Consider the following 72089-nt stretch of genomic DNA (forward strand, 5'->3'; position numbering starts at 1 on the left):
CTGGAGATCACCAACCCTTTCTTCCTTTGCCATTTTTCTGAAAATGACTTCATTTTCTGGGTCTTTTGCAGAGGTGAAATGCTACCAGTTCGGACTGGTTCTCCTGAACCGGTAATAAAAAATGCTACCAATTTGGGTGAACTGATATTTCCAATGATCTGCTGGGTGATGATCAGCTGTGATGCATGATTTATATTAGCTAGAATCATCGGATTTCCTGCTTTCTAGCTAATTTAAATCATGTGGCACAGCAAATTCCCACCCTCGCTGTTTTACTTACCTTTGCAGACTTGGAAGGCTTTAAAAACTGGATGCAATATTCCTTGATAAGACCACACTTGGAATATTGCATCCAGTTTTGGTCACCACGATGTAAAAAAGATGTTGAGACTCTAGAAAGAGTGCAGAGAAGAGCAACAAAGATGATTAGGAGACCGGAGGCTAAAACATATGAAGAACGGTTGCAGGAACTCGGTATGTCTAATTTAATGAAAAGAAGGACTAGGGGAGACATGATAGTAGCATTCCAGTATCTCAGGGGTTGCCACAAAGAAGAGGGAGTCAAACTATTCTCCAAAGCACCTGAGGGTAGAACAAGAAGCAATGGGTGGAAACTAATCAAGGAAAGAAGCAACTTAGAACTAAGGAGAAATTTCCTGACAGTTAGAACAATCAGTAAGTGGAACGACTTGCCTGCAGAAGTTGTGAATGCTCCAACACTGGAAATTTTTAAGAAAGTGTTGGATAACCATCTGACTGAGATGGTGTAGGGTTTCCTGCCTGGGCAGGGGGTTGGACTAGAAGACCTCCAAGGTCCCTTCCAACTCTGTTGTTATATTATATTATATTATATTATATTATATTATATTATATTATATTATATATTATAAAATGCTCCTTTTTTAGTGCTGCGCGAGTGTGACTCAGGCACTCATGAGCGCGAACCGTGCTCTCGGTAGCAGACTCACAGAACTGGTAGCAGACTTCAGAGGATTTCACCGCTGGTCTTTTTCCTTCCTCTCTTCAGCCCTTGCCTCCTTCCAGGTGTGTGGAAAGTTGCCATCCTGGATTCATGAAGGTAGTTCGGGAAGGGGAGATCATCTGCTGCTACGATTGTCGTCCCTGTGCAGAAGCAACCATCTCCACTGTGGAAGGTAGGTGACACGAGAGGAAAAAGGACACATTTGAGGGAAAGTCATAAATTAACATAATAACAGACTTAGAAGGGACCTTGGAGGTCTTCTAGTCAAGCAGGAAATCCTATACCATTTCAGACAAATGGTTGTCCAATCTCATCTTAAAAACCTCCATTGTTCAGGCATCCATAACTTCTGGAGGCAAGCTGTTCCACTTATTATTTGTTTTAACTGTCAGGAAATTTCTCCTTAGTTCTAGGTTGTTTCTCTTCTTCATGTGTTTCCATCCATTGCTTTTTTTATATGTTGAAAGAAACTTTGTTGTTCCTTTTGACTTTTGTCACAAGCCTTGATTCATTTTGAGCCTTAGCTTTCCTGACTTCGTACTTGCAACTTCAGGCTATTTGCTAATATTCTGCTATAGTTATGTGCCCCTCTTTCCACTTTTTATACTTGTCCTTTTTGTCTTTCATTTTATCAGAGAGTTCCTTGTGCAGTCGTACTGATTTGTTTTGAGATCTCTTATTTTTCTTCTTCATTGGAATTGTGTTAGACTGGGCTTTTGTTATCTCATTTCTCAAAGTTGCCCAAGCTTCTTTGATTGTTTTCCCCTTTAGGATTTTCATTCACTGAAATGACTTGAAATGAAGCTCACTTAAAGTCCAACTCTCTAGTCTGACTTTGGTCTACTGCTTGTGCTTGCATAATATTGAATTCCAACATTGCATGGTCACTCCCCCACTCCACACAGTTCCTGTAACTTCAATGCCTTCTATCATGTCATCTGTGTTAGTGAGAATTAAGTCCAGTATAGCTGAATGTCAGGAATCTATTTGATCTTCCACTAGATGCAGAGTTTCTCTCCAGGTTGTCAAGGTTCCAAGTAACACCCCCAACAAAATCAAATGTCAGGATGGTTAAAGTCTCCATTTACTATTGTAAATAGTAAATACCTTTGTTTATAATTTACTTAGACCAGTGGTAGTCAACCTGGTCCCTACCACCCACTAGTGGGTGTTCCAGCTTTCATGGTGGGCGGTAGGGGTTTTGTCCAATACTGAAGCACTTTCCTTTTTTTTAATTTAATTGACTTTTTTTTTAAAAAAAATCATAGCATTATTTAAAAACATTTTCATTAGGTTTTCATAAAATTCCCCGTGACAATTTAAATTTCTGAAAATATACTATTTGTATTGTCTGCACATAAATTTAGTTCACGTTACGGAAGTGAAACTAAATGGTAAGTAATTATTATTATTTGCTTTAACTTGCTGTAACTCTGCTTTATAAATTTTATAAAGTAAAGTTACTTCCCTACTTTATAAATCACCATTACTGTGGAACCGGTGGGCGGTTAGAAAATTTTACTACTAACAGAGATACAAAAGTGGGCGGTAGGTATAAAAAGGTTGACTAAGCCTGACCTAGACGCTAACATTTTTCAGGAAAGAACATTTTGATGGGCACATGAATGACTGGCTTTCAACAAATCAATTTCTTTTAATATTTATTACATGATAGAAAAATAATAAAACATGATTATTTATTTAAAACTTGATAGAAAATAGGCTTTATCTTGGAGCACATTAAAGACAGGGGATTAATGACTGGCCTGATTTTAAATTCTAAATTTTAAATTTTAATTGAATTTTGATGGGTTTTAAATTTCTGTAATTTTATGGGGTGTAATGTTATTTTAAATTTTCTGGCAAATTTGAATCAGTTTTTTAAGGGTTGTTTTAATTATGGTGTATGTTTCTGTTTGTATTTTATTTGCCTGTTCACCGCCCTGAGTCCTTTGGGAGAAGGGCGGTATACAAATTAAAACATCATCATTATTATTATTATTATTATTATTATTATTATTATTATTATTATTATTATTATTATTATTATTATTATTATTATTACTACTATTATGACTTTGCATGAGAAGCGAGACAGCAACTCTGCTTTTTTACGGGTCAATATCTCCCATTTTTCTTGACATCTCTGGACAAATGGAAAATATCACAGCCTCCCCTCCCCTCCCCTCTCCGCCTTTCTTCCTCTCCTCCTCTCCTTTCCCCTTGCTCCTTTCTTTGATTCACTAATGCCTGAGTGAAATCCTGTTTGTTTAGCAGGCCTATCTACAGGTCCAATACTGGAGCCTGCCACTTACCTACCTACCTTCCTTCCTTCCTTCCTTCCTTCCTTCCTTCCTTAATTCCTTCCTTCTGCCCTTCCTTCCATCCTTCTGCCCTTCATCCCTTTCCTTTCACAAGTTCCCTGATGAAGAAAAGAAAAAATGTCTGTTTTTTATTATTTATTTAGAAAATGTATATGCTATCCACTCACAGCTACTCTAGGCAGCTTCCAAATATAAGAACATACTATAGAAAAAGAAAAACAATAACCACCTACCCACCCCCTGAAAACCACCTACACAGTTAAATAAGCCATTTGATAGGCTCCATCACACTCTGGGTTCCCCAGGACTGCTGTCAAAATCAAATCTTCAGAGACCCATGAAAGACTGTCAAAGTAGGGGCCAGTCTAATTTCTGCAACGATGATGTTCCAAAGGAAGAGAGCCGGCACAGTTGTACCTAATTAGGAAATGGGACCTGCAAGATGCCTTGCCTATGCATTCTAGGGGGTCAAATAGATGTGACCAGCAAGATTGGTTCCTTAGACAAACCTAGTCCCAAGCCATGAATGGCTTTAAATGTGACATCCAGAACCTAGAATTGTGCCTGTAAGCAAATAAACAACCAATGCAGCTCCCACAGGAGAATTGACATATTTGCACACCAATGTCTGCACAAAACCACTTGGGGCTCTCTATTTTCAACCAACTGCAGCTTCCGGATGCTTTTAGAATAGAATAGAATAGAATATTTTAATTTATAGACCGCCCTTCTCCCGAAGGACTCAGGGCGGTGTACAGCCAGGATAAAATACAGAGGAGAAAAAAACAACACATACAAAGCTAAAAACAACCCTTAAAAAACCTATTCAATATGGCTACTTTAGATAAAATATTTCCCTATAAAATTTACAAAAAATTTAAAACCCATAAAATCAATTTTGGTTTACGTCAAGTGATTAAAAAATTAAAATCTGGTTTACGTCAAGTGCCTGATCTTCGGACTTTTCGCTGTGAGCTGAAAACGCACCTATTTATTCAAGCGGGACTGGCTTAAAAGTTTTATTAAATTTTTAACTGGGGCTATTTATGAATTTTAGGATCTTAAATTGTTTTAAATTTCGGCCTGTTTTGTAATATTTATTTATTTTTTTATTTTATTTTATTTTATTTTTATACCGCCCTTCTCCCGAAGGACTCAGGGCGGTGTACAGGCAAAAGTAAAAACAACACAATATACAAATTAAAATACCATTTAAGAACTTATTAAATTAGCCTGAAATTAAAATTTTCCGTACTAAAAACCCCATTTAAAATTAATAAAATTTCCCATTAAAACTAATTTAAGCCAGCCCCGCGCGGATAAAAAGATGTGTTTTTAGTTCGCGACGAAATGTCCGGAGGTCAGGTATTTGACGTAAACCCGGGGGAAGCTCATTCCAGAGTGTGGGTGCCCCCACAGAGAAGGCCCTTCCCCTGGGGGCCGCCAGCCGGCATTGTTTGGCGGACGGCACCCTGAGAAGTCCCTCTCTATGGGAGCGTACGGGTCGGTGGGAGGCATGTGGTAGCAGCAGGCGGTCCCGTAAGTACCCAGGTCCTAAGCCATGGAGCGCTTTAAAGGTCATAACCAACACCTTAAAGTGCACTCGGAAAGCCACAGGCAGCCAGTGCAGCCTGCGCAGGATCGGTGTTACATGGGAGCTACGTGTAGCTCACTCTATAACCCGCGCAGCTGCATTCTGACTAACTGAAGCCTCCGAGCGCACTTCGAGGGGAGCCCCATGTAGAGAGCATTACAGTAATCCAAGCGAGAGGTAACGAGAGCATGAGTGACCGTGCATAAGGCATCCCGATCAAGGAAGGGGCGCAACTGCCGGACCAGGCGAACCTGGTGGAAGGCCCCCCTGGAGACGGCCGTCAAATGATCTTCAAACGACAGCCGATCGTCCAGGAGGACACCCAAGTTGCGCACCCTATCCTTTGGGGCCAATAACTCGCCACCAACAGCCAGCCGCGGCTGCAGCTGACTGAATCGGGGTGCCGGCATCCACAGCCACTCCGTCTTGGAGGGATTAAGCTTGAGCCTGTTTCTCCCCATCCAGACCCGTACGGCTTCCAAACACCGGGACAGCACTTCAACAACTTCATTGGGGTGGTCGGGGGTGGAAAGGTACAGCTGGGTGTCATCAGCGTACTGCTGGTATCTCACCCCGAAACCACTGATGATCTCACCCAACGGTTTCATGTAGATGTTGAACAGAAGGGGCGAGAGAATCGACCCCTGAGGGACCCCACAAGTGAGGCCCCTCGCGGTCGACCTCTGCCCCCCTGTCAACACCGTCTGCGACCGGTCAGAGAGATAGGAGGAGAACCACCGATATACGGTGCCTCCCACTCCCAATCCCCCCAACCGGCGCAGCAAGATACCATGGTCGATGGTATCGAACGCCGCTGAGAGGTCTAATAGGACCAGGGCAGAGGAATAACCCCTGTCCCGAGCCCTCCAGAGATCATCCACCAATGCGACCAAAGCTGTCTCCGTGCTGTATCCGGGTCGGAAGCCGGACTGGAACGGGTCTAGATAGACGTCTTCATCCAGGTATTGAGGTAGCTGTCGCGCCACGGCACTCTCTACAACCTTCGCAACAAAGCGAAGGTTGAGACTGGACGATAATTACCCAAAACAGCTGGGTCCAGGAAGGCTTCTTAAGGAGGGTCTCACCACCGCCTCTTTCAAGGCGGCAGGAAAACCCTTCCAACAAAGAAGCGTTGATAATCCTCTGAGCCAGCCTCGTGTCACCTCCTGAGTGGCCAGTACCAGCCAGGAAGGGCACGGGTCCAGTAAACATGTCGTGCCGTGAAGCCTCCCCAACAACCTGTCCACGCCCTCGGAGCCACAGGGTCAAACTCATCCCAAATGGACTCAACAAGACGTGCCTCCTCTCCCTCGCTTGGATCATCCCAAATTCGATCCAGACCGTCCCTCAGCTGAGCGATTTTATCGTATAGATAACCGCTAAACTCCTCGGCTCGTCCCTGCAAAGGGTCATCCCGCACCTCCTGATGTAGGAGAGAGCGGGTGACCCGAAACAGGGCGGCCGGGCGGTTATCTGCCGATGCAATGAGGGTGGAGGCGTAGGAACGCCTCGCTTCCCTCATTGCCACTAGGTAGGTCCTAGAATAGGACCTAACTAGTGTCCGATCAGTTTCGGAACGACTGGACCTCCAGGTGCTCTCCAGGCGTCTTCTCCGGCATTTCATCTCCCTCAGCCCCTCGGAGAACCAGGGGGCCGGTCGAGATCTACGCCGGGTCAGAGGCCGCAAAGGCGCGACACGGTCCAAGGCCCCGGCCGCGGCCTGTTCCCAGGCCACGACCAGTTCCTAAATATGCTTGTTTTAGTTTTGTTTTAATGTGTATATTGTGGGTTTTTTAATATTTGGCTGTACACCGCCCTGAGTCCTTCGGGAGAAGGGCGGTATAAAAATCTAATAAATAAATAAATAAAAATCTAATAAATAAATAAAAAAATCTAATAAAATAAAAAATAAATAAATAAATAAATAATTTTAAAATTTAAGCGAGTCCAGCAAGACGAAATAAGTAGGTTTTAAGTTCGCGGCGGAAGGTCCTAAGGTCAGGTAGTTGTCGAAGTCCAGGGGGAAGCTCGTTCCATTTTCAAGGGCAGCCTCCTGTAGAGTGCATTGCAATAGTCAAGATGGGAGATTAGGGCATGAGTAACCGTGAGTAGGGATTGTTGGTCCAGGAACGGGGGGGGGGGGTAACTGGCACACAACCCGCAGTTGCACTAAGGCATTCCTCCAGGAGAACCCCCAGGTTATGAAGTGGGTCTGTTTGGGGCAGTGCCACCCCACCCAAAACCAAAGATGGCAATTCTCCATGAACCAAAGAACCCCCAAACCCAAAGCCACTCGGTCTTGCCAGGGTTCAGTTTCTACCCGTTGTTCCTCATCCAGCCCCTAAAAGCCTCCAGGCACTGCCAGAGGGAGGTCACAGCATTGCTTAATTCACCACAGGCTGAGACATATAATGTTTGTTGAGTGAAACTGAGTTTTCACTGCTAGCTGGAGTCACAGGAAGATTTGTAAAACTGCGGCTATTTTTTTTTTTTTAATCCGTCCTTAAGAGAGATGCCCAAAGAGATTGGTTCTTGCATTCCTGGCATAGGTGGGAGGAGAAAAAAATTAGGGAACCAAAAACTTTAACCAAAAACTATCTACTATTGACCTTACCCCATTCCTAAGAGGACTATAAGGGGCGTGCATAATAGAATAGAATTTATTTATTGGCCAAGTGTGATTGGACACACATGGAATTTGTCTTGGTGCAAATGCTCTCAGTGTACATAAAAGAAAAGATATGTTCATCAAGGTACGACATTTACAACACAATTGATGGTCAATATATCAATATAAATCATAAGGATTGCCAGCAACAAGTTATAGTCATACAGTCATAAGTGGAAAGAGATTGGTGATGGGAACTATGAAACGATTAATAGTAGTGCAGATTCAGTAAATAGTCTGACAGTGTTGATGGAATTATTTGTTTAGCAGAGTGATGGCCTTTGGGAAAAAACTGTTCTTGTGTCTAGTTGTTCTATTGTGCAGTGCTCTATAGCGTCGTTTTTTTTTTTATATATATATAAAAAAGTTTTATTTTTACAATCTTATCAAATATATATAGCGTCGTTTTGAGGGTAGGAGTTGAAACAGTTTATATCCAGGATGCGAGGGGTCTGTAAATATTTTCACGGCCCTCTTCTTGATTCGTGCAGTATACAGGTCCTCAATGGAAGGCAGGTTGGTAGCAATTATTTTTTCTGCAGTTCTAATTATCCTCTGAAGTCTATGTTTCTCTTGTTGGGTTGCAGAACCGAACCAGACAGTTATAGAGGTGCAAATGACAGACTCAATAATTCCTCTGTAGAATAAGAGCACAAACGTGCCTACCGTTCCTGTCCTATTGTTTTTTTCTTATATATATATGCTTATACTTCCTTATATTTCCTCATATATATGTTTATATACGATATAATCTTTTTATGTGATGCTTATGTATATTTTTGTGACAAAATAAATAAATAAAATAAAATAAAATAGGGCAACTATTGCCCAGACATAGAACCTGGGCATCTTCTAAGTCCAGGTGGAGGAAGGCATTGATATTTGAAAAAGAAAATTTAATAAAGGAGATGCCCAAACAGTCAGTTTACACAGGAAGACCAGCAGCTGAGTTTATCAGAGAAATACAGTACCTTTCTTCTTAAATGAGTAAGAGCAGGAAAGGGCCACTGAAACCTTGACTCCAAGCTTCTACTCTCCCTGTCCTTAAATGTTACACTGCTTAAGATATCTAAGCATGCTTTAAAGTAAATATTATTATTTTTTTCTCTTTCAGATGCTGAAAAATGCACCAATTGTCCAGCAGATCAGCATCCAAACATCAACCGAGATATCTGTATACCTAAGACTGAAACTTTCTTATCCTATCAAGAAAATTTGGGGATCGTTCTAACTTCATTTGCCCTGTTTCTGTCTTTGATAACCAGCTTAATTTTGGGAAGCTTCATTAAGTTCCAAGACACTCCCATAGTCAAAGCCAACAATCGGGATCTCTCCTACATCCTCCTTGTCACCCTCCTGCTTTCCTTCTTGACTTCATTCCTATTCATTGGCCAGCCGAGGACTGTCACTTGTCTTCTCCAACAAGTAGCATTCAGCAACATCTTCTCAGTTGCCATTTCTACAGTCTTGGCCAAAACAACCACAGTGATATTAGCGTTCCTGGCCACAAAACCTGGGAATAAAGCACAGCGATGGCTAGGAAAGACTTTGGCCAATTCTATCCTCCTTTCATGTTCTTGTTTTCAAATTGTCCTCTGCTGTATCTGGCTGGGCACTTCTCCCCCATTCCCTGAGTCAGACATGTATTCACAATCAGCAGAGGTTATCCTGCAATGTAATCAAGGCTCTGTTGCCATGTTCTACCTTGCCCTTGGCTACATGGGCTTCCTGGCTACAATCTGCTTCACGGTGGCTTTCCTGGCTAGGAATCTACCTGGGGCCTTCAACGAAGCCAAGCTCATCACCTTCAGCATGCTAGTCTTCTGCAGTGTCTGGATTTCCTTCGTTCCCACCTACCTGAGCACCAAGGGGAAGTATATGGTGGCTGTGCAGATCTTCTCCATCCTGGCCTCCAGTGCTGGCCTGCTGGGCTGCATCTTCATCCCCAAGTGCTACATTATCTTTTTAAGACCAGACCTGAATACAAAAGAACATTTGATGTCAAAACAAAATAGAAATTGACTTTCGGTACCACTTTCCCCAAAATGTCAGTTAATCACTCAAAGATATTATTTAGTACTTTAACGTTCCTAAAAAAGCGCATGTGCGCATATGCATCCATATACAAGTAGTTGTTAATAAATATATTTCACTTTTTTTTTTGGTGTTTAAATATTTAGAAAATTGTGATAGGAATCTCCCTCCCCCACGTCTTCAAAAATGTTGCTTGTCCCTTGGTTTATCAGTAAAAGTTCGAAAAATCCACCAATCTGTTTTCTAAAAGCTAGTCTGTATCCCATGTTACAATAATACAGGAGCACATGTAACTCCCCGTGCTGGTGCATTTTGCAGCAACTTAACCTTCTCAAATGTTGCTAAAATCTGATTTCAGTTGAATGGGATTATTTCAGGGGTGAAATGCTCCCAGTTTGGACCGGATCGCGCAATCCGGTAGCAATGGGAGGCGGGTAGTTTGGAGAACCGGTAGCAAAAAATCCCTGCCCCCCCCCCACCGCCCACACCTCGCTGTTCCTCTTCTCTGTCCCTGAAACTCTCGGTGGTGATATACCTGCAAATGGACTTAAATGACTGCTGCGGTGCTTCAAAGAGCCTGTTGTGTCTTGCCCGCCCTCAGAGCAGCCGGGGCCTTCTTATCTGCTCCCGAACACGGAGGAATGTATGCCTTCCAGCCCCAGTCCTGGCTCCATGCCCAGACAAACTGCAGAAGAAGGAGCATCTCCCTGCCCCAGCCCTGACTCCATGCCCAGGCAAATGGAGCAGCTGGACCCCTCCCCCTCCTCCACAGCAGGTGAGCCTGAGGAGGGTTTACTCCCAACAACAGCTGATTGGAGTAATCCTCGCATCAGAAGATTGGATAGGCGGAGGCAACAGAAGGAAGGGAGGGGCAGGCCTTAATGAGTGCTGAGTCATGGAGCCACACCCCATGGCCTATATAAAGGATCTACTTTCTGGCAGTCTCTGAGTCAGGCAAAAGTCGAACTTATCTTGCTGAAGTCACTTACTGGTCTCCTGCCTGCTCTGAGGACTTTGCTAGGACTTTGGGCAGAGCTGCAGAGGCAAGCCTGATTCGGATTTCCCTGACCCAGCCGTCAGCGGAGGAGTGGGACACGACAGAGCCTCACTACAGCTGATCAGCGCTGTAGGCAGCTAGTAGACCAGTGCCTCTATTTTTAAAGAAGATAGATCGGTGCCTCCCAAAAAAAGGCAATTAGGAGACCGGTGCCTCTATTTTTAAAGAAGGTAGATCGGTGCCTCCCAAAAAAAGGCAATTAGTAGACCGGTGCCTCTATTTTTAAAGAAGGTAGACCGGTGCGCCCCCAAGTTTTGTATACTTTATTATTTTTATTATTTATTATTATTGGCCATGCCCATTCAGTCACCTGATCACCAAGCCATGCCCACCAATTAAGCCACGCCCACAGAACCGGTAGGGAAAATTTTTAGATTTCGCCCCGGGATTGTTTAACAAAAAAATTGAAACAATGTCATAGGCCCCATGTGTTTATCAGAACATTCCCTTATAACTCTTGAACCTCAATGTGCAAACATTTCTTCTAAGTAAAACCATTGTTCTTTGTAGATAGCAGAAAGGCAGGAAGTAACCGGGGATCCCGTACATTATTGCATATGAATATGTATGTATGCATCATTTTCTCCTCCTTTCTGAAATGTTTAGATATGAGTGCATTTCTCGGTCTGCAGCAGGGGGCCTCCTACTATTGTTTTGGGAGGAGATTCCCTCCAGTACATACTGTCTATTAAACACTGAAGTGAGTCTTGATTGTTCGTTTTGTTTGTTTTGTTTTGATTCTACACGTCCTATGTCAGGATAAATGACTTCTGAGATGGACAATAATTCAAAACCTAAAGGTACTGGTTGCCTATGTACAATTTTATAGACAAACATATATACTTAGTTCCTGAATGAAATGAAGACTCCCCCTTCCCACATCTTCTACATCTCTTCTACCTTTATAAAATCATTCTGATTCATAATTAACTTGACTTCCAAGTTCCAAATTCACAAACATCACTTTTCGAAGTGACTTATGAACCAGGTGTTCAAACTGTCCAGGTCTGCTGCCAGGACTCCATTCTCATCCTTATTCATTCATTCATTCATTTATTCATTCATTCAATTTCTATGCCCATTCATCTCAAACACATATCTCTAGGCAATGAAGAATTTTTAAAAATCAATTAAATACAATTAAAATAAATATACAAAAGGGAAAAAATAATATTTAGCAGCCAAATGGGCCATTTTCGAGAACAGAGGGCCATTTTTGCCCTCCCCAAACTCCTAGAGAGGCTCTGAAGGCTGGGGACAGCAAAAAAAGGGCCTTCCAGGTATCCAGACTGGGATACCTACGGGACGGTCTACTGCCAACATCTATCTCCCAACGACCGGTGCGCTCTCACAGAGAGGGGCTCCTCAGGTTGCCGTCAGCCAAGCAATGTCGGCTGGCGGCCCCCAGGGGGAGGGCCTTCTCTGTGGGGGCTCCTACCCTATGGAACGAGCTTCCCCCTGGACTCAGACAAATACCTGACCTTAGGACCTTCCGCCGCGAACTTAAAACCTACTTATTTCGGCTTGCTGGACTCGCTTAAATTTTATATTATTAAATTGATTTATGGGTTTTTAAATTTTTTAGTAAATTTTAGAGGGAATATTTTTATCTATAAGTAGCCAAATTAAATAGGTTTTTTAAGGGTTGTTTTTAGTTTTGTATTGTTGTTTTCTTTCTGTTTTTTATTTGTGGCTGTACACCGCCCTGAGTCCTTTGGGAGAAGGGCGGTCTATAAATAAAAATATTATTATTATTATTATTATTATTATTATTATTATTATTATTATTATTATTATTATTATTATTATTATTATTATTATTATTATTATTATTATTATTATTGGAAGTTGGCAAATGGGTTTTTTCTGGCCTCCGGAGGGCCTCCGGGTGGGAGGGAGACTGTTTTTGCTCAACCCAGACTCCTAGAGAGACTGGGGAGAGCAAAAAATGAGCCTTCCCCACCACCCACCCGAGGCCTTCTGGAGGCAAGAAAGAGCCTGTTTCCCTACTTCTTGTGGGCCAAGAGGCCTAAAAATCAGCTGGCCGGAGCGCGCATGCATGCCGGAACTGAGCTTGCATGCCCACTGATATGGCTACACATGCCATATCCTTCTCCTGGAGTGGGGTGGGAATGGAGATTTTGCAGTACCCTTCCCCAGCCATGCCCACCAAGCCATGCCTACCAAACCATGCCCACAGAACTGGTAGTAAAAAAAATTGAATCCCACCACTGGCCTTGCTGTTTAACAGATTTTCGACCGCCTCAGCTGTCATAGGAAACTGTCCTCAGAACATAAAGAAACCATGGATTATAACCATAGATGCACATTAAACACTGCCATCTACTGGCTGAATAATTCTGTAGTTGTTGCAATATAAAATGCATATTCTAACATGTATTCCAACAGGACTACAGGTAGTCCTTGAATCATGACCACAATTGAGCCCCAAATTTATGTTGCTAAGTGAAACGTTTGTTAAGTGGGTTTGCCCCATTTTACGACGTTTCTTGCCACAATTGTTAAGTGAATCATTGCATTTGTTAAGTTAGTAACATGGTTTGTTTTTGTTTTTTTTGTTTACATTTATATCCCGCCCTTCTCCAAAGACTCAGGGTGGCTTACAGTGTGTAAGGCAATAGTCTCATTCTATTTGTATATTTACAAAGTCAACTTATTGCCCCCCCAACAATCTGGGTCCTCATTTTACCTACCTTATAAAGGATGGAAGGCTGAGTCAACCTTGGACCTGGTGGGACTAGAACCTGCAGTAATTGCAGGCAGCTGTGTTTTAATAACAGGCTTCTTACAGCCTGAGCCACCACTACCTGGTTGTTAAGTGAATCCGGATTCCCATTGACTCTGCTTGTCAGAAGGTCCCAAAAAGGGATCATGTGGCCCCAGGATCCTGCAACGGTCATAAATATGAACTAGTGGCCAAGCATCTGAATTTTGATCATGTGACTATGGGAATGCTGCAATGTGAAAATGTGAAATGTGAAAAATGGTTATAAACCACTTTTTTCAGGGTTGTTGTAATTTTGAACGGTCACTAAATGAACTATTGTAAGTCGAGGACTACCTGCACATAAACCATTCAGGTAGATCTTGACTTTCTTTGATGAACCTTAAAGAGGGCTGTAGGGGGTTGACTTTCAAGGTCAGCCAAAACTGCAAAGGGCCTATCAGTGCTGCAATCTCCCAAAAATATGACTGTGGGAATATGTGTTGTTAGTTGCGAAGTCGTGTCTGACCCATCACGACCCCATGGACAACGTTCCTCCAGGCCTTCCTGTCCTCTTCCATCCTCTGGAGTCCATTTAAGCTCACGCCGACTACTTCCGTGACTCCATCTAGCCACTTCATTCTCTGTCGTCCCCTTCTTCTTTTGCCCTCAATCTTTCCCAGCATTAGGCTCTTCTCCAATGAGTCCTTCCTTCTCATTAGGTGGCCAAAGTATTTCAGTTTCATCTTCAGGATCTGGCCTTCTAAAGAGCAATCAGGGTTGATCTCCCCTAGGACTGACTGGTTGGATGATCTTGCAGTCCAAAGGACTCGCAGGAATTTTCTCCAGCATCAGAGTTCAAAGGCCTCGATTCTTTGGTGCTCAGCCTTTCTTATGGTCCAAATTTCACAGCCATACATTGCAACTGGGAAAACCATGGCCTTGACTATACAATATATAGGAATGTGTAACATGAATCAACTTCAGCTCATAGACTCTGTGTTCCACATGAAGTTACACATGTAGGTAAAGTTTATTTATTTATTTATTTTTATTTATTTATTTTGTCACAATATATGTAACTATCATACAGATAGGTTATATAGTATATAAAGGTATATATATGTGTGTGTATGTATATATATATATATATATATATATATATATATATATATATATATATATATATATATATATATATATAATTTATTTTATTAATCATATTTATATACCGCCTATCTCCCGAAGGACTCAGGGCGTTTACAGGCACTTAAAAACACATAGATACATAAATACACTATAAAAAACAATTAGAAAACTTATTCTATAAGCCCGTATTTTAAAATATAAAAAATAAAACCCAGTTAAAACCCATAAATTTAAAATCTAGCTCAGTCCTGCACAGTTAAATAGGTATGTTTTGAGCCAGCGGAAGGTCCGAAGGTCCAGCTGACGAAGGCCGGGGGTAGTTCGTTCCAGAGGGTGGGAGCCCCACAGAAGGCCCTTCCTGGGCGTCGCCAGGCGACATTGCCTCGCTGACGGCACCTGAGGAGACCCTCTCTATGAGAGCGCACGGTCGGTGAGAGGCATTCGGTAGCAGTAGGCGGTCCCGTAAATAACCCGCCCAATGCCATGAAGCGCTTTAAAGGTGGTCACCAAAACCTTGAAGCGCACCGGAAGGCCACAGGTAGCCAGTGCAGTCTCGCAGGATGGGTGTCATCGGGAGCCACGAGGGCTCCATCTATCACCAGCGCAGCCGCATTCTGGACTAACTGCAGCCTCCGGATGCCCTTCAAGGGAGCCCCATGTAGAGAGCATTGCAGTAATCCAGGCGGGGCGTCACGAGTGCGTGGGTGACCGTGCATAGGGCATCCCGGTCCAGAAAGGCGCAACTGGCGTACCAGGCGAACCTGGTGAACGCTCTCCTGGAGGGCCGTCAAATGATCTTCTAAAGACAGCCGTTCATCCAGGAGGACGCCTAAGTTGCGAACCCTCTCCATCGGGGCCACTGACTCGCCACCGATGGTCAGCCGCGGATTTAGCTGACTGTACCGGGATGCCGGCATCCACAGCCACTCTGTCTTGGCGGGATTGAGCTTGAGCCTGTTTTTCCCCATCCAGACCCGTACGGCCTCCAGACACCGGGACAGCACTTCGATAGCTTCGTTGGGGTGGTCCGTGAGTACAGCTGGGTGTCATCCGCATACAGCTGGTACTTCACACCGAAACCACTGATGATCTCACCCAGCGGCTTCATGTAGATGTTAAACAGTAGGGGCGAGAGGATCGACCCCTGCGGCACCCCACAAGTGAGGCGCCTCGGGGCCGACCTCTGCCCCCCTGTCAACACCGACTGCGACCGATCGGAGAGATAGGAGGAGAACCACCGATAAACGGTGCCTCCCACTCCCAATCCCTCCAACCGGCGCAGCAGGATACCATGGTCGATGGTATCGAAAGCCGCTGAGAGGTCTAATAGGACCAGGGCAGAGGAACAACCCCTATCCCTGGCCCTCCAGAGATCATCCACCAACGCGACCAAAGCCGTCTCCGTGCTGTAACCGGGCCGGAAACCAGACTGGAACGGGTCTAGATAGACAGTTTCATCCAGGTGTAAATAAATAAATAAATAAATAAATAAACTGCTAGTGGGGGTTTGAACTGATTGGGTGGGAGTTTGGCTGTGCTCTGATTGGCTGGGGGTGTGTCCTGTTTGGGTGGGGGCTTGGTTGTGCTCAGTTTAGTCTGTGTTGCAGAGGCACTTGAGCTGGTGAGCTGCATAGCTGTTGTTTGGCTTTGTAGTCGTGCTACAACTTCATAGTGGGTGTCAGTCTGCTGCATGTATGGATTGGAGAGGTTTGAAATGGCTAATGTTGCAGCTGCGGTCTGGCTTCTGGTCCTTGGTCGTGCTTCATGATCAGTGTGGGTTTGGGTCTGCTTTCTGGGTGGATGTGCAGTGGTGACATCCTGTGTGGACCTCGTGAGTGTGGGTCTGGTGTCATTCCTCATGTTAGGGACTCGTTTGTCAATAAGGGCAGGTTTCCAAATGGCTGGTAGGCAGGAGGTATCATCTCGTTTGTTCATGCTGTGTGGGCGTTTTTCTATCTATATATATATATTCTATCTATATCTATCTATATCTATATCTATCTATATCTATATCTTTCTATCTATCTATCTATCTATCTATCTATCTATCTATCTATCTATCTATCTATCTATCTATCTATCTATATATATGAAGAAGAAAAGAAAAACAATAGGACAGGAATGGTAGGCACGTTTGTGCGCTTATGCACGCCCCTTATGGTCCTCTTAGGAATGGGGTGAGGTCAATAGTAGAAAGTTTTTGGATAAAACTTTTAGGATTATGGGAAGAGACCACAGAGTCAGGTAAAGTATTCCAAGCACTGATGATTCTGTTACAGAAGTCATATTTTCTGCAATCTAGATTAAAGCGGTTGACATTAAGTTTAAATCTATTGGTTGCTCTTGTATTATTGCAATTAAAGCTGAAGTAGTCTTTGACAGGAAGGACATTACAATAGATGATCCTATGAGTTGAACTTAGGTCTTGTCGAAGGCGACGGAGTTCCAAGTTTTCCAAGCCCAGGATTTCAAGTCTAGTGGGATAAGGTATTTTGTTGTTTACAGAGGAATGGAGAACTCTTCTTGTAAAATATTTCTGGACACGTTCAATTGTATTGATGTCAAAGATATGGTGAGGGTTCCAAACAGGTGAGCTGTATTCTAGAATTGGTCTAGCAAATGTTTTATATGCTCTGGTTAGTAGTGTGGTGTTTTTGGAAAAGAAGCTATGCAAGATTAGGTTTACAACTCTTAGAGCCTTTTTTGCTATGCATTTGCAGTGGGCTTTGGCACTTAGATCATTTGACATGAAAACTCCAAGGTCTTTAACGGGATGGGGGTCATCTGTAAGGTAATGTCCATCAAGCGAGTACTTAGTGTTTGGGTTCTTTTTTCCTATATGTAAGACTGAGCATTTGCTGGTTGAGATTTGGAGTTGCCAAGTTTTAGACCAAGCGGTTAGATGATCAAGGTCTTTTTGAATGATAGATGTATTATCAGTGGTGTTAAATAGTTTGACATCGTCAGCAAAGAGAACACAATTACTTGAGATATGGTCACAAAGATCATTAATGTATAGTATGAAGAGTGTTGGTCCAAGGACACTGCCTTGAGGAACGCCACTCTTGACAGGAACAGGATTTGATAGAGCATTGCCAATTTTGACCACTTGTTGTCTGTTAGACAGAAAAGCAGATATCCATTTGTGAAGGGGTCCTGAAATGCCGTAGGATTTTAGTTTTAGGAGAAGTTTATCGTGTACTACTGAGTCAAAAGCTTTGCAGAAGTCTATGTAGATTGCATCTATTGTTTTGCCTTGATCGAGATTTGTAGTCCATATGTTTTTACAGTGGAGAAGTTGTAAGTTGCATGATAATTTTTTCCTGAAACCAAATTGTTTATTGGAGAGTAGGTTGTTTGCTTCTAAGTGTGAGGTAATGGATTGGTTGATGATTGATTCCATGACTTTGCAGATGATGCAGCATAGAGAGATTGGTCTATAGTTTTCGACTGAGCTGGGGTCTCCTTTTTTGAAGATAGGGATGACTGTGGCCAGTGACCAAAATTTGGGAAGGGAACTGGTAGTGAAAGCTTTATCAAAGTTTGAGAAATTAGCTAAGTTTCACTCTCATCTCACCTCCCCAGATGCTCTAAGTCCCAGCTTGGGGCCTCAGAGGCCCAGAAGTCACTGTGATAATAACTTTGCACCAACTTCTTCAAGCTACATTCAAAATATTTTCTGCAGCTGTTGCTGCCTATTGTTTATGGGCCTCAATTACAATCCTCAAGGGTTAGGAGTGGAAACCAGCTTGATCTTTGGAAATGAGCAAATGACTGTAATTAAGCAATTATAAGGAGAAGCGGCAAAGTCTGTAATGCGCTGAATTCAACCTAGTTGCTAATGCAGGTGCAGCGCTAGAGAAAAACATGTTTATGCCAATTCCCTAAAGAGGTTTAATAAGCTAGCAGCAGGTCGGCAAAGAGACAGTTGAGTTTTGCCTGCCTTTTTCCTAAGACAGAGATTCGCAAGAACATAAAAAGTTTTGCAGCATCGTAAAGAGCAATCAAATGATTGTTTTAATGTCTCTGACATCCCATTGGTTTTATTGCTATGGAGGAACTTAGAAATTTAGCTTCCAAATACATCGGGTTTTTTTCTGCTTTCTTGGAAGCTTGCCAGATTCAGAGTTTTGTAGGCCTTTTAATACTGCCATTCTCTTTATTCCTAATAAAAATATTCCCTGAAAATAGTGAGAAACTTTTTTGATACAGTGTTACTTGATGACCACTAAATCGGGATGAAATGCTACTGGTTCGCACCGGTTCAGGCGAACCGGTAGTAAAAAAAAAGCTACTGGTTCATCCGAACTGGTATTTCCGATGATCAGCTGTGCCGCCGTTCAATTTATATTTGCTAGAAAACAGGAAATCCTGCTTTCTAGCCAATTTAAATTGCTCAGCACAGCTATTTCCCCCCCCCCCTCACTATTCTACTTACCTTCAAACGACTCCTTTTTCTGCGCACAATGTGTGTTTGGTGCGCACTGCGTATGCATACGCATGCAGTGCATGTTTGGTGCACACTGCGCATGCATGTGCTGTGTGCATTGGGCATGTACCACACATGCACGGGCAGCGAACTGGTGGCAACCCGGAGAGGATTTCACCACTGCACTAAATGCATTCACTTGTACCTTGAACCATATCACTCTATGGTTCAACTATGGGTACTTTTATAGGTCCCCATAATCCAACCAAAATTTAGCCAACCAGAATTTTAGCTACTATGTTTTATGTCAGTGGTGTCCGCTGGAGGGTCAAGATGGCAGAGAGAGTACTGTGATAATAACTCCATCCCTTTTGAAAGTATAGGTTGATGCATATTCAAAGTGGGTCCACTTGCATCGTATCACTGTCTGCCATCTTGCAATTCCCACCTCCCCCCCCCACACACACGGATGCCACTGTTTTGTGACCCCACCCTCCCATCCACAGCTAAGCACACCCCTAACCCAGTGGCGGGATTCAAATAATTTAACAACCAGTTCTCTGCCCTAATGATTTCTTCCAACAACCAGTTCACCAAACTGCTGAGAATCCCACCACTGCCCTAACCCCTGGCACACCCCTAACGCATGGTCTCATCTAACTATGATTGAATGAGCCACAATTGGCTGAGTTCATCCAGCAGAGTATGCTCTTAGTTATGGTTTACAGTGCACCATGGCCGGTTCATGCAACATGCAGTAGAAATAACTAATATATATATATGTGTGTGTGTGTGTGTGTGTGTGTATGTATATGTGTTTTCTGAGGTTTTCGCGGGTGTTTGTATGTAGGTCTTTGGTTATTCGGGTTTTCTCCCGCGTAAAATTGGAAGTGTCTTGGCGACGTTTCGACGAAATCTCATTCGTCATCTTCAGGCTTCAGCTTCGTGCTTCTGGGAGCAATGTGTGATTGCAGCTGTTTCTTCCTTTTTAACTGCTAGTGGGGGTTTGAACTGATTGGGTGGGAGCTTGGCTGTGCTCTGATTGGATGGGTTTTTTTTGTTTTTGTTTTTGAGCACTGATTGGCTGGGGGTGTGTCCTGTTTGGGTGGGGGCTTGGTTGTGCTCAGATTAGTCTGAGCTGCAGGGGGATTTGAGCTGGTGAGCTGCATTGCTGTTGTTTGGCTTCGTGTTTGTGGTCGTGCTACATCTTCATAGTGGGTGTCTGTCTGCTGTATGTATGGATTGGAGGGGTTTGAAATGGCTAATGTTGCAGCTGCGGTCTGGCTTCTGGTCCTTGGTCGTGCTTCCTGATCAGTATGGGTTTGGGTCTGCTTTCTGGGTGGATGTGTGGTAGTGACATCCTGGGTGGACCTCGTGAGTGTGGGTCTGGTGTCATTCCTCGTGTTAGGGACTTGTTTGTCAATAAGGGCGGGTTTCCAAATGGCTGGTAGGCGGGAGGTATCATCTCGTTTGTTCATGCTGTGTGGCCGTTTTTCTATCTCGATGGCTTCTCTGATTATTCTGTTGTTAAAGTGTTCAGTTTTGGTGATAGTTCTGGTCTTTTTAAAGTCAATATCGTGTCCTGTGGCTTTAAGGTGTTGGACCAGGGAAGAAGTTGGTTCCTCTTTTTTGACTGAGTTCTTGTGTTCTTCAATGCGTGCACTTATTCTTCTGTTGGTTTGTCCGATGTATGTGGTGGGGCAGGCAGTGCATGGGATTTCATATACTCCTTGATTTTCTAACTCAATTTTGTCTTTGGGGTTTCTTAGGATGGTGGATATTTTTTGGTTTGTGCAGAATGCTGTCTTGATGTTGTGTTTGTGGAGGATCTTGCTGATTCTGTCTGTGGTGCCTTTTATATATATAGAAGAATAAGTGCACGCATTGAAGAACACAAGAACTCAGTCAAAAAAGAGGAACCAACTTCTTCCCTGGTCCAACACCTTAAAATTAATTGATTTATTTTTTACCAATTAGCTGTTCCTTTGCATTCAGGTTTGGTCTTAGTAAAATAATATAACACTTGGGGATAAAGATGCAGATCAGTAGACTGACACTAGAAGTCAAAATAGAAAAGACTGGTACAGCCACCATGTACTTCCCTTTGGTGCTCAGGTAGGTGGGCACAAATGACACCCAAACACTAGAGAAGACCAGCATGCTGAAGGGAGATTTCTGGCCAGATAAGCCACCATGAGGGAAAGGCAAGGGCACCATAAAATATGGAAACAGACCATTCATTACACTGAAGCACAATCTCTTCTGTCTGGGAGTGCATGTCAGACTCAAGGAATGGGGGAGAGACTCCCAGCCAGATGCTGCAGATTACCACCTGGACACTAGAAAAACAAGGTACTATGGTATTGGCCAATCTTTTCCCTAGCCATTTCCTTATGCTGTTCCCTGGCTTTGTGGCCAGGAAAGCAAGCAAAACTGTGATTGTGCCAAGACTGAAGAGACAGCAATTGAGAAGATGATCTTCAAGGCTGTTTGTTGGAGAGGGCAAGTGGCTCTGCTTGGCTGGCCAATAAACAGGAAAGAGGTCAAGAAAGAAAGAAGGAGGAAAACCAGGAGGATGTATGACAGGGCAATGGGAGTTTTTGTGTGCTTCACAAAGATTGCTAACACAAAGGCTGTATTTAAAGAGAAGAAGAGTGCAACTGAAGCCAAGATGGTTCCCAGATATTCATTGTAGGCCAGGAAAGTTATTTCCTTAGGACAACATTTATTTTGCAAGTTATTTGGATGTTGCTCTTCTGGACATTTCCTGCAATGATCTGTATCTGAGGAGAAAAAAGGAGGAGATGAGTCAGCATACAGGGAAAAAGTCCAGAAGTTATGGTAAGTGAACACCTGTCTACCCTAGATGAGTTCAAACCACCAGGACCGGATGGATTACACCCCAAGGTTCTGAAGGAACTGGCAGACGAGATCTCAGAACCACTGAACTATATCTTTCAAAGATCCTGGAGCCACGATGTAAAAAATACGTTGAGACTCTAGAAAGAGTGCAGAGAAGAGCAACAAAGATGATTAGGGGATTGGAGGCTAAAACATATGAAGAACGGTTGCAGGAACTCGGTATGTCTAGTTTAATGAAAAGAAGGACTAGGGGAGACATGATAGCAGTGTTCCAATATCTCGGGGATTGCCACAAAGAAGAGGGAGTCAAACTATTCTCCAAAGCACCTGAGGGTAGAACAAGAAGCAATGGGTGGAAACTAATCAAGGAGAGAAGCAACTTAGAACTAAGGAGAAATTTCCTGACGGTTAGAACAATTAACCAGTGGAACAACTTGCCTGCAGAAGTTGTGAATGCTCCAACACTGGAAATTTTTAAGAAAATGTTGGATAGCCATTTGTCTGAAATGGTATAGTGTTTCCTGCCTGGGCAGGAGGTTGGACTAGAAGATCTCCAAGGTCCTTTCCAACTCTGTTATTATGTTATGTTATGTTATCTACATGGTGCTCAGAAAACAACTTGCATCTAAACACCAGCAAGCCAAAGGAGATGGTGCTGTACTTCCAGAAGCAGAGAGAGGAACGTGCCCCACTCTACATCAAGGGGGGCTGTGTGGAGAAATTTCTGGGAGTGCACCTTAGCCAAGATCTCACCTGGAAAAATAATACATCCGAGGTGGTCAGAAAGCTCAAAAGAGAGTCCATTTCCTTAGGGTCTTGCGGAAAAATCAGGTGGAACAACGGCTGATGACTATGTAGTACAATAGACTTGCAGGACCAGTGCAATGTGTTAACATGTTCACACTGGTGCAATAGGACTGGGGGTTGTTAATATGATTTATTGGGTTAAGAATTTTCTGTCTTCACTGTGAGTTTTGTATTGTGTTGGGGTGCCCTGAGGGAGCTCAACCAATCTCATTGTACATAAGTTGTGCGCTAACAATAAAGATTTGAAATTGAAATTAAGATTTTCAAGTTTAGTTCTACTCCTGGATATCTCTCTGCAATTTTCTTGCTCAGAAGAATGAAATGATTTGCCTTGGTTTTTCGCTGTGGGGTTCTTTCACTTGCCAGTGGACAGATCTTATATATATATATATATGGAGAGAGAGAGAGAGAGAGAGAATGCCAATGCAGAAATAGCCAGCTGAATAAAGAACTACAGCTAAAATGGGTGATCAACTTAACTGGCAAGGAATACCTAAGAGCTACCTTAAGCATTTTATTATAAAAAAAAAGGTGGACACTGAGCAACTTCCAGGGAAGTTGAGTCAGACTGACCTGAAACAAATGATTGGAGGTAAGAAGATGTAGACCTGGATGTTTAATTAGAAATGGAAAGAGTAACTCCTGCCATGCATCCACATTATATGAGTAGAATGAGATAATTACCTGGCTTGAAATGATACGTCCAGTCTAGTGCTTTTCGTGGTGAAGTTAAGGAACATTTTGCCTTCAGCATCTTACAGGTTATCTGGGAAAGCGGAAGCAGAATAAGGAGAAGATTTCCTCTGCATTTTTAACCGCTTTACTTGTCCCAAGCAATGAGGAACACGATTGGAAGAAGCCAAAGTATAAGACTGGCGATTCTCCTGATGCAGTGAGAAGCAGGAGAAGATTGATCTCTGAAGGGGATCTTAGAGAAGAGGTTCCTCTCATGGTCATGCCTTAAATGTCAGTTCTCAGTGGAGCAATTATAGTACTGTCATTTCAGACTCAGGGCCAAGATTGATTGATTGATTGATTGATTGATTGATTATTTATATTGTTATACCGCCCTTCTCCGAAGACTCAGGGCGGTGTACAGCCAGAGTAAAACAGTAACACAGCAATTAAAACAATATCACTAAAAATCTAATTCAATTGGCTAAAAAGTTAAAAATAATAAAATAAAAATTATAAAAACCCTATAAAACCCCATTAAAATTCCCATTAGGCCAGCCCTGCTCGATGAAATAAGAAAGTCTTGAGCTCGTACTTAAAGGTCCAGAGGTCAGGGAGTAAGCGTAGCCCCACAGGTAGTTCATTCCACAGGGCAGGTGCCCCCACCGAGAATGCTCTTCCCCTGGGAGATGTTATCCCACGTCCTCTCTGTTCTGAAATTTATGTCAAAGGCAGTCACAGGAAAGTCCATAGATATTCATTAAGAAGACAACACAAATATTGAACATTTTAACTCTTTGACACCCAAAATTTGCTCTGTGAAGCCAAGAAAACATGTTTTTCAAGGGTGCTGGGGGCTGCTCACTTGCTCATTTCTGATGATTTTCTGAAGGGAGAGATTGTAGCTACCTTTTCACTACAGAGAAGGATTCTGATGTAATGACAGAAAGTAGCCTTTTAGGAAACCTGACCGCATCGATCTGAAGGGCATGGAGAAGAAAAGATCAACATTTATTTCATTATATTTAGTAAGTTTTTAAAGCATCAAGTAGCTGAACCACTCTGGCAGCGGTGAAATCTAAAAAAATGTCCTACCGGTTCTGTGGGTGTGGTTTTCACGCAGCCCTCCCAAGCTCCCTTTTTCCTGGCAGAGACACCGCAGACCGGTCCTTTGCTGTTTCCAGGGTGACCCCGTGGGCCAGATCTAAGCACCCCACAGGTCGGATCTGGCAACCGGGCCATGGGTTTGACCCCCCTGGTCTAAGTGCTATTCCTATACTGTGCCAATAAGAAAGTACTTACTTCCCCTTCCTTATTGCATTGAACAATTGATGTCTTAACAGCCCTGTATAAGGTGTTTCCTTTCCCCTTTGGGGGAAAATAGCCCTATATTCTCCCCCCTGGTCACTATGACCAATTTGCACAGACTTTTGCTGATAAAAGGGGCCTCTGGTGGCTCAGGCTGGTAAGACAGTCTGTTATTAACAACAGCTGCTTGCAATTACTGCAGGTTCAAGTCCCACCAGGCCCAAGGTTGACTCAGCCTTCCATCCTTTATAAGGTAGGTAAAATGAGGACCCAGATTGTTGGGGGCAATAAAAGTTGACTTTGTATATAATATACAAATGGATGAAGACTATTGCTTGACATAGTGTAAGCCGCCCTGAGTCTTCGGAGAAGGGTGGGATATAAATGCAAATAAATAAATAAATAAATAAAATCACTTGGAATCACTGTAGCCTTGACTCCTCCTCGATAGATATGTTAGGGCTGACTAGAGCATTATCTTGCTTTATGTAGCACTCCTTTGATTTTTGGCCTCTGAAGATAGCATGCTATCTCAGTTGTCCTCTGCCATTTGCTAGTTGTTCACTGTCCCTCTCAGTTGCATAGGCAACAGAAAGAGCAATGACCATTTGGGTCTGCAGTGCTTGTCCCAGAAGAGCTGGATAGCATGAAAAAGGCTGTGGGACATCCCTTCCTGAAGATGTCATCACTGGACTCACTGATGTTAGACAACTGCCGACAGGTTTCCAACCTGTTGTTTTGGGGAAAAAAGGTTGTTGATAATGTAGTAGTGGACCAACTTCACAGCAACCTAAGCAAAGTAAATTTTCAGTCAGGGTTCAAACCTGGTGTTGAAGTCAAGTGTTCATGTGGCCAAGGTTGAGAAACACGCCCCTAAAGTATATTCAGAAACTGCAGTTGATTCAAAAGAACCCACATATTTTTGGGTTCCAATGAGTGCAACCCAATGAGTTGCAATGAGTGCAAATCCCACACTTCTGAGGGGTGCCTTTTCTGTTGCAGCACCTCTATTTTTAAACAACCTCCCTGTGGACATCAGGCTGACTCTTTGCTGGTCCCTTCATTTGACCTGAAGTGATGTGAGTTGATTTGATGCTTTGATTGTTATACTTGTATTATGTGTAAGGGATACATTTTATATTGTGATGACAGAGAAACAAAACGCTCAAAAACAATGGGAAAATCTTGTAAAACAGGGCAGTTAAAAAGCTGAAAGAGATTCTGGAATAAACCAGTGAAAATTATCCCCAGAATTGTAGTATTTTTAGGAGTTACCCACAATGGAATTGTCAAAATAAGTGGCAAAATTAAAATTATTTGCTCTCATAACATTTAGTTTACAAAAGCAAATTTGTTTGGAATCACATCTATATTACAATGGATATAAAATTTGAATTGACTCTGCATTGCTAGCATTTGGTGAATATGCTTCAGAAGAGATAATAAATAATAATAACAACAACAACATATGATATAAAATAATATAATATATATATTTGTATATGTATTTATATATTTATGGCCAGCTGATGAGAGCTAAATTGCTTGAAATAGATCTATACTAGTCTCTCTTTATTTCTTTGTCAGTAAATATAACATCATATCTTTTTAGAAGATACTTGGTTGATACCTAGGACGCTGGTAGCAGCCCGTATTGACCATTAGCACCAGTCAATCGTATTTGTGACACATTTTTAAATGTTCAGTTGACTGGGTTTCATATTTAATGAATAAAAGAGATAATAATAATAGTAATAATATAATAGCCATAAAGAAGTAAATCCATTATTCTAAACAGAAAGAAAATGCTTCCCACTAAAGTGAAGATGGCAGCTCTAATATTAAAGAATTTTCTAGAAGAGCATTTGCCAGTCTTGGCAAATGTATAGACTTCCGAGAGTTCCCATCACACATCATCATTGTTACAATCTGTAGAAACTGAAGTCCACGCAACTTAAAGTCTGATACAAATATTTTTAGAGAAGAGATCTATTTGGAAATTTCACATAGTTCACAATGTCAAAGTCAGCTGCCAGCTCGCCATTCTTGTCCAAATACACCCCATCCACAGAACTGTTGTGAAACTGGGTGTTCTGCAGGAAATGATGAAGCTAGCATGGTAAGGATAACATCATCAGTACGAAAAACTGCAGCCTTTAATAGAGGAATCACTTGATTTAAGTTACAACCTTCTCAAGCTTGGGTTTTCTGATTCAATGGATGAAGAAAGACCCTCAAGTCATTTTTTTTTCATTTTGTTGTTGTTGTTGAAGCAACCTTCAATTTGGGAATCATTGTGCTGTCACTTGCAGCCTTCTTGTCCTTAATTGCTGCTTTAGTGTTAGCAACCTTCACTAAATACACAGATACTCCTATTGTCAAAGCCAATAACCAGAGCCTCTCCTACATCCTTCTCATCTCACTCCTGTTTTCTTTCTTAACAACCTTCCTCTTCATTGGACAACCAAGGAAAGTCACCTGCCTTTTTCGACAAACAGCCTTCAGCATCATCTTCTCAGTTGCTGTTTCTTCCGTCTTGGCCAAAACAATCATGGTGGTGTTAGCCTTCCTGGCTACAAAGCCAGGAAACAGAGTGAGAAAATGGCTGGGAAGGAGTTTGACAAACTCCATCATCCTTTGTTGTTCCAGTATTCAGGTGGTCATCTGCAGCATCTGGCTGGTGGTCTCTCCCCCATTTCCTGATTCTGATATGCACTCCCAGTCAGGAGAGATTGTACTTCAGTGCAACGAAGGCTCTCTTGCCATGTTTTATGTTGCTCTTGGTTACATGGGCTTCCTGGCCACCATCTGCTTCATAGTGGCTTTCCTGGCCAGGAACCTCCCTGGGGCCTTCAATGAAGCCAAGCTGATCACCTTCAGTATGCTGGTCTTCTGTAGTGTCTGGGTGTCTTTTGTACCCACCTACTTGAGCACCAAAGGGAAATACATGGTGGCTGTGCAGATCTTCTCCATCTTGGCCTCCAGTGCTGGCCTACTGGGCTGCATCTTCATTCCCAAGTGCTACATTATTTTAATAAGACCAGATCTGAATATGAAGGAACAGCTAATAGTGAAAACATAAACCATTCATTTTCTGCATTTTTCCTCGCCAGATTATAAATTTACATACTTCCTCTCCTATCTCTAAAAATATTTGTATCAGACTTTAAGTTGCGTGGACTTCAGTTTCTACAGATTGTAACAATGATGATGTGTGATGGGAACTCTCGGAAGTCTATACATTTGCCAAGACTGGCAAATGCTCTTCTAGAAAATTCTTTAATATTAGAGCTGCCATCTTCACTTTAGTGGGAAGCATTTTCTTTCTGTTTAGAATAATGGATTTACTTCTTTATGGCTATTATATTATTACTATTATTATTATCTCTTTTATTGATTATTTTATAGACATATTAATGGAATTTTCTTGGCAAGAACGTCAGAATCATTTGCTATTGTTTCAATCAGGTATGCTTTGCATCACCCCAGTCCAGTCTGTGACCCTGGGATTTTCGGTAAATCTCCCACCCAATTTGGGGCCCAAGCCAAGCCCAATTTTACATTGTTTTCTAGCCCAGAGAAGTTCTACCAAATAAACTCACCTTTTCAGTCCTGATTTATTGCTGATTTTATATCCGAGTTCCTGTGAACCATCTTCGTTTTTAGAAAGAATTGGATATTATAAATATTATTTATCATAAAGCAATGCATTTATTTAACAGCCTGCCTCTTATTCATTATCTTAAGGATGTATACATAGCATTTCCTACTCAGATTCTTCCCCATTACAACTATCATTTTGGGTCTCCACAAATCTAGCCCAACATTTTCATTACTACTCTAAGAGTTAAGTCAAGAAGCAACAATTCCCAGATCAAAGGTATTAGTGAGAGCAAGAAGCAACCATTAGGAATACTTTTCTCTCCATTGCTAGAAAAGACGGCCTTTAAGATTTTTATTAAATATGTGGTATCAATAGATAGACAAAAGGTTTCTCTTGAGGAACTCATTTGCAAAACAGAAACTCTTGAATGCAGAAGCCACAGTCTCTTCCTGGAGCCTATTTTATTCCCAAAATCGACCTCTTCCATACCATATCAGTCTCAATCCCAATCTACATAGCTGGTCATTACCTAGAATAAATACCTCTTGAGAAAACTCTGGTGTCCACCCACAAATAGGCTACACTGTATTTACTTTACCATTTTCAACTGATAGTAATTAATACTGTAGCATTACTGATAGTGTTCACGATTCTTGATTTTAGTGGAGATCTCTTTGATGAAGCAAGAAATACCTGCCAAGCTCGCAGCCTTTTCAGTTTCAAGGCATGTCCATCTATCAGTCTCTCCCTGGATCTGGAGAAAGAGGCAGCATCTAAGGCCCTTGCCAAAGCCCAGATGGTGTGGTAAATATGATGGTTGTGAGAAAGGGGGTTTTCAATCTCCTTCTGCGACAGAGTGTCCAGTTCTTCTCTCTCTCTGCATCTAACCCACCGTTTTGCAGGGAAGGGATGCTTTTCAAATGAACATGTAAAAGCTTTCATGGCAAACTGATTGACTGAAGAGTCGAGAACGTCAGCTGTGTCGTATTTTATCCAGTTCTTTGACTGGATGGAGCAAGAGAAAATACCATCAACGTATTGGAAAGTTGTGTGTCTCAAATTCAAAGAGAGATCCCACATAGCTGTCACCACCCAGATTTTTTTTATTTTAGGTTTTATCAAGAAATGAAATGTGTTCTCAATTAGTTCTATCCCATAGAAATAAAGACTCTGCAAAGCGGATTCTGCATAGTAAATAAATACATTGACTTGTCTCCATTTGTAGTACAAAGCAGGGTTCATGTTAAATTGCTCAGTGCGCAGTACTGTGATCCACTGCACAAAAACAACACAAATACTATTTCTGGCCAGTAAAGGTGTTAGAGCTTTCACGAACTTTTCTCCATTGTCAGTTTCTGGAGCGACAAGAATCACTGAAGTCCATCTGAAATACTGCAGCAGTTTAATAATCCCTGCATATTGGGTTCCTTCTTTTGGGAGCATCCGGTAGAAAAAAGGAAATTGGGTTTTACCATTCATTTCATCAGAAACAAAAGCATATGAGATCTGGAGAAAAAAAAATAAAGAAAGTGATAATGCCCAACAAAATCAATTTGGTTCCCTTTAACAAGGGAACAAGACCTCTGTGGCTCAGACTGGTAAGAAAGCTGCCTGCAATTACTGCAGGTTCTAGTCCCACCAGGCCCAAGGTTGACTCAGCCTTCCATCTTTTATAAGGTAGGTAAAATGTGGACCCAGATTGTTGGGGGGGGGGCAATAAGTTGACTTTGTATATAAATATACAAATAGGATGAAGACTATTGCTAACATAATAATAATAACAACAGAGTTGGAAGGGACCTTGGAGGCCTTCTAGTCCAACCCCCTGCCCAGGCAGGAAACCCTACATCATCTCAGAAAGATGGTTATCCAACATTTTCTTAAAAAATTCCAGTGTTGGAGCATTCATAACTTCTGCAGGCAAGTCGTTCTACTTATTAATTGTTCCAACTGTCAGGAAATTTCTCCGTAGTTCTAAGTTGCTTCTTTCCTTGATCAGTTTCCATCCATTGCTTCTTCTTCTACCCTCAGGTGCTTTGGAGAATAGTTTGACTCCCACATCTCTGTGGCAGCCCCTGAGATATTGGAACACTGCTATCATGTCTCCCCTAGTCCTTCTTTTCATTAAACTAGACATACCCAGTTCCTGCAATCGTTCTTCATATGTTTTAGCCTCCAGTCCCCTAATCATCTTTGTTGCTCTTCTCTGCACTCTTTCTAGAGTCTCAGCATCTTTTTTACATTGTGGCGACCAAAACTGAATGCAGTATTCCAAGTGTGGCCTTACCAAGGCATTATAAAGTGGCACTAACACTTCACGTGATCTTGATTCTATTCCTCTGTTTATGCAGCCCAGAACTGTGTTGGCTTTTTTAGCAGCAGCTGCACACTGCTGGCTCATATCTAAATGGTTATCCACTAGGACTCCAAGATCCCTCTCACAGGTACTACTATTGAGCAAGGTATCACATATACGGTACCTGTGCATTTTGGGTTTTTTGCCTAAATGTAGAACCTTACTTTTTTCACTGTTGAATTTCATTTTGTTAGATAGCGCCCAGTGTTCAAGTCTGTCAAGATCTTTCTGTAATTTGAGCCTATCTTCTGGAGTGTTGGCTATTCCTGCCAGCTTGGTGTCATCTGCAAATTTAATGAGTTCCCCATCTATCTCCTTGTCCAAGTCATTGATGAAGATGTTGAAGAGTACTGGGCCTAAAACAGAGCCTTGGGGTACTCCACTGCATACTTCTCTCCATGTGGATGTAGTTCCATTGAGGACTACACGTTGAGTGCGGTTGGTCAGCCAATTATGGATCCATCTGGTGGTGGTGCTGTCTAACCCACATTTTTCTACTTTATCTAGTAGTAGGTTATGATTTACTTTATCAAATGCTTTACTGAAGTCCAAGTAAAGTGTGTAAGCCGCCCTGAGTCTTCAGAGAAGGGCGGGATAGAAATGCAAATTAAAAAAAATTGTAAATTGGGAGATACCTGTAATTGTGACAAGGGAGAAGACTAGTTTTATTTCTTCAAGGGAGGTCCAGGTTATGAGAACACAGAATCCCTTCTCATTTTCACTGGCTGTTTCTAACTATGAGTTAAACTGTTTAGTATATGTGTCTATTCAGATGCAGAGTATGGAATTCTCTAATATTCTCCTACACTTCCAAAAGAGATGAAGCTTTCCAGAATTTCATTTCACTTTCCCAATTGTCTTTCACAACACCAAGAAACACATTTCAGAATGGGAACCTGCTTACTTTTTACAAACAACCAAGAACAGCTAAAGATCTTGCCATTATATGTGTATCATATGTATCTAAGAGCCGTAGTGGTGCAGTGGTTAGAATGCAGTATAGCAGGTTAAATCACTGCTACCTCAAGGAGTTCGATCTTAACCGGCTCAAGGTTGACTCAGCCTTCCATCCTTCCAAGGTCGGTAAAATGAGGACCCAAATTGTTGGGGGCAATATTCTGACTCTGTAAACCCCTTAGAGAGGGCTGTAAAGCCCTATGAAGCGGTATGTAAGTCTAAGTGCTATTGCTACCAATATACGTACCACCGGTGTCCATGAAACCAACTTAAGGATACTTTGGATCCTCTCCATTCCTATCGCAAATGGATCCCAAATATTTACTGTTAGCCAGCAGTGTGTTGTGACCAAGGCCCAAGTAGTGATTACGAAACACAATTCAGTACTCAACAAACTTATTTTATTAAATCAGCTGAGAATTAATTCATTTTCATCTTAGTCCAAAACAAAATTCTTAATAACCAGTCCGTCGGCCTTATCACCAACCTTTGATGTCTTTGGCAACCTGCCAAAGGCTTTTTTTGGTAAACCCCCCACAAAGTTCAAGAGATGCTGACAAGAAGCACGGAAATCAACGTTGCTTTTCTACAAAGAACCCACCGGCTCATTGCTGCTGTTTTAAGCCTTATGGGAGTGGCCAATTATCTTTACTCCTGAGTTGTCCTTTTTTCTTTAGCTGCTCTTGCCTTCTGGCAGTGCATTGCTCCCAGATGGCCCTGGCCCCATCTCTGCCTCTGATGCAGAACCCTCGTCCGGGCCTTCTCCTGACTCCAGGACTGGCCCATTGTCCTTCCCAGCCTCCTCACTGTCTGACTACATGGCCAGGGCCACGGGCTGCTGGTGGACCACAACACAGTGCATAAACAGACCAGTGTCCTCTTCGGTTTGATATACTAGATAAAGCTACAGTTGACATCAGGGAAGTATCCATTTAGCTCTTCTGGCAAGTATACAGATATGATTGCCATGGTCTTATTCTGTTTTTTGAGATGCCAAAGCCACCTATAGGCTTTGGCATATTTCATCCAAGTCCTAAGCAAGATTGGCGCTTACAAAGAACTACAAGATCCATAGTTGGATATGGGTGATCATTACTTGTCTTCCATATTTTTCCTTGGCAGGCAGTGTGGTATCTCTCCTCATATTGCTTTCAAAGTTGGAGAAATTAGCATCCTTACACCTGCACCGCTAAACATGCTTGCTAAGGTGAAAGCCCAGAGCATTGCAGTAAAATATTCATAAATGACCAAGCCAAATGGTAGTATTTTCCCTTGGTTTGAAGGTTGACAGATTGGTGCTTCTAATACGTTCCCTTGGGGCCCTGATTTTACCTTGCAAAACTCATTGGCATAATAAATGAAAAATAAATTTCTGCCAGCAAACAGGAAAACTCTAAAACATCTTTTATGACACCCCCAATGTATATATATTGGTCTGCAGTCCAGTTTAAACATTTATTACACATCTGCTAAATGCTTGGAAACTTCCTAGGTCAAAATGCATTATGTCCTTATCTCAAATCCACAAAACTTACCTGTGGGATTTTGTAGATGCTCAGCATGGTTGCAATATGATAGGAGAGGTCAGAATCGGTGCCTTCAAGGAGGGCCAGCAGATTTTTCTGTCTTCCACATTTGTAGTTTGGAACATTTGCCTCCCCTGTAGAAAGCAGGTCTAACAAGGCTTCAGCATTCATTTCTGCATTGAAGTTACTGTCATGGACATTGTAACCCAGAGTGATGTTGGGTAGGATCAGAGGGTTCTGGTTGATCTCACGGATGGCAACCAAGAAGGACAAGAAGTACCAATTTTCCTGTCTGCGATGCCTGCATAAATTATGTATCACATCACTGTCCAAATTCAATATCAATGCCATTCACATCTTGCTTCTTTGACTTAAACTTTAAAGATAAAGATCTTAACTCAGGAAGGTAAATAGGACATGACAAGCATGTATGGATCTGGAGGGGATGACATTCATAGTTACAGATTTACAGATTAACAGAGTTGGAAGGGACCTTGTAGGTCATCTAGTCCAACCTCCCCCCACCCAAGTAGGAGACCCCACACCATTTCTGACAAATGGCAGCCCAATCTCTTCTTGAAAGTCTCAGGTTGAAAAATTTAACAGTAACAGAGTTGGAAGGGACCTTGGAGGTCCTCTAGTCCACGCAGGAGGCCTATACTAGGGATTCAAACCACTGAACTGCCGACCTTTCTGATCAATAAGTTCAATGTCTTAGCCACTGAGCCACCTAGCCAGGCAATCAGTAAAATCAGGCAAGTAAAATCAGTGGGAAAAGGATTGGTGGCAAGGTGACCTCTACATCATGACTCACCAGAGAAAAAGTTTGCTGGAAGGCATCACACTGAAATTGTAAACTGATCGTATAGCTTTCCTTGCCAAAATCACTCCACCAATGACATAATGGCCTGGCTTGAAATAATTTCTCCAGGACTTTCCATGTTCTTTTAAAGTCAAGGGGCATTTTTTTGGTGGCATCTCCCAGGATACCTGGGGAAGCAGTAGCAGAAAAAGAAGAACCGTTAGGTGGATTTCTGGCATAGCCACTGGCTCATCAGAAGCCATATCAGACGGAGTTCAATTCTGAGGCTCTGACGACTTTCCTGACTGAAAGGAAACCCAAGGAAAGCTTTATGTCTGAAGGGGATCTTAGAGCCTAAACCCTCTTCGTGGTGTCCTTGTCTTCAGTTTCATCTCTCGGCGGTCCAGGCGGCATATATGATGATACACCTTCAGACCTGGAGGTAAGACGTCATCCAAAGTTCCATTGTTCTGATGTTTGTTTCAAAGGCAAGCTTGGGGAAAATCCCTGGAGAGTCATGATGAAGGCAAAGTAAATCACCATTATTTTGAAATGTTCAGCTCTGGAACAGAATAAAATGCCTCTAAAACACAAAGCTGAACTCTGAGAACCTTTTTTTAATAAAAAATTGTCACCTTCAATAGAGTTTGAGAGTGCTATCTTCTACATCCTGCAGCTCAGAAAGGATGCCAGCCTGCCAATAAAGGAGATTATTTGTTAAACTGAGTTAAACTGATCCTTGGTGCTCTCTGAGCTTGGGCGTTTTATTTTATTTTACTTTATTTATTTGTCACAACAGTATACAAAAACATCAACATAAAACAACAACACATCATATTTATTTATTTATTTATTTATTCATATTTTTATACCGCCCTTCTCCGAAGACTCAGGAGTCTTATATATATAAACATATATATAAGCAAAAGCATGCAACAACTATATTAATTTGATATAATGAAAGGGAACAATAGGACAGGAATGGTAGGCACTTTTGTGCTCTTATGCACGCCCCTTATAGTCCTCTTAGGAATGGGGTGAGGTCAATAGTAGACAGTTTTTGTTTGACGTTTTTTGGATTTTGAGAAGACACCACAAAGTCAGGTAGTGCATTCCAAGCGTTAACAACTCTGTTACAGAAGTCATATTTTCTGCAATCAAGATTGAAGCGGTTAACATTAAGTTTGAATCTATTGTATGCTCTTGTATTATTGCGATTGAAGCTGAAGGAGTCTTTAACAGGAAGGACATTGCAATAGATGATTCTGTGTGTTAAACACAGGTCATGTCTGAGTCGGCGGAGTTCTAAATTTTCTAATCCCAGGATTTCAAGTCTGGTGGTATAAGGTATTTTGTTGTATAAGGTATTTTCTATTGTAAGAAATAATAAGTAGTAATAATAATAATAAATTAATTAATTAATAATAATAATAATAATAATAATAATAATAATAATAATAATAATAATAATAATAAGAAGAAGAAGAAGAAGAAGAAGAAGAAGAAGAAGAAGAAGAAGAAGAAGAAGAAGAAGAAGAAGAATAAAAATAATAATAAGGTATTTTGTTGTATAAGGTATTTTCTATTGTAAGAAATAATAAGTAGTAATAATAATAATAATAAATTAATAATAATAATAATAATAATAATAATAATAATAATAATAATAATAATAAGAAGAAGAAGAAGAAGAAGAAGAAGAAGAAAAAGAAGAAGAAGAAAAAGAAGAATAAAAATAATAATAAGGTATTTTGTTGTATAAGGTATTTTCTTGCAGACGTTTCATTAGCCGAACTAGGTAACATCATCACTGCTAGTGCTAATGAGGATGACTATTTATTTATTTATTTATTTATTTATTTCGATTTTTATACCGCCCTTCTCCCGGAGGACTCAGGGCGGTGTACAGCCAAGTAAAAATTCAATATATAAACATTAAAAGAGGTTAAAAGAAATATTATAATGTGGCGAAATTTTAAACTTTTAATGGTAATTTTATTGGGTATTTTTATGGTCAATCGACGGTTTTAATCTGGCCTTTCATTGAATAAGCTTTTTAATGGTTATTTTAATATGTATATTTATTGTTTTAAATGAAGGCTGTACACCGCCCTGAGTCCTTCGGGAGAAGGGCGGTATAGAAGTTTGATAAATAAAATAAAATAAATAAATAAATAAAAATAAACTGATCCTTGGTGCTCTCTGAGCTTGGGCGTTTTATTTTATTTTACTTTATTTATTTGTCACAACAGTATACAAAAACATCAACATAAAACAACAACACATCATATTTATTTATTTATTTATTTATTCATATTTTTATACCGCCCTTCTCCGAAGACTCAGGAGTCTTATATATATAAACATATATATAAGCAAAAGCATGCAACAACTATATTAATTTGATATAATGAAAGGGAACAATAGGACAGGAATGGTAGGCACTTTTGTGCTCTTATGCACGCCCCTTATAGTCCTCTTAGGAATGGGGTGAGGTCAATAGTAGACAGTTTTTGTTTGACGTTTTTTGGATTTTGAGAAGACACCACAAAGTCAGGTAGTGCATTCCAAGCGTTAACAACTCTGTTACAGAAGTCATATTTTCTGCAATCAAGATTGAAGCGGTTAACATTAAGTTTGAATCTATTGTATGCTCTTGTATTATTGCGATTGAAGCTGAAGGAGTCTTTAACAGGAAGGACATTGCAATAGATGATTCTGTGTGTTAAACACAAGTCATGTCTGAGTCGGCGGAGTTCTAAATTTTCTAATCCCAGGATTTCAAGTCTGGTGGTATAAGGTATTTTGTTGTATAAGGTATTTTCTATTGTAAGAAATAATAAGTAGTAATAATAATAATTAATTAATTAATTATAATAATAATAATAATAATAATAATAATAATAATAATAATAATAATAATAATAATAATAAGAAGAAGAAGAAGAAGAAGAAGAAGAAGAAGAAGAAGAGGAAGAAGAAGAAGAAGAAGAAGAAGAAGAAGAATAAAAATAATAATAAGGTATTTTGTTGTATAAGGTATTTTCTATTGTAAGAAATAATAAGTAGTAATAATAATAATAATAAATTAATAATAATAATAATAATAATAATAATAATAATAATAATAATAATAATAAGAAGAAGAAGAAGAAGAAGAAGAAAAGAAGAAGAAGAAAGAAGAATAAAAATAATAATAAGGTATTTTGTTGTATACATCATCACTGCTAGTGCTAATGAGGATGACTATTTATTTATTTATTTATTTATTTATTTCGATTTTTATACCGCCCTTCTCCCGGAGGACTCAGGGCGGTGTACAGCCAAGTAAAAATTCAATATATAAACATTAAAAAGAGGTTAAAAAGAAATATTATAATGTGGCCGAAATTTTAAAACCATTTAAAATCTTAAAACATAAATACCCCAATAAAATTTCAATCCAGTCCCGCTTGAATAAATAGGTGCGTTTTCAGCTCACGCCGAAAGGTCCGAAGATCAGGCAATTGACGAAACCGGGGAAGTTCATTCCAGGCGTAGGAGCTCCAACAGAGAAGGCCCTTCCTGGGGCCGCCAGCCGACATTGCTTGGCGGACGCACCCTGAGAAGGCCCTCTGTGTGAGCGTACGGGTCGGTGGGAGGCACAAGGTAACAGCAGGCGGTCCCGTAAGTACCCGGGTCCTAAGCCATGGAGCGCTTTAAAGGTGGTAACCAAAATCTTGAAGCGCACCCGAAAGACCACAGGAAGCCAGTGCAAGCTGCGCAGGATTGGTGTTACATGGGAACAACGAGTTGCCCCCACTATTACCTGCGCAGCTGCATTCTGGACTAGTTGCAGCCTCCAGGTGCACTTCAAGGGCAGCCCCATGTAGAGAGCATTGCAATAGTCCAAGCGGGAAGTGACAAGGGCATGAGTGACCGTGCATAAGGCATCCCGGTCAAGAAAGGGGCGCAACTGGCGCACCAAGCGCACTTGGTGGAAGGCCCTCTTGGAGATGTCTGAAAGAAAACAACCAAATCCTGAGGAGCCCTGATGCCAGGGCACCATATAAGAATATGTTATTGTCATATTGACATATAGCAATATTTCTCTTCCTTCCTTCACAGATAATTCCAGTGGGTATTGGGGAATGAAGCGGCGGCGAAATCCAATTTTTTTTACTACCGGTTCTGTGGGCGTGGCTTGATGGGCATAGTGTGGCTTGGTGGGCGTGGCAGGGGAAGGATACTGCAAAATCTCCATTCCCACCCCACTCCTGGGGCCAGCCAGAGATGGTAATTTGCCGGTTCTCCAAACTACTCAAAATTTCCACTACCAGTTCTCCGAACTACTCAAAATTTCCACTACCGGTTCTCCAGGACCTGTTAGAACCTGATGGATTTCACCCCTGGAATGAAGAGTTTGCTCTCAAGGCCTCTTATGTGCAGGGTGCTACAAGATCCAATCCTCTCTCCTAGCCTGTTCAACATCTACCCAAAACCATTGGATGAGGTCATCTGCCAGTTCGGAGTATGCTATTGTCACTATACTGATGACATTTGATTACAGTGTTCAACCCCAGGCCATCCAAGTGAGGTTGTCAAAGCTCTGTTGCAAGGCCTGGAGGTTGTTTAGCCTTGGGTGAAACCATTCCTGGCAACTCAGAGGTCTCTGTCCTACCAAAACCAGGTACCTGTGGTTGTTGGGACCACTTAAGGTAAAGGTAAAGGTTCCCCTCGCACATACGTGCTATTCGTTGCCGACTCTAGGGGGCGATGCTCAACTCCGTTTCAAAGCTGAAGAGCCAGCGCTGTCTGAAGACGTCTCCGTGGTCATGTGGCTGGCATGACTCAATGCCAAAGGCGCACGGAACACTGTTACCTTCCCACCAAGGTGGTCCCTATTTTTTCTACTTGCATTTTGGGTGTGGGAGGCACCGTCTATCGGTGGTTGTCCTCCTATCTCTCTGACCGCTCGCAGACGGTGTTGGCAGGGGGGCAGAGATCGACTCCTAGGTGCCTCACTTGGGGGGTGCCTCAGGGGTCAATTCTCTCGCCTCTCCTGTTCAACATCGACATGAAGCCGCTGGGTGAGGTTATCCGTGGTTTCGGGGTGGATTATCATCTGTACGCTGATGATACTCAGCTGTACATTTCCACCCCGAACCACCCCAACGAAGCTGTCGAGGTGATGGCCCAGTGTCTTGAGGCCGTGTGGGTCTAGATGGGGAGGAACAGGCTCCAGCTCAACCCCACCAAGACAGAGTGGCTGTGGGTTCAGGTGTCCCGGTACAGTCAGCTTACGCCCTTGCTGACTGTTGGGGGTGAAATATTGGCCCCCAGGGGAAGGGTGCACAACTTGGGCATTCTCCTGGACGATCGGCTGTCCCTAGAAGAACATCTGACGGCCATCGCCAGGGGAGCATTTTATCAGGTTCGCCTGATTCGCCAGTTGCGCCCCTTCCTTGACCAGGACTCCTTACGCACAGTCACTCATGCCCTCGTTACCTCTCGCCTGGACTATTGCAATGCTCTCTACATGGGGCTCCCCTTAAAGAGCACCAGGAGGCTCCAGCTAGACCAGAATGCGGCTGCGCGGGTAATAGAGGGAGCACCACGTTGCTCCCATATAGCACCTATCCTGCGTGGCCTGCACTGGCTGCCGGTAGCCTTCCGGGTGCAATTCAAGGGATTAGTGACCACCTTCAAAGCGCTCCATGGCTTAGGACCAGGTTATCTACGAGACCGCGTGCTGCCACAGATAGCCTCCCAACGACCTATGCGCTCCCACAGAGTGGGCCTGCTCAGGGTGCCGTCGTCCAAACAATGTCGGTTGGCGGCCCCCAGGGGGAGAGCCTTCTCTGTGGCAGCACCGGCCCTTTGGAGTGAGTTACCTCTGGGGTTACGCCAACTCCCCGACCTCCAAACCTTTAAGCGGGAATTGAAGACTTTACTATTTAATTGTGTGGGACTAGCCTAAGTGCATTTTAATTAAAATTTTAAATTTTAAAGGGTTTTATGTCGGTCTATGACCGTTTTAGTAATTTTGGTCTATTAAATATTTCGTTTTAAATTCATTTTAAATTTGTTATTTATATTTTTTATATTCTCTGTTTTTAATATGGCTGTAAACCGCCCTGAGTCCTTCGGGAGAAGGGCGGTATAGAAATTAAATTATAAATAAAATAAATAAATAAATAAATTTTTACGTGCTTTTGAAACTGCTAGCTTGGCAGAAGCTGGGACAAGAAATGGGAGCTCACCCCGTTACACGGCAGCACTAGGGATTCAAACCGCTGAGCTGCTGACCTTTCAATTGACAAGCTCAGCATCCTAGTCCCTGAGCCACCGCGTCCCCACTGGGACCACTTAGGTTTGGATATTTTCCAGTCTTGCTTTTGAATGAGGTTGCAGCTCCCCAATCAAAAGTAGTGTGCAACACAGGGATTTTCTTGGACTCATAGTTCCAGATTGAAGACCAGGTGGCAGTAATGGCCAACAGGACATTTGCAAACCTCCATTTGTGCCCTTCCTTGAATCAAGTTGCCCTCCAGTTAATCACAGACTTGTAATTTCACAGGTCAACCAGTGGTGGGTTGCTATCGGTTCTCCCCAGTTCGCAAGAACCGGTAGTAAACTTTTTGAGTAGTTCAGAGAACCGGTAGTAAAAATTCTGACTGGCCCCGCCCACAATCTGTTGCTGCCTCCCGACTTCCAGCTGATCGGCTGGAAGGAAAAAACTCAGGGCTCACTTGACAAAAAAGAGGGTGAAAAACCCAAGACACCGTCGCTTTAAATTGAGAAGCCAAGAAGCCTCCCAACTGATCGGCTACAATGAAAAAATCAGGACTTGCTTCTCAGCCAGGAGATCACTTGGCAAAGAAGAAGGGTGGGGCGGAAACACTGTTGCTTTAAATTGACAGAGCTGGAAGCTCTGTTCTGGGTCAGCTGAACAACAAATTGGATAAGTGGAGGAATTCTTATATGGTTCAAAGTTTTTGAATTTTTGGGGTTTGTGCAACATGGGGCTTTGTGTTTCTACAATGGTTTGCGCGATTTCCATTGTGAAGTATCCTGCCTTGAATGACTTTTCTGCCTGCTTGTAAATGGAGCCGAACTTCCGGCTTCCACCTCTAAGCACCGGTAGCTGTTTTCTGCTTACAAAGTTTCTTTTAGGCAGCTGGTAGGAATGTGGAATTCCAGGCAGGTTCCTTGTTAACAGCTTAATTATTTCTTAATTATCTAGTAATATTTTATTTGGGAAATGAAGAAGGGGGAGTTTATTCCTTCCCAGAACAGATTAGTGGGGTGGGGACAGTGGTGGGATTCAAGTAATTTAACAAGCGGTTCTCTGCCCTAATGATTTCTTCCAACAACCAGTTCACCAAACTGCTCAGAAAGTTAACAACTGGTTCTCCTGAAGTGGTGCGAACTGGCTGAATCCCACCACTGGGTGGGGGAGGGACTGGGGATTTTAGGCTTGCTGTCAAACATCAGCCATAATACTAATGACTGTTTTGAGCAATATGCAGGTTGTATTATGTGAATGGCTATTTTATATGTGAAATTATGACTGAAAACTATATAGGTTCACACTGTCAGGAAGTTTGTCCTTAGCTTTAGGTTGCTTCTCTCTTTGTTGAGTTTCCATCCATTGCTTCTTGTTTTGCCTTCTGGTGCTTTGGAAAATACTTTGCCCCCCCCCTTCTTTCTAGCAGCCTCTTAAAACCTGTTGCCGATCACACTCTTGGGCAAAGCATGTGAGCCATTTCCTCCTTTCAGTGGTCCATGAAAGTGCATCTATAGCAGAGGTCTCTAACCTTGGCCGCTTTAAGGCTTTAAGAAAGCAAAGGCTGAGGAATACTGAGAGTTGAAGTCCACAAGTCTTAAAGTGGCCACGTTTGGAGACCCCTGATCTATAGTACGTAGATAATAAAGTTGAAAAAAGGTGAACAACATTTTTACAGAACTATAGATACGTTGAGGCTGGGTGTGACAAGGAATGGCTGGGAGGGAAGGGGCCAGGCAAAGTACTCCTTGACGTGAGTGAAATTGAGTTGGCCACACCTACCCAGTAACATGACCATCAAGCCACACCCACTGTCACATGACCAAGCCATGCCCACAAAATAAGCCACGCCCACAGAACTGGTAGTAAAAAAATGTTAGAATCCATCCCTGAGGTCAACCACTTTAACACTGCATGAGTCTGACCTTGGAGTCCATTTGGAAGCTTCAGCTGGCCCAGAATGTAGTGATGTGAGCAATGATGGGCTTGCCTCAATATGCATATGTGACACCTCTGCTTGTGAGTGTTGTGACCCAGGCCCAAGTAGATAGTAATAAACTTAGTCCGTGGAAAAACAAACTTTATTCGAACAGCTGAGAATTATTTCGTTCCCAGCTTCGTTCAACTCAAAGTAAAACAAATGCCTCCCAAACACAAATTCCTCAGTTATCTCACAAACCTTAGTCCAATAGTTTGGCAAACTGCCGAAGGTCCTTCCTGGCAAACATCCAGAAGCCGCAAAAACAAAGATGTATACGAAGCAGGAGATGAAGCAGAAGACAAAGCAGAAGACACAGCTACAATGTTGTTTTCCGGCAAAGCTGAAGCATTGGTGCTGGTATGTTTTAAACCTTATGGGAGGGGTCAGTCATCTCTTGGCCCTACTCCCGAGTTGTCCTCTCTGCTTGAGCTGCTCTTACCTTCTGGCAGCTCTTCTCATGTGTGCATTAGGAACTCCTGTTCCTCTGTTCCTCTGCCTCACTACTATCAGTCTCTGGAGGCTCTGGAGTCCGCACCTCACTTCCCAATGGCCCTGGCTTCACCTTAGCCTCATCGCTGTCCGACTCCTTTGCCAGCTCCGTAGGCTGCTGATGGACCACAACTGGATGCCAGTATGCCACTTCTGGATGTGATTCAAGGTGCTGGTTAATACCTATGAAGCCCTACATGACACAGGGCCTGGTGATCTGAGTGACTTCACATCTCCTGCAGTTTCTGCATGACGAGCCATCCAGCAGAGTGGGGATGTTCTAGTTCCCTTTCATATATTGTCATCTTTCAGAATCCAAGAAGCCTTCTCTGAAGTGATAGCCTGGCCTCTGGAATGAGGTCATCCCTGAAATCTGAATGGGATTCAGATCAAGAGCCAGATTCAAATACAAAGCCCAGGCTACTCAGTTTCATTACATTCTCCACACTGAATCGATGAACAAATTACTTCAATTACTTTACATACAGTAGCACAGTTGTGGCACTAAGGTTACAACCAGCCACCAGATGGAAAAGAGTATTTTTGAGGAGTTCGGAGAACTGGCAAATATCACCTCTGGCTGGCCCCAGAGTGGGGTGGGAATGGAGATTTTGCAATATCCTTCCCCTGGAGTGGTCTGGGAATGGAGATTTTGCAGTATCCTTCCCCTGCCACGCCCACCATGCCACGCCCACAGAACCGGTAGTAAAAAAAAATTGAAACCCACCATTGATTTGAATGTAATCATTTAGAAAGGAACTACGGGAAGAATGGAACATTCTTGACAGTGTTGTCACAAAATATAACAACTATCAAATTTCAGTCCTGTTAACCTATTCCTATACAAGACTTTCAAGTCACATATCTCAGGGGTCTCTACCAGGGGTGAAATCCAAAAAAATTTTCAGTTCTGTGGGTGTGGCGTGGTGTGGCTTGGTGGGCATGGCAGGGGAAAGATACTGCAAAATCTCCATTCCCACCCCACTCCAGGGGAAGGATATTGCAAAGAGACAGGATGGATGCCTCCTGCAGCACCCTGCCAGCCAAAATGGGGCACAGGGGACCCACGCGCAGCCCCTGCATGCCCCATTTTCAGTCTGAATGGCCTCCTGGAGCACTCTGCCAGCCGATACAGGCAGTGGTGGGATTCAGCCGGTTCACACCTATTCGGGAGAACCAGTTGTTAACTTAGCAGTTCAGAGAACCAGTTGTTGGAAAAAATCTTATTTTGTGTTTTTTTTTTCATTTTATAGGGCTAATCCTGTAAGGAAGGCAGGAAGGAAACATTCTGGTGGTGTTTCTAGCCTAATCTTTATCGCCCTGCTTACAGAAACTGCTTCTCTGGTTAACCCTTATTACATTGTAACAGCTAAGGCAAAGCACCCATTGATGTGAGTGATGTTGAGTTGGCCACACCCACACGGTCACATGACCACCAAGCCATGCCTACCCACCTGGTCATTAGGGTAGAGAACCGGTTGTTAAATTATTTGAATCCCACCCCTGCCTTGGAGGTCTTCTAGTCCAACCCCCTGGCCAGGCAGGAAACCCTACACCATTACAGACAAATGGTTATCCAACATTTTCTTAAAAATTTCCAGTGTTGGAGCATTTACAACTTCTGCAGGCAACTTGTTCCACTGATTAATTGTTCTAACTGTCAGGAAATTTCTCCTTAGTTCTAAGTTACTTCTCTCCTTGATTAGTTTCCACCAATTGCTTCTTGTTCTACCCTCAGGTGCTTTGGAGAATAGCCTGACTCCCTCTTCTTTGTGGCAACCCCTGAGATATTGGAAGACTGCTATCGTGTCTCCCCTAGTCCTTCTTTTCATTAAATTAGACATACTGAGTTCCTGCAACCATTCTTCATATGTTTTAGCCTCCAGTCCCCTAATTATCTTTGTTGCTCTTCTCTGCACTCTTTCTGGAGTCTCAACATCTTTTTTACATCGTGGCGACCAAAACTGAATGCAATATTCCAAGTGTGGCCTTACCAAGGCATTATAAAGTGGTATTAACACTTCACGTGATTTTGATTCTATCCCTCTGTTTATGCAGCCCAGAACTGTGTTGGCTTTTTTGGCAGCTGCTGCACACTGCTGGCTCATATCTAAAGGGTTGTCCACTAGGATTCCAAGATCCTTCTCATAGTTACTACTATTGAGCAAGGTACCACATATACGGTACCTGTGCATTTTGGGGTTTTTTTTGCCTAAATGTAGAACCTGGAGAAGAGCCTAATGCTTGGAAAGATTGAGGGCAAAAGAAGAAGGGGACGACAGAGAATGAGGTGGCTGGATGGAGTCACTGAAGCAGTAGGCATGAGTTTAAATGGACTCCAGAGAATGGTAGAGGACAGGAAGGCCTGGAGGAACGTTGTCCATGGGGTTGTGATGGGTCGGACACGACTTCGCAACTAACAACAACAAAGAACCTTACTTTTTTCACTGATGAATTTCATTTTATTAGATAGAGCCCAATGTTCAAGTCTGTCAAGATCTTTCTGTAACTTGAGCCTATCTTCTGGAGTGTTGGCTATTCCTGCCAGCTTGGTGTCATCTGCAAATTTGATGAGTTCCCCATCTATCCCCTCGTCCAAGTCATTGATGAAGATGTTGAAGAGTACTGGACTCTTTTTTATATATATAAAGTGTTTTGGCTGCTTGGCAACCGACTCTCCTTAATGGCCATTTGCAGCATTTTGCAGTCATGTGACCATGATTTTTTTATGTGTTTTGTTGCCACTTTCTGGCTTATACTTTTGGTTTTTGGTAAAATATGCCCATTAAGTAAAATAGATTCATTTAACAACTGCAGCATTGGCTTAACTGAGTCATGGTGGTGCAGTGGTTAGAATGCAGCATTGCAGGCTGACTCTGCTTGTTGCCAGGAGTTCGATCCTGACCAGTTCAAGTTTGACTTGAGGAAGGGGAGAAGGAGGAGGAGAAAGAAGAAGAAGAAGGTTAACTGTATTTAAAACTGCTAAATTTATCCTCTCAGAAAACATCAGATATGAAAGAACCACATCTGGTCCATTTGGGACATTTTTCTCTGGCTGCATCTCCCCTGCCCTCCCCCGTGAGTGAATTCAGGATGTGACCCGAGCTGATTTTCTTCCCTCTGTAATTTGTTCAGTTGACCTTCTGAATAAATCTCCAGAGATTTCCTTCAAGATTGTCTTAAAACGAAAAGCAGAGCAGAGATAAAACCAGGGTGATATCTTGCCTTGATCCTGGAAATAGAGCATCGTAAATCTCTGCTGACACTGAGAAATGGTGCTGAAGATCAGAGTACAAGACAAGAAAGATTCCTTCCCTAAGATCACCTTCATACCTGAAGCTAAAGAAAACCAACCAAGGCTTACACTGGTTTTCATCCTTCTTTGTTTCCCTAACTGTGAGGAGCAAGTGGCTATGCAAGGACTGAGTCTCCTCTTTTCTCTGCTTCTCCTTCCCCCAATTCCTTGGGGGATGCTGAAGGCAAAATGCTCCTTGACTTCCCAACGAGCTCCAGCAGAGTGGAAGAACCATTTCAAGCCAGGTGATTATCTCTTGGGAGGAATCATCACTGCTAAGAAGGGTTTAAATCCACTTTACATTTTCAACCAGATCCCTTCCAGCCAACGTTTCCGCTGGTGAGTCACAATTTTCGAATGAAATTTTTCCAAAGAGTTCATTGGCTGCTAGTTTTTTTTTACCCTGAATTTATTTCACTCTCTTCTCATTATCTTGTCCCTCCTAAATTGCTGCTGGTGGTGAGAAAGGATATGGAGGTGTATCTTCCCAAGAGCCGTAGTAATGCAGGGGTTAGAATGTAGTATGTATATAATATAGTATAGAATGTAGAATGTAGAATGTAGAATCACACTCAACGTGTAGTCCTCAACGGAACTACATCCACATGGAGGGAAGTATGCAGTGGAGTACCCCAAGGCTCTGTTTTAGGCCCAGTACTCTTCAACATCTTCATCAATGACTTGGACGAGGGGATAGATGGGGAACTCATCAAATTTGCAGATGACACCAAGCTGGCAGGAATAGCCAACACTGCAGAAGATAGGCTCAAGATACAGAAGGATTGGGCGCTATCTAACAAAATGAAATTCAACAGTGAAAAAAGTAAGGTTCTACATTTAGGCAAAAAAAAACAAAATGCACAGATACTGGATATGTGGTACCTTGCTCAATAGTAGTACCTGTGAGAGGCATCTTGGAGTCCTAGTGGATAACCATTTAGATATGAGCCAGCAGTGTGCAGCAGCTGCTAAAAAAGCCAACACAGTTCTGGGCTGCATAAACAGAGGGATAGAATCAAGATCACATGAAAGTGCCACTTTATGATGCCTTGGTAAGGCCACACTTGGAATATTGCATCCAGTTTTGGTCACCACGATGTAAAAAAGATGTTGAGACTCCAGAAAGAGTGCAGAGAAGAGCAACAAAGATAATTAGGGGACTGGAGGCTAAAACATATGAAGAACGGTTGCAGGAACTGGGTATGTCTAGTTTAATGAAAAGAAGGACTAGGGGAGACATGATAGCAGCGTTCCAATATCTCAGGGGTTGCCACAAAGAATAGGGAGTCGGGCTGTTCTCCAAAGCACCTGAGGGTAGAAGAAGAAGCAATGGGTGGAAACTGATCAAGGAGAGAAGCAACTTAGAACTAAGGAGAAATTTCCTGACAGTTAGAACAATTAATCAGTGGAACGACCTGCCTGCAGAAGTTGTGAATGCTCCAACACTGGAAATTTTTAAGAAAATGTTGGATAGCCATTTTTCTGAGATGGTGTAGGGTTTCCTGCCTGGGCAGGGGTTTGGACTAGAAGGCCTCCAAGGTCCCTTCCAACTCTGTTGTTATATAGTATTTGTAGGCTGACTCTGCCCAATGCCGGGAGTTTGATCCTGACTGGCTCAAGGTTGAGACTCAGACTTCCATCCTTCCTAGGTCTGTAAAATGAGGACCCAGATTGGCAGGGGCAAATATGCTGATTCTATAAACTGCTTAGGACTATAAAGTACTATGTGGTGGTCTAAAAGTCTAAGTGCTATTGCTATCCCTGAAGTATCCTACCATCAACGTGCTCTTTTGGCTGGAGAAATCCCTTTGGACCAATGTGGTCTGATTTTCAGGGGGGAAAAGCAAGAATAATGTATGCTGTTGAAAATATCTGAAGGGTGCCTCTGTGTCCAAAATGCTTCTTCCCAGGCATTTTAGTCCCTTAAGTTGTCACTTCCCGCTAGTGTGGAAGTTGGGAAAGTTGGAAGAATAATTTGGGGGTTCCAACTCAAGCCGGGGTTTTGCAAAAGGGATAGCAGAGGTTGTTAAAAAAAATGGTTTTAAAAGCCTGTGATGATCGGGCAACTCAGCTGGGATCACCAGAGAAAACAAAGCTTTTAAAGGGTTCTGACGATCCAGACTGAACAGCGCGATCATCAGAGGCTTTTTTTTTACTTTTAAAAGAATTTTTTTCGGCCAAAGAAAAAATGTTTTTAAAAGTAAAAAAAAAAAAATCTCTAATGATCGTGCAGCTCAGCTAGAGTAAGGAGGGGCAGGGATTTTTGCTACCAGTTTTCCGAACCACCCGCCACCATCGCTACCGGATCAGGCGATCTGGTCTGAACCGGGCCGTGGTGTGGCTCAGGCTGTAAGAAGCCTGTTATTAAAACACAGCTGCCTGCAATTACTGCAGGTTCTAGTCCCACCAGATCCAAGGTTGACTCAGCCTTCCATCCTTTATAAGGTAGGTAAAATGAGGACCCAGATTGTTGGGGGGACAATAAGTTGACTTTGTAAATATACAAATAGAATGAGACTATTGTCTTACACGCTGTAAGCCACCCTGAATCTTTGGAGAAGGGCAGGATATAAATGTAAATAAATAAATTAAAAAAAACGGGAGCATTCCACCCCTAGCCAAGTCTCTCCAACTTTTCCAATCCTGCACTACTTCTTTGAGGTGTTCTATGCTCTGCTTAGTGTCAGCTTTGACAGTGTCCAGCAATCATGTTCTTTGGCGGCCTGGTTTCCTTTCATTGCTAACTCTTCCAAGCATAATTGCTTTCTCCAAATATGGAAGAATGATCCAACCCGATTGTTAGATATCCACCAATTTTTAGGAAAAATGCATTCATTGTGAACTCAATTTTTCTTTTCCTTTTAAAATCCCATTCCTGCTTTTCCATTGCTGTGGTTGAATTCTGCATCTGTGTAAACATACAATGTTTTATTAGTTTGGTTTCTGCACCATTTATCCCTCAGCCTAGAGGCAAAATGTTTGTACTCGTTTACTGCCCAGATTCTTTACAAGTGGTCGGTTTCAGTATTTCATCTGTTAATTAAATTTCTTACCCTGTTTCCCCGAAAATAAGACCCAACCAGAAAATAAGTCCTAGCATGATTTTTCAGGATGCTTGTAGTATAAGCCCTACCCCCAAAATAAGCCCAAGTTAAGATCGTCAGCAGATGGAGCGGTTTAGTACTGTATTTCCCCCCAAATAACACCTGACCAGAAAATAAGCCATAATGCACCTTTGGGAGCAAAAATTATTTTTTATTTTGGGGGGAACATGGTATTTCTTCCTTTTTACAGATTTGTCACAGTCTGTACTCTTTCTGCCAACCTACCTAATATCATTCAAGCTATCATACAGGTAGTCCTTGACTTATGACCAAATCTGAGCCTCTGGTGGCTCAGCAGACTAAGTCTGCCTGTTATTAACACAGCTGCTTGCAATTACTGCAGGTTCTAGTCCCACCAGGCCCAAGGTTGACTCAGCCTTCCATCCTTTATAAGGTAGGTAAAATGAGGACCCAGATTGTTGGGGGCAATAAAAATTGACTTTGTATATAATATACAAATGGATGAAGACTACTGCTTAACACATTGTAAGCCGCCCTGAGTCTTCGGAGAAGGGCGGGATATAAATTCAAATAAAAAAAATAAAAAAAAATAAATCTGTTCCTAAGCAGAAGAATTATTAAGTAAGTTTATTCCCATTTTATGACCTTTCTAGCCACGGTTATTAAGTTAATGATTACGGTTCTTAAGAGCCATAGTGGCGCAGTGGTTAGAATGCAGTACTGCAGGTTACTTCTGCTGACTGCCAGCTGCCTGCAATTTGGCAGTTCGAATCTCACTAGGCTCAAGGTTGACCCAGCCTTCCACCCTTCAGTGAAATGAGGACCCAGATTGTTGGGGGGCAATATGCCAAGTCTGTAAACCGCTTAGAGAGGGCTGTAAAACACTGTAAAATGGTATATAAGTCTAAATGTGATTGCTAGTGATATTGCTAGTAACATGGTTGCTAAGTGAATCTGGTTTCATCTTTGACTTGTCAGATAGTTGCAAGAGATGATCATATGACCCAGGAGACTAAATCATTGTAAATATGAACCAGTTGCCAAGCATCTGAATTTTGATCGCATGACCACGGGAATGCTGCAATCTTATAAGTGTGAAAATGGTCATAACTCATTTTTTTCAATGTCATTGTGACTTTGAATGGTCACTAAACTAATGATTTTATGTCAAGGACTACCTCTATTTTTCTTCCTGAATTACATTTGTTTCTCTCTCTGGATTGTCAAAGAAGATAGAAGTAAATAAGATTACAACTGAATTTGGCATATTGATACATCATCTGACTTTCAGGAATCGAAGACTACATATCTGGTACCTCTTGTCCTTCTTGATTGCCAGCCGTGAGATCAACAGGAATCCCCTCATCTTACCCAACATCACTCTGGGCTACAATGTCCATGACAATCATTTCAATGCAGAGATGAATGCTGAAGCCTTGCTGGACCTCCTTTCTGGTGGGGAGGCAAATGTTCCAAATTACAAATGTGGAAGACAGAAAAATTTCCTGGCTGTCCTTGAAGGGACCGATTCTGACCTCTCCCCCTATATTGCATCCGTGGTCAGCATCTACAAAATCCCACAAGTAAGTGTGGAAGGTTTCACTCTCACTGTGGTTCAAGCTACAAAAATGGGCTCCTTATAAAAGGAACTTCTGCATAATAAGCACCATTTACAAATTATATACTGTAGTATACACAATCATTTTACAGATCGTTGTCAATTCCTCCCATTTCCTGCAGATCTCTTACGCTTTTGTTTCGGATGATCTGGGTGATAAAACCCGGTTTCCTTTTTTCTATCGGATGCTCCCAAAGGAAGGGATCCAATACGCAGGGATTGTTAAAATGATCCAGTATTTCAGATGGACCTCAGTGGCTCTCTTTGCTCCAGCATCAGACAATGGAGAAACGTTCATGAAAACCTTAAGACCTTTACTTGCCCAAAATGGAATTTGTGCTCTTTTCTCAGAAAGCATAGCAGGATTCAGTACCAATCATTTTACGCTAACATTGGATTTATATCTCAAATGGAAGCAAGTCAATGTGTTTATTTATTACGCAGAGACGGTGTTGCAATCTTCCTATATCTATGGGGTGGGTTTCATCGACAGTGTTCTGCAGGTCTCAACGACTCCCTTAGAGAAAGTCTGGATCGTGACAGCCATGGGGGATTTCACTTTAAGTATGTGGTATCAAAATTTCCAACGTGTTCACAGTATTTTCACCATTTCTATCCAGGCTAAGAAATGGATAAAAAATGATGCACATTCGTTTTTTCCTTCAATCTTGGAATTTGGCAACAAAGCTTTTCCGTGTTCATTTGAAAAACACGCTGCCTCCGTTAAAGGCTGGTTGAGATGCAGGGAGAATGAAAAAAGGGAAAGTCTAAAGCAGAAGGAGATGGAAGCCAGCCTTTCTCTGGAAAGCCATCACATTTACGACACCGTCTGGGCTGTGGCACGAGCCCTAAGTGCTGCCTTGATCTCCACATTCAAACGAAGGATGCTGAAAGAAGATGGAAAGACCATGGCACTGAAAAGGATACAACCTTGGCAGGTATTTGCTAGTCTATTAATCAAATCTCTGCTGAACATAATGATTACATTATTATGTAATAATACAATGTCCTACAATGTCCAACCTACCTGTCAATGACTACTTCAGCTTCAACCACAACAATACACGAGCAAACAATAGACAAACTCAAGGTAAACTGCTCTAAACTCAACTGCAGAAAATATGACTTCAGCAACAGAGTGGTCAATGCCTGGAATGCACTACCTGACTCTATAGTTTCTTCCCCAAACCCCCATAACTTTAACCTTGGACTGTCTACTGTTGACCTCATCCCATTCCTAAGAGGTCTGTAAGGGGCGTGCGTAAGTGCCCCTGCGTGCCTACCGTCCCTGTCCTAATGGCCCTTTTTACTCCTATTCTTTTCCTGTATTCAAAATCATGTTTATATTCTTACCTGGTATCTTATATATGCTTGACAAAATAAATAAATAAATTAAATAAATAAATAAAAATAAATTGTATACAGTGCTGGGATTCAAGCGGTGTAACAACCGGTTTGCTGAGCATGTGCTTCACTACTTTATAAAACTTTAATAAGGCCACACCAGGAATACTGCATCCCATTTGGATCACCACACTACAAAAAGAAAAATGTTCAGACTTTGGAAAAAGTGCAGAGAACAGTAACTAAAACGATTAAAGGCCTGGAGACTAAAACATATGAAGAACGGTTGCAGGGTTTGGGTTGGCTAGTCTGGAGAAAAGAAGGCCTAGGGGTGATATGATAGCAATATCTCAAGGGATGCCACAAAGAAGATTATTTTCCAAAGCACCAGAAGGCAAGACAAGAAAAAATGAATGGAAACTAATCAAGGAGGGAAGCAACCGAGAACTGAGGTGAAATTTCCTAAATAGTGAAAACAATTAACCAATGGAACACCCTGCCTTCAGAAATTGTGGGTGCTTCATCACTGGAGGTTTTTAAGAAGAGGCTGGACGGCCACTTCTCTGAAATGATAGAGCAATAGCAATAGCTATTGTGTTGTGACTCTGGCTCCCGAGCCTGTCCTCATGGAGGAGGATGACTCTGAGAGTGAGGGGGAGGAGCCGACAAGGCCTCCCTCTCCAGGTCCCTCCTTTCTGGCAACGTCTCAGGTGCCAGCTGAAGGCCAGGAAGAAGGCATGTCGGAGCCCCCACCGACAGAGAGTGAGGAGGATCAATCTTGGATTGATCCCAGGCAGCGTCAGAAGGAGAAGTGTGTGCAGCAAAGGAAGAGGTGTGGCAGGCCCAGAGAGTGCTGGGTCTCTGAGCCACACCCCACAGGGGATAAAAGTGGAGTTGCTCTCTAGCCCCTGTGACGGACAAAAACTGCAAAGCACGAACTTCAGATTGGTTGTTTTTGAGTTAAGGCCTGGATTGTGTGAAGGAATTAATCTGTGTATTCTTGGCTGTCCCGGTAACGGCCTGCAGACAAGTGGACTCCCGTCTCTGACAGTAATAAGGAACTTGGCAGGCATTTGAACTGTAGCTGCCAAGTCTTTTATCCACAAAGGAAATTCAGGTTGGTTGTAGAATAAATGACTGCTAGACGCTCGCTCCTGTGTTCTTCTGTGTGAAGTGGGGAGGGGGACAGAACATATTGCTTATATTCTTATAACTTAGCTTAGCTAAGACTTATATACCATTTCATAGTGCTTTACCAGCCCTCTCTAAGCTCTTTATAGAGTCACCATATTGCCTCCAACAATCTGGGTCCTCATTTTTATCAACCTCAGAAGAATGGAAGGCTGAGTCAACCTTGAGCTGTTTAGAATCAAATTCCTGGCAGTCGGCAAATTTACCCACAGTACAGTGTTCTAACCATCGCACCACCATGGCTCAATATAGGTTTTAGGGTTTCTTGCTTGAGCAGGTGGCTGGACTAGAGGATCTCCAAGGTCCCTTCCAGCTCTATTCTATTCTAATAATTACTTTTAAAATTAGTCCTGTGGGATTTTATTTTATTTATTATTTTGTTTTATCGTTTATATTATTTTATTGTTTATATTTTCTTTATTTTATTTTTTATTATTTTAATACTGTAAATATAGATATAGGTCATGTTTTACTTTTAGAAGGTAAAAGTAAACATTTGCCTCATTTTGGAGGCAAATGTACAACAGCGAGAAAGTATCCATCAAAGGGGTTTAACTTCCACCTCTCATAACACATACTAGAGAAAAAGGTACTCAAGAGGAAAATTGGGCTTCTTCAGGCAGTAATGTTTCATAGCTATTTGAATAGAGAACAATTAATTGGGATTAATGTCTGGAAAGTTGAAAAAAAACACTGCAGAAGAAAGCCAGGAGAAACCTGTCCATGTTCTTCCTTGACATAAAAATATTTTCTTTTCTGGTGGATTGGAGAACCCAAACTTGGGAACAATACCATGGAGACCGATTCTTTCTTCTATAAAAGGATGCAGGATTTTTCTTGTTGATCTCACTGTGTTTACCTTCCTAGTTTCACCCTTTCCTGAAAACCCCCCAGTTTTACAACAATTCCATGGACGGGGTGTATCTGGGCAAGAATGGCGAGCTGGCAGCTGATTTTGACATTGTGAACTGGTTGTGGTTTCCCAACAAGTCTGTAACCAGAGTGAAATTTGGGAGTTACGCAAGACAGAGTTCCCAAGAACCCATCTTTGTCATTGACCAACATGCTTCACTCTGGCCTCAAAAGTTTAACAAGGTGGGGGGAAATATTTCATTCCTATTTTACCCCTTCAGCATTGTAATCTCTTTAATACAGTTTCTTTAAAGTCTGTGAAACCTTTCAAGATCTCAGAAGAGTTGCAAATAGCCTCACTCAATCCTTGTGGTTTATGTATTCTATTAAAGTGCCTGATTCAGAGAGTTTGGATTCGCTGAACATTTTGTTCTTATTTTTGTAACACTTTTTATAAATGGTGTTTAATAATAATAATAATAATAATAATAATAATAATAATAATAATAATAATAATAATAATAATAATAATAATAATAATAGTAATAGTAATAACAGAGTTGGAAGGGACCTTGGAGGCCTTCTAGTCCAACCCCTTGCACAGGCAGGAAACCCTACACCATTACAGACAAATGTGGTTTTTTTTGGGTTTTTTTACATTTATATCCCGCCCTTCTCCGAAGACTCAGGGCGGCTTACAGTGTATAAGGCAATAGTCTCATTCTATTTGTATATTTTACAAAGTCAACTTATTGCCCCCCCAACAATCTGGGTCCTCATTTTACCTACCTTATAAAGGATGGAAGGCTGAGTCAACCTTGGGCCGGGCTTGAACCTGCAGTAATTGCAGGCTGCTGTGTTCTAATAACAGACTTCTTACCAGCCTGAGTTACCACAACCCAAATGTTGGTTATCCAACATTTTCTTAAAAATTTCCAGTGTTGGAGCATTCACTACTTCTGCAGGCAAGTTGTTCCACTGATTAATAGTTCTGACTGTCAGGAAATTTCTCCTTAGTTCTAAGTCGCTTCTCTCCTTGATTAGTTTCCACCATTGCTTCTTGTTCTACCCTCAGGTGCTTTGGAGAACAGCCCGACTCCTTCTTCTTTGTGGCAACCCCTGAGATATTGGAACACTGCTATCATGTCCTTCTTTTCATTAAACTAGGCATACCGAGTTCCTGCAACCGTTTTTCATATGTTTTAGCCTCCAGTCCCCTAATCATCTTTGTTGCTCTTATCTGCACTCTTTCTAGAGTCTCAACATCTTTTTTACATTGTGGCGACCAAAACTGAATGCAATATTCCAAGTGTGGCCTTACCAAGGCATTATAAAGTGGTATTAACACTTCATGTGATCTTGATTCTATCCCTCTGTTTATGCAGCCCAGAACTGTGTTGGCTTTTTTGGCAGCTGCTGCACACTGCTGGCTCATATCTAAATGGTTGTCCACTAGGACTCCAAGATCCCTCTCACAGTTACTACTATTGAGCAAGGTACCACGTATACGGTATCTGTGCATTTTGGTGTTGTTATTTTTTTGTCTAAATGTAGAACCTGGAGAAGAGCCTAATGCTGGGAAAGATTGAGGGCAAAAGAAGAAGGGGACGACAGAGAACGAGGTGGCTGGATGGAGTCACTGAACCAGTAGGCATGAGTTTAAATGGACTCCAGAGGATGGTAGAGGACAGGAAGGCCTGGAGGAATGTTGTCCATGGGGTCGTGATGGGTCAGACACGACTTCGCAACTAATAACAACAAAGAACCTTACTTTTTTCACTGTTGAATTTCATTTTGTTACATTTTATTTATTTATTTTGTCACAACATCATACAAAAAGATTATATAGTATATACACATATAAACATATATAGGAAGAAGAAAAGAAAAACAATAGGACAGGAACGGTAGGCACGTTTGTGCGCTTATGCACGCCCCTTATGGTCCTCTTAGGAATGGGGTGAGGTCAATAGTAGAAAGTTTTTGGTTAAAGCTTTTAGGATTATGGGAAGAGACCACAGAGTCTCATATACATATACATATATACATATATATATACATATATATACATATACATACTCATATACATAGCGCCCAATGTTCAAGTCTGTCAGGATCCTTCTGTATCTTGAGCCTATCTTCTGGTGTGTTGGCTATTCCTGCCAGCTTGGTGTCATCTGCAAATTTGATGTGTTCCCCATCTATCCCTTCGTCCAAGTCATTGATGAAGATTTTGAAGAGTACTGGGCCTAAAACAGAGCCTTGGGGTACTCCACTGCATACTTCCCTCCATGTGGATGTAGTTCCGTTGAGGGCTACACATTGAGAGCGGTTGGTCAGTCAATCCATCTGGTGGTGGTGCTGTCTAACCCACATTTTTCTACTTTATCTAGTAGTAGGTTATGGTCTACTTTATGTGTAGAATAGAATAGAATAGAAATTTTATTGGCCAAGTGTGATTGGACACACAAGGAATTTGTCTTGGTGCCTATGCTCTCAGTGTACATAAAAGAAAATCAAGGTACAACATTTACAACACAATTGATGGTCAATATATCAATATAAATCATAAGGATTGCCAGCAACAAAGTTACAGTCATACAGTCATAAGTGGAAAGAGATTGGTGATGGGAACGATGAGAAGATTAATAGTAGTGCAGATTCAGTAAATAGCTTGACAGTGTTGAGGGAATTATTTGTTTAGCAGAGTGATGGCCTTTGGGAAAAAACTGTTCTTGTGTCTAGTTGTTCTTGTGTGCAGTTCTCTATAGTGTCGTTTTGAGGGTAGGAGTTGAAACAGTTTATATCCTGGATGCGAGGGGTAAAAGTAAAAAAAAAAAAAAGTAAAAGATCGTGTGACTCGTATTTCTTTTACAAAATAGAACACAGGTACTGCAATAAACATTTCCCATGATGCTATGCTGGCTCTTCAAAAGGATTCCAGGAAGAGCTCCATTTTATTATTTCTCTCGAAGGCCAACAAAGTTGAGGCAAACATACAATAATCTCCAACTGCAAATTATTCCACAGTTTGTAGGCAAAGAAGAAGAAAATCTCCTAGCTCTGATCTCACAGAACAGAGATTCTCTGGATTAACTGTAAATGGACCTAACCTTTGTTAGAGGCTTAAATTTAAATAGAGTTTGGCCTGGATCTACTATTCCTTTCCTTTGATATCAACTCTAACATTTATGTTCTGGCTTTTTCACTCAGAATCTGCCTCCCTCCAGGTGTGTGGAAAGTTGTCAGCCAGGATACTTCAGGGAGAGCCAGGAAGGGAAGCCCATCTGCTGCTACAACTGCGTTCCCTGTGCAGAAGGGACCATCTCCTCTCAGGAAGGTGGGTGACTTCAGAGGAAAGCAGTCCTTCAATAACAGAATAACAAAGTTGGAAGGTACTTTTGAGGTCTATGAGTCCAACCCCCTGCTCATTTTGGACAATGAACTATGCCAAAATGGCTGTCCAATCTCTTCTTGAAAACTTCCAGTGATGGAGCACATCTGGGTTGTTTTTTTTTGCCTAAATGTAGAAGCTTACTTTTTTCACCATTGAATTTCATTTTGTTAGAGGGTTCAAGTCAGTCAAGATCCTTGTGTACCTTGAGCATATTTTCTAAAGTGTTGACTATTGGTGTCATCTGCAAATTGATGAGTTCCTCTTCTATCCCCTCATCTAAAACTTTGATGATGACTTTGAAGAGTATTGGGCTAAGACAGAGCCTTGGGGTACCCCACTTCATACTTCCCTCCACATAGATGCTGTTCAGTTAAGGCAGCGGTTCTCAACCTGTGGGTTGCGACCCTGTTGGGGGTCGAATGACGATTTGCCAGGGGGTCACCTAAGACCATCAGAAATATGGGAAGTATACTTGCGAGTCGAAGAATCGCGCTCCAATGGTTGACTCCACAAGCCAGCTGCAGGCTCTTCAAATCGCTAGCTGAATTCGGCTTCAGGCGCGATGAATTAAAATAGAGAGAAATCTTTGCTCTGATGTCTCCCTCTCAAGCCAGCTGCAATCACTCCCAATCGCTAGCCTAATCTGGCTTCAGGCGCGATAAACTTAATAGGGGAGGAGTCTCCGCTTTAATGCCTCCGTCCTCAAGGCAATCGCAAGCACTTCAGATCGCTAGCCAATACAACTTCAGGCGCGATAAATTCAAAACAAAAATAACTTTACGGTTGGGCTCGCCACCTCATGGGGAATTATATTAAAGGGGTCTCCACATTGTGGGGAATTGTATTAAAGGGGTCGCAGCACTATAAAGGTTGAGAACCACTGAGTTAAGGACTACATGTTGTGCCATTGGTTAGCCAGGTGCAAAACCATCTGGTGGTGATGCTTGGTTATTAAACAAAACATACATAATAATAAGCTTAACCTGAAGAAGAAAGATGATGAACTGGCAACTCATTAATCTGAGCTCCCACACTGAAAAACAGAAAGATGCCCTGGGATTTAATACAGTGGAACACAGTCCCTACATTTGTACCTTTGATTTTTCTGGGTTTTTTTAGCCATGAACCATCTCTGGTAGTAGCATAGAAAAACTAGACATAACAGGAGATGATAAGTACTATTTTTCTTCCCTTCAGATGCAGATTATTGCACCAAATGTCCAGAAGATCAACATCCAAATAAGGAGCGAGATAAATGTCTCCCTAAGGAAATAACTTACCTGGCCTTCAATGACAATCTGGGGACCATCTTAACTTCTCTTGCATCCTCTCTGACCTTAATCACTACCCTTGTCTTAGCAATCTTTATTAAATATAGAGAAACTCCCATTGTCAAAGCCAACAACCGGGACCTCTCTTACATCCTCCTTGCCGCTCTCCTGCTTTCCTTCCTGTCTGCATTTCTCTTCGTTGGACGACCAAAGAGAGTCACTTGCCTTCTCCGACAAACTATGTTCAACATCATCTTCTCAATGGCTGTCTCTTCTGTCTTGGCCAAAACAATCACAGTTGTGCTGGCTTTTCTGGCCACAAAGCCAGGAAACAGCGTGAGAAAATGGCTTGGAAAGAGCTTGACCAACTCCATCATCCTTTCTTCTTCCGGTGTCCAGGTGGTCATCTGCAGCATCTGGCTGGTGGCCTCTCCCCCATTTCCTGATTCTGACATGCAGTCTCAACCAGGAAAGATGGTGCTTCAGTGCAACGAAGGGTCTCTTACCATGTTTTATGTTGCTCTCGGTTACATGGGATTCCTGGCAGCCATCTGTTTTATAGTGGCTTTCCTGGCCAGGAATCTGCCTGGGGCCTTCAATGAGGCCAAGCTGATCACCTTCAGCATACTGGTCTTCTGCAGTGTCTGGGTCTCCTTTGTGCCAGCCTACCTGAGCACCAAAGGGAAGTACATGGTGGCTGTGCAGATCTTCTCCATCTTGGCCTCCAGTGCTGGCCTTCTGGGCTGCATCTTCATGCCCAAGTGCTACATTATTTTGATAAGACCAGATCTGAATGCAAAGGAGCAGCTAATTGTGAAAACTTAAGTCAGCAACTGATTCTTATACATTTTTTTCCAACAATGTCACCATTTCACACAAAGTCTATGTTCTAAAAAATATTGTAATGAAAAATACGTATTTTTACGCTGGGCTATTAAAAATGTATTCAAATCTACAAGTAGTATTTCAGCTCTCGCACTTAGTTATTTTTTATGTATGGTTACCTACTGTAGGTATTTCCTATTCTTTGTTTTCATAGGTTTTCATAGGTATAGGTATGTAGGTCTTGGTGTATTCGGGTCATTTCCCATGTAAGGTTAATATAATATAACAACCTTACATGGGAAAAGACCCGAGGTGAGAGTATCTTGGCGACGTTTCGATGAGATCTCACTCACCATCTTCAGGCTGGTGCTTACGGCTTCGTGCTTGTGCATTCTCAAATCATAGACTTACAAGCAAGACAAGATTGATCCATATTTTCATAATCAGTCCCATTTCCTAGTGTAAAAGGATGGTAGATCTGTCCCCCTGTTCAGGGAACATGCTCCTGTCCTCCGTGGCAATTTGTAATGGCTGGGGCTTTCTTCTACACCCAGGCAGAGAGCCTCAGTGACCAATCAGACACACAGATGTGGTCACATGTCATGGAGTACATTTCCCAGTGACCACATGACATAAAGACTACATTTCCCAGAGATCAATCTCTTGAGGAGATATGTTCCCAAACTAAACTAAATATCCCTCTAGTCAGCACACTCCCCACCTGGAATTATAAATTCCACTACTAACTAACTAATTTACTGTCTGAACAACACATCTACTGTATGTTTTGTCTCCTCAAGCAGGATGCTTGTGCTTCAGAGTCCAAACACTTTGTGGTGGATTTGTAAAGCCAGGTTAGGACTGGATTTCACCTGTGCGGCCTCTCTTGACCCATCATTCCTGATGCTTCCCATAGTTCATGGAGGACTTGCAGGTTTTGAAAAGGATTAAGACAATGGCACCCAACCTTTTGGGTACCAATGTCTGGTTCCGTGGAGAGAAAGGCTTTTCTGCGGACCAGAGAAGGTGCAGTTTCACATGCTGCCTGCATCCCATGAATGGGGCTTCACTTGTTTGTGAGGCCCTGTTTCTGGCATGCTGCAGACCTGTGTTGGTCCACAGACTGGGGACAGGGGACCCCGGATTAAAAGATGCTTAGAGTGCCACTGGAGGATAATGAGGGATGCCTCTGACTGGACATGACTTAGAACTGCTGTTAAGGCCTACATTGAGGTGACAAGAGTGACAAACAGTTGTTCTGACCTAGGCTTCCTTAGAAATTAAATAGCATAGTCCCGGCAAACCTCTTTAATTCAACACCCACCCATCTCACGTGGAACGCTGTCAAAGAGCTAATTTCCAGAGGCAGGGCAAGGCCAACGTGATACAGAGTCACAAACAGAAGTTTCAAATCTTGAATTGGCAAGATGAACTAATTGCTCTCTGCAAAAGCTCACGTCCCATTCGCTTCTCTTTTATGTCTTATGGGAGGGGCCAATCATCTCCAAGCCTTACTCCCAAGTCCACAGTGTTTCCTTAATTGTTCCTGTCTCCTGGCAGCTCTGCGCATGCGCACACTGGGAACAGGCTCACGCTGTTCTTCTGCCTCACTAATGTCAGACTCTGGAGGCAGCAAAGAACTACCAGATGGCCTTGGCCCCTTCTCTGCCTTCAACTCAAAGCCATCGTCTGAGCCTTCCCCAGACTCCAGGACTGGCCCACATTCCTCCCCATCCTCCTCACTATCAGAATCTGCTGCCAGCTCTACTGACCATTGGCAGGCCACAACAACAGTATTATTTCTCTGCCTTTATTGAATCTGCAGAGTGTCTCCCAGCAGCCCTGTTCCAGATCACTCAGTCTGTCCTGAGATACATGGGCTTGGGTAATCATCTTGAGGGTCATACAGAATAATTTGTTCAACACCTGTTGGATTAATTCCCAGCTGGAACTCACGTGTGGTGCAGATCCATATGAAATGCCTGCGAAAAGGTCTTGTTTGGTTATCTGGAAACAGTTCAATCCTGTTGGATCGGAGGAATTGGACAGGGTCCTCAACACTGTCATTGCAACCACCTGTCAATGAGATCCTTGTCCCTTTGGGTTGGTGAAAGCCTCCAGGATGGTGACTAAGAAGTGGGTCCAGGCAGTGATAAATTCTTCACTGCAAGAGCGGATGTTCCTGGGGTCTTTTAAGAATGCCCTGTTTTGCTCCCTCCTTAAAAGAAAACATCACTTGATCCTGCCTGCCTAGACAATTTTCATCCAGTTTCCCATCTTCTTGTTTTAGAGAAGATGGTAGGAAAAGTGGTTTGCTTCAGGGGTGAAATCCAGCAAGTTCTGACAGGTTCTGGAGAACCGGTAGTGGAAATTTTGAACAGTTCGGAGAACCGGTAGCAGAAATTTTGAATAGTTTGGTGAACCGGTAAATATCACCTCTGGCTGGTCCCAAAGTCGGGTGGAAATTGATCCTTTGCAATATCCTTCCCTGTTCTGTCCCCCTCGCCTCAGTCCGAGAGATGACTTAATTAGCCAGCAACTATCAGCTCTGGCAGCAAACTAGCGAGCATCTGCCAAGTGTCTCTGTTATCTCTCTTGATGCCGATGAGTCAAGCAGGAAACCAGGAGCAAACAGTACTTCAGCTCTAGTTCTCTCCCTCTAAGCAGTTGATTTGCTCGCCACGAAGTGGTATAGCAGCCCTTGCTGCTTTTATATCCTGTGGGGTGTGGCTCCATGACTCAGTACTTCCTAGGCCTGCCCCACCCCTGCTTCTGTTGTTCCCACCTCTCCTGCCTACGAAACCTAGGGTTTAGCCAGGCCTGATTGCCATCAGCCAGGTCTGGAGGCATGGCCTGGAGGGGGAAAGAGTCAGGGGACGGAGGCCTCGTTATCTCCTCTACCTGGCCTGCCTCTGGCTCCTGGAGCTGAGCCAGGGAAGCCGGTGCTCCAGAGGTAAGTCCTGATGGCTCTTCCCCCTCACTTTCCAACTCACTTTCTGGCAGAGGCCCCGGCTCTGGGGGCGCAGACACAACATTCCCCTAGAGTGGGGTGGGGATTTTGCAGTATCCTTCCCCTGCCATGCCCACCAAGCCACGCCCACAGAACCGGTAGTAAAAAAATTGGATTTCACCACTGGTTTGCTTGGCAACTTCAGTGGGTCCTGGATGAAATGGATTATCTGGACCCTTTCAGTCAGGATTCAGGCCTGGTTATGGCACAGAGAGAGCTTTGGTCACATTTATGAATGATCTGTAGTGACAGCAGGGTAGAAGTGCAACCATCTTCGTTCTTCTTGACCTCTCAGTGGCCTTCAATACCATTGACCATGGTATCCTTTTGGACCAGCTATAGGGCTTGGGGCTTGGTGGCACAGTCTTGAACCGGTTTGGCTCCTTTCTCCAAGGCTGGTCCAAATCAATGTTAAGAAGGAGTGAGAGGTCCAGCCCAAGGCCACTCTCTTACTGCATGCCACAGAGTCAGTTCCACAGAAGCCACTGGGTGAGAGCATCCATCACCATGGGTTGAGATATCATCAGTACATTGATGATACTCAACACTATATTTCCACCCATGGTAACCCAAGTGATGCTGTTACTGCCTTCTCACAGTGCCTGGAGACTGTGGGGGCCTGAATTACAGACAACAGGCTTTGGATGAACCCTGGCAAGACCAAATGGCTTTGAGTGCATGGAGCTTGGGGACTCTAACATCATTAGTTCTGGATAGGGTGGCACTACTCCAGACAGATCTGGTCCACAACTTAGGGGTTCTCCTGGACTCACAACTGCACCAGTTGCAGCCTTAAAAACATTCCAATGTCATGCTGTAAGGTGGGCCATGTTGTTGGTCACAACAGGTTGTGATTGGTGCTGTGGCTCTGATTGGTGGGATGAGCGGGAATGCAGCTGGATCACTTGATTCTTGCCCATTTGCAGGCTTGTAGGTTCTGCCACTTCCTCTTTTCCTCTCTGTTTTTCAACTTTTTGAAAAAAGATATTGTCAGCTTGCCTCCGATCAATGTTTAAGAAAATAAAGACCCAACTCCATCAGTTTGAAGAGATTGGTAATTTTTACTAAACATGTCAGATTGCAATGAAAGCTAAGCCAGAACTGGAAGTAATTATAACTTTACAAAAGTAATTCCTCTCTTGAACCCTCCTCCCTCCAAAGTTCAAACAGTCATAGTCCAATGTCCTCTTCCTCCTTGGCCACATGTTGTTTCAATCCCGATGTTCACCCTCTGTCAATCCTCTGGATAGAATGCGAAGCAGGCAACTCCCGTTACATTCACGCGCCAAATCAGTTCAAACGTCTGTTTGGAAGACTATCTCCTCCTCCACCTGAAATGACAGCCGAACGCTGGCAACAATAAAAACCTCCCCCCTTCCCCATAAATCATGTAAGACATTCAGTAAGAAGAAAACCTTTAGAATAGAATAGAATAGAATTTTATTGGCCAAGTGTGATTGGACACACAAGGAATTTGTCTTGGTGCATATGCTCTCAGTGTACATAAAAGAAAAGATACGTTCATCAAGGTACAACATTTACAAAACAATTGATGATCAATATATCAATATAAATCATAAGGATTGCCAGCAACAAGTTATAGTCATACAGTCATAAGTGGAAAGAGATTGGTGATGGGAACTATGAAACGATTAATAGTAGTGCAGATTCAGTAAATAGTCTGACAGTGTTGAGGGAATTATTTGTTTAGCAGAGTGATGGCCTTCGGGAAAAAACTGTTCTTGTGTCTAGTTGTTCTGGTGTGCAGTGCTCTATAGCGTCGTTTTGAGGGTAGGAGTTGAAACAGTTTATGTCCAGGATGCGAGGGATCTGCAAATATTTTCACGGCCCTCTTCTTGATTCGTGCAGTATACAGGTCCTCAATGGAAGGCAAGTTGGTAGCAATTATTTTTCTGCAGTTCTAATTATCCTCTGAAGTCTGTGTTTTTCTTGTTGGGTTGCAGAACCGAACCAGACAGTTATAGAGGTGCAAATGACAGACTCAATAATTCCTCTGTAGAATTGGATCAGCAGCTCCTTGGGCAGTTTGAGCTTACTGAGTTGGCGCAGAAAGAACATTCTTTGTTGTCCTTTTTTGATGTTTTTGATGTTAGCTGTCCATTTGAGATCTTGCGATATGATAGAACCCAGAAATTTGAAGGTTTCTACTGTTGATACTGTGTTGTCAAGTATTGTGAGAGGTGGAAGTATGGAAGGGTTTTTCCTAAAGTCTACCACCATTTCTACGGTTTTGAGTGTGTTCAGTTCCAGATTGTTTTGGTTGCACCACAAGGCTAGTCGTTCGACCTCTCGTCTATATGCGGATTCGTCATTGTCTCGAATGAGACCAATCACTGTTGTGTCATCTGCGAACTTCAGTAGCTTAACAAATGGATCATTGGAGATGCAGTGATTGGTATACAGAGAGAAGAGAAGTGGGGAGAGCACACAGCCTTGGGGGGCCCCTGTGCTAATTGTACAGGTATTTGATGTGATCTTGCTTAGCTTCACCTGCTGCTTCCTGTTTGTTAGAAAGTTTGTGATCCACTTACAAGTCTGTTCCGGTACCTGTAGCTGGTTTAGCTTAGTTAGAAGAATGTCTGGAATGATGGTATTGAATGCTGAACTAAAGTCTACAAAAAGGACCCTTGCATAGGTCTTTGGAGACTCAAGATGTTGTAGGATGTAGTGCAGAGCCATATTAACAGCATATTACTTTAACGAAGTAATAAAACAGTAAAACACTCCCATAGGTAAAATACACTTAAAATAAAGCGGAGGCTGACAGATATCCTTTGTCAGGCCTGCCTCAGCTCAGGATCCTAGGTAAGAAACACCCTCAACTCCATCAGTTGAAGTGATAGTGTTTTGTTTTTTAAAAAATAAGTTTAATTGGTTGCAGGGAAAGAAAAACCTAGATCTGAAGGTTCCAACTAATAAACCCAATCAACAGTTGTCTCAGCACGCCAAGACTTGCAACTTTCTCAAAGAATGGTTTTATTGAGTACCTCATTAAAAACCAGCTCTAACTATTTCCCGCACTTTCAGCATAATTCGGGCATGGCTTGGAAAGGTGGCGCCACAAAACAGTTTTACAGCCTGTTCCCAAGCCAGGTGTCCCTGAAGACTGTCATATGTCGGTTCTCACACTTCTGATTTCTGTCAAAGCTGTCACCCTTCTTCCCTTTCATCTTCATTCTCTATCTCCCATTTCCTCCCCCCAATTTATGACAGGATGCCAGCAAAGCGTAGGAGGTAAAGATGTGACACCCTTAGGGGAATATCTTTTACCACCATGTGCTGCCTCCGTTATATTTATTTGAAACTCATACTTTTATTATGATTATTTATTATTAATATTATTTATTTTAATTTTATTAAGAAATTAAGACGCTTGCTTCTGGGGAGGAAAGCTATGGCAAATCTAGACAGCTTACTAAAAAGCAGAGACATCACCCTTCCAACAAAAGTGCGTATAGTCAAGGCTGTGGTTTTCCTAGTTGCAATGTATGGCTGTGAAGGTTGGACCATAAGAAAGGCTGAGCGCCAAAGAATTGAGGCCTTTGAACTCTGGTGCTGGAGAAGACTCCTGCGAGTCTCTTGGACTGCAAGGCGATCCAACCGGTCAGTCCTAGAGGAGATCAACCCTGACTGCTCTTTAGAAGGCCAGATCCTGAAGAGGAAGCTGAAATACTTTGGCCACCTAATGAGAAAGAAGGACTCACTGGAGAAGAGCCTGATGCTGGGAACGATGGAGGGCAAAAGAAGAAGGGGACGACAGAGAATGAGGTGGCTGGATGGAGTCACTGAAGCAGCAGGCGTGAGCTTAAATGGACTCCAGAGGATGGTAGAGGATAGGAAGGCCTGGAGGAATGTTGTCCATGGGGTCGCAATGGGTCGGACATGACTTCGCAACTAACAACAACAACAATAACAACTTTTATTATGCTTCAAAAACAGAATTCATGCCTTATCTGGCATGGTATCCTAAACTGTGGTCTTCCTTCACTGGGCCTTCTGGTTAGTTTGAACATCTCATGTCTGCCTCCATGTGACTCCAGAGAGTCAGTTCAGAAGATTGTAGCAGTTGATTTTCTTCTTCTTGCAATTTTCGAATGATGAGACTCTTGTTTATCTTCTGAACAACTCCCCAGGGAAGTTTCTCCAAAGCTGACTTTGAGATATATATCAGAACACAAAAGAGCACAAGACAACTTGCCCTCAAGTCTGAAAGAACAACGGCATAAATACCTCTTGGACCACTGAGAATTGGGGTGGAGAATAGGAGACATGAGGAGGATTCCTTCCTGAAGAGCTCCTTCATAAATAAAGATCTATAGGTTCCCCTTGCATCAGAAAAGCCACTGAAGACATAGGTTGATTCTAATCTTTTTTCCCAATTGCTTCTGAGGAAAGAGTGAGCAACTAGCTATTCCAGCTATGAACAGACTGATTCTACACTTTTTATTGCTTCTCCTTCCCCCGATTTCTCGGGGAATTCTGAAGGCAAAATGCCCCTTGACTTCAGAACAATATCCATCACAGTGGAGCACTCATTTCAAGCCAGGGGATTATCTTTTTGGAGGAGTCATCTCTGCAAGGAAAGTTCTAGATCCACTCTACACTTTCAACAACATTCCCTCAAGGCAAGGCTTCCACATGTGAGTGATATTTTGGGAATGCAGTTCATTTGCTACTAGTTTTCTTTCTCCCTAATTTCTTTCAAGCTCTTCCCGATATTTGTCTCTCAACCTTCCTTTTGGAGGTGAGGAAGATTTCGGAGATGCAGCACTGAAATCATAACCTGCCCTTTCAGAAGAGTCACTGAACAGATTCCTTTTGAATCTGCAATGAACAAGAACATACGTTCAGTTTTGCAGCTACTAAGATTGTTGGACGAGCAGGCACAAAAACAGCCAGGGAAGTGATTGAAGCCTGGGAAATGGGCCAAACACGAGCCCAAAAGCTCAGACCACTGGTCCTGAGGACCAGCCCAGTTTGGATCCTGCAATGTTATCCGGTTAAACATATAGTTGCCTTCATTCATGAGATTCCTTTTGAACCCAGAGGAAACCAGGGTTGGCTGACTTTCAAATGCAAAACCAAAATCATGTACGGTATTCAAACTATCCGAAAAGTGGTTTTATGATTGCTTTTCAACACCCAAAGCCCTATTGATATGTTTCCTTGATTTTTTCTTCACGTAGCTCCATAAGGAGGTTCCACAATACAGTACAAGTACTGTAGAAATGTCCTACTTTTGAAAAGAAGGAAGACGTCCCCTTTGATTTCTTCATAACACCTACGAGACCAGCTTCTTTCCCCCTGAAAATTCCATTCTTGCATGTCACTCGTTGCATCTAAATTCTGTGTACTTTTAATCACACAATTTTGCTACACATCCCATTTCTTTATAATTTAATCTTTAGTTTAGAGCAGGGGGTCTGCAACCTTAAACACTCAAAGAGCCATTTGGACTCGTTTCCCACCGAAAAGAAAACACCGGGAGCCACAAAACCTTTCCTGTGCCTGACTATTTCTTGAGCGGCCACAAAACTAGCATCTGTAGTTGAATTAAACATTATGTTTTCTTCTGAAACTTTTCTTTTCTTGGATTTATCCATGGTTGGCCTACCGGGGGTTGAAAAGCTCAATAATCTTGTGCTTGCAGGAGTCGCACATTGGCGGTTGTGATCCATATTTTGAGTGTCAGGGAGCTGGAGCAGAGGGGTGAAAGAGCCACACACGGCTCCAGAGCTACGGGTTGCTGACCCCTGGTTTAGAGGTAGACTTGTGCAATTTTTATATCAGTTACAACCAAATTCATTGCAGGAGATTAGCATCAGTATTTGATCCTTTAATTAAACTTCTCCTCACTTCCTTTTCTCGGATGTTGGGTCAAAGTCTGTGGCCTGTCCACCAATCTTAAGTATTGTCCCACCCAGTTCCACTTACGGCTATGCCATCGTATCTATTTATTAATTCCTGAATTGAGATTTCTGCTTCTGTCCATTAACATTAATAAGGAAGCAAGGAATGAATGAATGAATGAATGAATGAATGAATGAATGAATGAATGAATGAATGAATGAATGAATGAATGAGATATTGCAATTAAATTTGGGATAATAGTTTATCATCTGTTTTTCAGATCTAAAACTGTGGATCTCAGGTACCTCTTGTCCTTCTTGATTGCCATCCGTGAGATCAACCAGAATCTCTGGATCCTACCTAACATCACTCTGGGCTATAACGTATACGACAGTAAGTTCAATGCAGAGATAAATGCTGGAGGCTTGCTGGACCTCCTCTCTGGTGGGGAGGCAAATGTTCCAAATTACAAATGTGGAAGGCAAAAAAATCTGCTGGCAGTCCTTGAAGGGACCGATTCTGATTTCTCCCATCATATTGCAACCATGGTCAGCATCTACAAAATCCCACAGGTAAGTAGGGAAAGTTGTGACCTGTGGTCAGATTCTGTCCTGGAATATCCAAGAATGTTCCAAAGACAGATAAGAGATGTTTAGTACTGAGTAGAAATATAAAGTTGGTTGATAAATAGCTCTAACAATAACCTTACAGAGTTTTCCTCGCCATTGTCAGTCAAACTTCATTTCAGTCAAAAAATCAGTGTGGTTGAGTTTCTATTCAAATGAAATTCAAAATATTAGAACAATGCTAAAACTTTATTAGGGGGGAAAGAATGAAGGCATTCAAAGCGCCCATCGGCTTTCAGTTCAGTGTGAAAAGCCAATTATTGATATATACTGTAGCCCGATGGAATTTCCGCAAATCAAACTTGTTATGTAAGCATAACAACTTATTTCAAATATAGGATAATTTAAAACAGATGCAAGGAAGGATAAATAGGTAGATTAATTCTGGCTCGGCTTTTGGCGGAAATAGTGGAAGTAAAGCAGGTCATGATTTTACTATCCTTCCTCTTAACCGTCTCGGTCCTGGTAAAGATTTGGCTAAAGTTCAATTCAGTTGACGAGAATTATATGTGTGTGTCCATGAAGCAGATGCTGATCTCAGTGTTGACTTTACCGCCTGTATAGAGAAAGTCTACATATCTGGCTACTAGATTAAATATTTGAGATCCTTTCCTTGATAGAAATGTCAACCAGAAGCTTAGGGCATATTCATGAGCACAGGTAGAATAGAATAGAATAGAATAGAATAGAATAGAATAGAATAGAATAGAATTTTTTATTGACCAAGTGTGATTGGACACACAAGGAATTTGTCTTGATGCAGATGCTCTCAGCGTACATAAAAGAAAAGATACGTTCATCAAGAATCAAGGTGGATCTTCATCCATCAGATGTTGGAATTGCATCAGAATATGTTGCGTTGATCGCATGAATTTATTTCCTGTTGGTCTTTGGGTTTGGTAAAACATTTGGTGTCATTCGAAATTAGAAATATCCAGTGGAAAAGAGAATTGTGGGGAGGGGGGGAGGAGATAATCTATGATGGGGCAAGGAAGCCCTATATTCAACAAAGAGTGCGCCTTAATACAGGAAGTAGAAATTATGTTCTTTCGATTGCCATTATTTTCCAGTTACATGGGTCAGTCAACTTTTTTTTTTATTTGCATTTATATCCCGCACTATGTTAGCAATAGTCTTCATCCTATTTGTATATTTATATACAAAGTCAACTTATTGCCCCCAACAAACTGGGTCCTCATTTTACCTACCTTATAAAGGATGGAAGGCTGAGTCAATCTTGGGCCTGGTGGGACTTGAACTTGCAGTAATTGCAGGCAGCTGTGTTAATAGGAGACTGTCTTACCAGTCTGAGCCACAGAGGCCCATGTCTTTCCCTTTCACTGGTCTTTACCAATTCCTTCCATTTTCTCCAGATCTCTTATGCTTTTGTTTCGGATGATCTGGGTGATAAAACCCGGTTTCCTTTTTTCTATCGGATGCTCCCAAAGGAAGGGATCCAATACGCAGGGATTATAAAAATGATCCAACACTTCGGGTGGAGCTCAGTGGCTCTCATTGCTCCAGAATCCGACAACGGAGAAACATTCATGAAAACCTTAAGACCTTTACTCACCCAAAGTGGCATTTGTGCTCTTTTCTCAGAAAGCCTATCAGGAATCAATACCAATCAATACAGTTTTTCAAGTCATTTCTATCACAAATGGAAACAAGTCAATGTATTTATTTACTATTCAGAGGCCACGTTGCAAAGTCACTATTTCTATGGAATGGCATTCGTTGACCAAATTTTGCAGTTGTTAATAAAACCTACCGTAGGAAAAATCTGGATTGTAACAGCTATGGGGGATCTCACGTATAATCTCTGGTTTCCAAATTTCCAACATGTTCACAGCATTTTCACTCTCTCCATCCGGGCAAAGAAACAGATAAAACAGGACAGCCTTCATCTCTTGTTTTCTTCAATCTATGAGTTTTATAACAAAGTTTTTCAGTGTACGATTAAAAAGCTGGCCGTCTCCATTAAAAGCTGGCCGAGATGCAAAGAGAATGAAAACATGGAAGATCTACCGCAGGAGGAGTCTGAAGTCACCCTGTCTCTTGACAGCCATCATATATACAACACCATTTGGGCTATGACACGCGCCCTAAGTTGGGCCTTTACCCGCAGAGGGAAGAGGAGGAAGCTGAAGGAAGGGGAAAAGACTTTGGAAGTAGAAAGGCTACACCCTTGGCAGGTATTTCCTTTTCCGTCTTAATAATAATAACAGAGTTGGAAGGGACCTTGGAAGTCTTCTAGTCCAACCCCCTGCCCAGGCAGGAAACCCTACACCATCTCAGACAAATGGCTACCCAATATTTTCTTAAAAATTTCCAGTGTTGGAGCATTTACAATTTCTGCAGGCAAGTTGTTCCACTGATTAATTGTTCTAATTGTCCGGAAATTTCTCCTTAGTTCTGAGTTGCTTCTCTCCTTGATTAGTTTCCACCCATTGCTTCTTGTTCTACCCTCAGGTGCTTTGGAGAATATTTTGATTCCTTCTTCTTTGTGGCAGCCCCTGAGATATTGGAACACTGCTATCATGTCTCCCCTAGTCCTTCTTTTCATTAAACTAGACATACCCAGTTCCTGCAACCGTTCTTCATATGTTTTACCCTCCAGTCCCCTAATCATCTTTGTTGCTCTTCTCTGCACTCTTTCTATAGTCTCAGCATCTTTTTTTAGATTGTGGCGACCAAAACTGAATGCAATATTCCAAGTGTGGCCTTACCAAGGCATTATAAAGTGGTATTAACACTTCATGTGATCTTGAGTCTGCCGAAGACACTTCCTGTTAAAATCTCTTATAAATGATTGTAAGGAGAAATTTAGCATATGGAGAAGAGAAGCATTGTTCTTTTCCCAAGATACTCCTAAGCATGATGCGTCAAAGAAAAAACTCTTCTACCTTAAATATGCTGCTCGTGTAATAGGTGAATGGTGGGAAAAGGAAACATCAGGATGGTAAAAGACAAATAATAATAATAATAATAATAATAATAATAATAATAATAATAATAATAATAATAATAATAATAATAATAATAATAATTGGAAAATGTTATTCAGAAAACAGAATAATACAGCTGCAAGGAACCTTAGAGCGGGGGTGAAATGCTCCTGGTTTGG

General features: G+C 42.3%; 1 protein-coding gene across 1 annotated transcript; it reads left to right on the forward strand.

Annotated features, from left to right (window-relative positions):
• Positions 1–1072: 1072 nt before the first annotated feature.
• Positions 1073–27696, forward strand: LOC131190447 (vomeronasal type-2 receptor 26-like). Its single transcript, XM_058167770.1, has 2 exons — positions 1073–1154; positions 26927–27696. The coding sequence occupies exons 1-2, from the start codon at positions 1073–1075 to the stop codon at positions 27694–27696; spliced, it is 852 nt and encodes a 283-aa protein (XP_058023753.1).
• Positions 27697–72089: the final 44393 nt, after the last annotated feature.

Source organism: Ahaetulla prasina, chromosome 2, assembly GCF_028640845.1.
Source record: "Ahaetulla prasina isolate Xishuangbanna chromosome 2, ASM2864084v1, whole genome shotgun sequence".
NCBI classification, from domain to species: Eukaryota; Metazoa; Chordata; class Lepidosauria; order Squamata; family Colubridae; genus Ahaetulla; species Ahaetulla prasina.

Coding starts and splice junctions, on each gene's coding strand:
- LOC131190447 (XM_058167770.1), top strand. CDS start 1,073: ATGAAGGTAGTTCGGGAAGGGGAGATCATCTGCTGCTACGATTGTCGT. Junction 1,155..26,926: donor AACCATCTCCACTGTGGAAG/GTAGGTGACACG, acceptor TGTCACTTGCAG/CCTTCTTGTCCTTAATTGCT.